Here is a 72,089-nt window from a genome sequence, read left to right on the forward strand (position 1 = left end):
TGCAATTCTGGCAAGTGAATCTAGGTTTTGAGTTGTGATTTTAGCTTGTGGATATCCGTTGCACCCGATCCAACTCGGTACTTGTGACCGGGTCGGATTCGGTTCGAATTAGTCCAGGCCAAACCCAGACACGGATCGGATCAAGATTGCTGGACTCGGTACCGAGTCGGGTCAAATTCAGGTCAGGCCTATTTCAAAACCGAATCGAGTCAGGTCAACCCTAACTTGGTCCGACTCAACTCGATGCCCAGCTCTAGAGACATGTCATTGGTATTTGACTGTCGACCTTTTATCATTACTGTTGATTAAAAAAACAAAGACTGCCCATTTAAAAAAACTATCCTAACCATAGGACACTGATGCACTCACACCATAGTTGTACTCTATCACCTACCAATACTTAGACCCTTGACATGGTGTTAAAACTCTTATGAGTCTACTACTAGGGCAAGAGCAAGGACCTATCTTTTTTACTTTTGAAATGCTAGGGACATGGTTTCAACACATGCTTAGGTAAGGAGAGGTGTGGGGTGTGTTTGCGTGTGTTAATAAAAATAATAATTAAAAAAAAAAAAAGGTAAGGAGAGGTGTGGATTGTGTGGTGACCCCAATATCATGTGGCCTGATGGTGTTGTGATGCAAGCTTTGATTGAACCATGTGTCACTGTCAAACAATTTTTATATTGGCATATATAGATCAATCAAATCCCGCAACTCCCACAATGCCTCAACACTACTAAGGTAGTTGTATTGGAGTTACCATGCAATCCAGGTACACCGGGGGATGAATAAGTAGGATTGGGTGCTGTCTCTGCTGATACCACCGTCAATATAGGCAATGATGCTGCGAGAGTTAATTGTATAGCAGGTCCTTATGAGAGATGAACCCTTGTTCGTACCAAATAACTATCCATATAGGTAATGATGCTGCGAGAGTTAATTGTATAGCAGGTCCTTACGAGAGATGAACCCTTGTTCGAATCAAATAACTTTCATGCATGCTCTGTATGGGCTTATATTCAACAGTACCGACACATAGTTCTACCGACACATGACAAGGTAATGCATTCATCATTTAGGTCCATGGAACTAAAATATTGTGGCACTATAGTTCTACCGACACATGACAAGGTAATGCATTCATCATTATGGTCCATCAGCATGGCCCACCGTGGATGGGCAAATGGTCCAAAAGTCCCATAGACCGGATGGTTCCATCCATTTAATAAGTGGAGGGGACGATGCTAACAAGAAGTGGCTAACAATCCAAATTTAGCGTACGAAAGTGTGGAGAACTCACGGCTAGTATTTTCTAACAGGATTTGGTTTTAAAATATGAGCCATCCATAAAAAGGCCCCTAAAATAGATGGTCCCGATATATACTTTGCCTTGCCATATATGTAATCTGGTTGCATGCGTCTACCCCGTTCCGGTACTACATGCTCTACCGTATCATCCCACGGATGGATGGACTCAGATAACATAAAATAAAAGGAATACAGAGCTGTAGAGACGGTGTAGTTGGAACAAACTCAAAAATCACACTGAGTTGATCATCTCAGCCATTGGATGAACTTGGACCGTGCTATTTTATTTCTAACCATCCATTTGATAGTTACCAATTGGATGGTTGTGATTGCTTCATCAGTGTGATTTTCGAGCCTTGTTCCATCCATGTTGTGGCCCACAATTTACATGGTCTGGATAGTGGCACGTCAGTACCACATACGAGAGGAGGATGAATCCCTTCCCTACCTTTTATAAATGGTGGTGAACAATCATAGCCGTTATAATTGGAATTTGGGAGCCACAGACACAGTTTAATTTGACTTACTTGCATGCCTAGTATGCAATTCCCCACTAATTTCTAACAGCCTGCATATCATCCATCACACTCTGCCAGAGTATCAAATTTTTTCTCTTTAGATGTTATCCTTCATGAAATGTGGGGCCCATTTTGGAGGTGCCAAATGACCACAAGGCAAAGGGGTCCCTTATAGAGGGCAAGAAAGGAGAGGTATATACTCTCAATTATATTTTAACTGATTTGATTGTTGGGAGTTTTTATTTATTTAATACCCACTTATATTTTTAATAAATGGTAGTGTCTTAATCAGATAAGACCTTCGTTTGTTAGGCCCTCATTTTCTAATTGCAAACACCATTCATGCATCCTCACCTACCTAATTATGTTTCTTTAAGGTATTAATTTCATTTTAATCCATTGAAGAAGACAACACATACTTGTATTTAAATAATACAAATTAACTTATTTTGGGTCCTTTATTTTCAGCAATAATATCATCAAAGAGGGAAATTATTTGATACTCCAGCTCGCATGAAGTTTGATACGCGGGCATTTAGAAGTGATGCACTTGGCATTTATAAACTCAAATTAAACCAAATAAATTGTGGAACCCACTTTCACTAAGTTGCCATCTAAAAATTAATTAGATTGATACAACAATCCTAACCTTTCATTCTTGAACATTTGTTTTTTGAAATTAGATATTTTTCATTTTTAACCGTCCAACAAAATTTCCAGCAATCTAATATTTAAGATAACCATATAAGAGTCATATTTTGTTCATCATACATCCAAAGTTCTACCCATAAATTGGACAGTTTAGTTTGAATTACTTGTATGCCACTAATGCAGTTTCTCAATAACTTCTAATTACCTGTGTATTATTCATCACGCTCTATCTGAGTATCAAAGTATTTCTCCATTAAAAAAGCATTGCGAAAGACACAAATTCTAACCCATCGTTTTAATTCTTTATCTTATTTAGAGAAACACCCTTTGAGAAGCATCTTACAAGATTCAAGCATTTCCTATTTCTTTATAATGGAAAAATTCTTTTGTTGGAGTGGTACAAGATAATAGTTTGTATGTATTATTAATTAATTAATCAATGTAATATGTAGCTAAATGCACAAGGAATATTCCATTAGGTCCAGGGATGGCTCATGAAGCACAAGTTCCTTGGATTTTAGCTGACCCTATTGATAGACTAATTTTATTATTTTGTGAAGTTGAGGGTGTAGTGCATCTCAAGCAAGCTGAGACGTTGCACCGGCACACAGTCACGAGAGTGAACATTTCTTATGGTTAAATAAAGAATAAAGAAAGGTAATTAAAGACATGAGGAATATGTATCATAGTTTAAAAATTCGACTCGACTCACTAGATCTCACTAAGGCTCAAAAAATTCGATCTAATCGGGACTTAGTCAAACTTGGGGGGAAAAAAACTCAACAAAGCACAACAAAAGCTTAAGAAAGATCCCATAAAATGGTAATTAGCAACTTGTTTATTCAATTAGTCAATCCATGTTTGACTTTCCTTTGGAAAAAAAAAGAAGCATAAACAACCAAGCCCTATAAATGAAGTAAATAGGGTTTTTTTTTTAAATAAAATAAATTTTATACTAATGCTGCATAACCCATCAAAGAAATGCCTCTGATCTTCATTAAATAAGAGATATTTGGTAATTTTGAGAACAATGGTAATGTGAATTCTGCGCACAAGGATTAGATCAAAACCATCCATTTCATGGTTCCATTAGTGACAAGCCATGGTCCAAAAATCACATTGTTCAGATGATACTAGCACTTTGCTTGGTAACATGTAAATGAACACTTTTAAAAAAATAAAATAACTACTCTAATTAAATTAGAAAAAAATAACTTAGTGTGTGGTCAATATAGTCTATTCAAAGAAAATTTTCATTAATATAGTCCATTCATTTGTTGGTTCTCACCGTGGAAACATATATATATATATATATATATATATAGAGTCATGCTCCCCTGCGCACCTACGCACGTGCGCACCTTTGCACACGTGCCATGTGTGTCTAATCTGAACGGTCCATGTGATGCGGAATCCCATAAAACCCCATGTGACAAATTTGCACCCGGATCTAATATTCTGGTGGGCCATAGAAATGAGAAATGCAAATCAAGGGAGGAAACTGTTTTCATTTTTCATGGCCCATCAAAGTTTTAGATCAAAGTAAAACTTGGGCCTGGGGGGTTTCAGGACGTGCTGCTTCACATGAACGGTTCAGATTTTGGATCCAAATCACGTATGATGGGTTTTCAAAAAAGTTCGTACGTAGTACGTAAGTGCAATAGTTTCGATATATATATATATATATATATATATATATATATATATATATATATATATATATATATACCTTTTATGACATTTTCAATGTACCCTACCTTAAAGAATGACCCTTCTATGATGAATTAAAGAACAAGAGGAGAATCCTCCATTAAGACTTTATAGTACACCCTCTCGAGGGAAAGCACCTGCAGATAATTGAAGCAATTTAAGCAAAACCTTAAAAGAAAAGCCAATCAAAACTCAAAAGTTATAGAGAAAAACAAAAAATAAAATAGATATAATTTTACATTATTTGATAATTGATGTAGGGATGAACGTGATGAGGTTGATCACCGTCTTCCTCAAGGATAACTACTCCAAATCCACAGAGCTTCTCTAGATTGCTTGCAGAGACTTTACAAATCCACGAGGAAAAAAGCAAGAAAAATAGAAATAAATTCTAAAAAATTCGTAATTTGATTGATAAAAATGAAATAAACGAGTTCACAGCCCTTTAAATAGGGATACTAACTAACATGAGAAATTTCAGAATTAAACTACAACTAAAATTTCTAGAATTCGCAACTTATTATGAATAGTAAACTTACTATTTATAGACGGTCGTGATGTCTACTGGTGCGCATTGTAAGTGTAATAACCCGTTTATTTTTTTAACGGTGGGAATAAAATCCCACTATTTCCTTTGGTGTGGCCCACTTAAGCCTTAAAGCTACCTCATTTCTTAGCCCATGTCCCAACATCATCTAATAAGATAGATGAACGATGTGGATTTTTCTTGAACATATCGGTGAGGCCATTGCCTCATTAATAATAAAATTTTAAAAAGAAAAAGAAAAAGAAAAGCTTCTTTTACAGTGACATGCAAAAGCACGTCACCTCTCCCTACTCCTTATTGGACTCTCTCTCCATTCTCCTTCAACAGACATGGTGGGTCCTGCACCTACCTCGATCCAAACTGCTCGCTTCTTTCTCCATCATTCTCATGTTACAATAAGTTGACGATCCTTCCATCCAAGCCGTTCAAAATTCATTCGGATTATCCTCAACACTATAAAATATTCTAGGAAGAGCATGTCGACAGCTTGTGACGTGTGGAACTTATAAACACCAAGAACCCACTAGAAAAAATCCACTGGATATCCATTGTCATGCACTTACAAATCCTCGGAACGAAGGAAAACTCACCGGTTACAAATCCGCCATTGACGACCCTTATCTTTTTTACGGTGCCAAAAATCAGTCATTCCATCAACAAGAGAAAGAGGATCAAGAGAGTATCATTCAGAGAGATTAGATAAGAGAAGATGAGTTATAAAAGGAAGAAAAATAAAGAATGAATAAAGATAAAAAGAAGGCAGTTTCATCGAGTTGACTCGGTGAGTTAACTCGATGACTCCTTAGTCTGATCATCCGAGTTGATTTCATATTCCGACTTAAAACTATTTATGAGCGAAGTTTCTATTCTCCATCCTTTGACCTCATACGTTAGAGTAGCCTTGATAAGAGTCAACTCGCTGAGTCAATTCAGTGATTTAACGTGTTATTTTCTTATATTTTAATATTAGAGAATTAGAAACTTTAGTGTAGGTCTTAATAAATCAACATGTATGATTTGTGTAGGGATGTCATCGTTTACATTGAAAATATTTACCAAGTGTTATTAGTCTAAGTGCGTCAAATTGAGTTTATGCGAAATCGGACCCAGACCATTTACACATAAAATCCATCATTACATCAAATCTATCACTAAAATAACAGGTAGGTGATTTTCCCGATTGAAAATACTACATTAGTATATACTTTGATTTCATTGATTATTTATTTCATATTGCTGATTTAAGTTATTTGATTTTGGTTTTATGTAATGTAGAATGCATTTATTTGATTTCTAATATGTGGAATAAATTCATTTGTTTATTGTTAAATGCTTTTAATTTTATGATGGGTGTTCCGCCCTGAAAGGACCATTATATTATTTTGATATTGATGCTCTGCCCAGGGTCATTCGCAAAAGGATCGACATGGTATAAGTGCTTTGCCTAGGATCACTCCTGAAAGGATCGGCACGGGTGCTCTGCCCTGGGTGATTCCCTAAAAGATATGCACACACGGGTGCTCTGCACTGTGTATTTACCCTAAAAGTCTATTCACCAGGTGCTCTACCGAGGGTCATTCCCTAAAAGGATCAACATACATGCGTACTTTGTCTTGGATTGAACTAAAAAATGATTTTAAATGACTATATTATCTTATTTTGATATTATGAAAAATAAATTGTTATTGTTGTCATGTAAAATGTCAATTTAATACTCGTAATTAATCATATTTATTTTATTGAGTCGTATTAATGTTAAAGTAGAATTTTCAAATTTGGAAATGATGTGACCCTACAAGCCGTCGCGCTTATATCCTTATAGATTATTTTGTTGGATCTGTGTAAGAAGAGCCAATTAGACAAGATTGAAGACTTTTCCTTTTGTTTATTTGAGGATTTCCTAAAATTCAATGCATTTTGTTATTATTGTTAGTTTTTATCAATGTAAGTAAAGATTCAAGGATTGATTAGTAGACATTATTTAATGACAATGATTATTTAATCGAGATACGCCCAATTTAAGGTTTGACAGTTTAGATTACTTCTGTCATCAACTGGACCTTTTATGATCCATCTTAGCCATGAAACTGTTCACGACACGCTCTACATCAATAATATCTATACCTAGCTATATAAAACTTTTTTACTTTATTAAAACAAAATAAATCAAAAGTACAAAACTTACATTTCTCCTTACTCTTACTCTCTAAAATGAATTTATCACAAGGAATCAATTTTATTAAAGAAAGATGCACCTCTCTATAAGAATTTCTCCATTTGTTAACAACATAACCTACGAAGGGATCACTTTCTATATGCTAGAAAACCAGGCTATACAAGTACAAGCACCAAAGAAGAGGGGTGAGAAAATGCATATGCATTTTATACGTGTAGCTCTTCACCAGCTCAAAGCACCCTAGCTGTCAATTCTAATTAGTGGGCCCCTTGTTCTACTTACTATGACAACGAGACCGTTGCAACCTTTTATTTGTGATCCACATAATAAGGAATTTATGGTCCACATTCAATGCAAGTAGTCCACTCCACACATAAGATGATGTTAAAAACTTTAATACTTCTGTAAGTAATTCAAATTAAATTGTCCAAATTTTGGGGCCTGATTTAGATGTATCATGAATAAAAAACCATGCTCATTTGATTATTTAGCTAGTTGTCTATATCGAAGGATATCATGGAGAAATATGAATTGTTGATATCAAAGGATTTCTGCAATTATTTCTAGCATGAAATGAGTCAATTATCTACTTTGATATCTCACTAAATAAAAATACTGTGATATTATTCATCCATTAATAAAGATCTTAGAGAAGGATCATGATTATACAATGAAAATGGTTTTAATTTATTTAAATGATCAGATTGGTAGACATTTATTGGACGGTTAAAAATGAAAAATATCCGGTGGTCTTATTTCAACCAACATTAATTGTACTCAAATATGAGATTAGGACCGTCCGATAAACCTAATTTGAGGGTTGTGTCCTAGCAACAGTGGGTTCCACAATTCAGTCGGTTACATTAGAGGTGATGTATGCCACGTGTACAGTTTTTAAAGGCTTGCATATCAAGACCCATACTCTAATTAATGGTATATACTCCTGTGTATATACCAGACAAAAATGCTGTACCAAAAATTCAATGACTTTGTTTTGTGATTGTACATTGCTTTTTCTAAATGACTAAAGATTGCCCGATCGCCGGTTATCCCCAGTGGATGAACGGTTTGGATCTTCATAGTCATACTCCACGTGTATAGTATGGAAAGTTGGACGAGGCAAGTGGTCCTCACTCCTCAGGTAGGGACACGTATTGGGTAGTTACCTGTGCCGACCTAGCTGCTGGAAAAGCTCTGTGGCCCCACCATGTTTGTGTTTTATCCATGCCGTCCATCCATTTTATCCGCCCATTTCAGTGCCTGAGCCCAAAAAGTAGGCAGATCCAACTTTCAGGTGGACCACACCACGGAAAGCAGTGGTGATTGAATCCCATCATTAAAAACTTCCTAGGGCACACTGTAATGCTTCTTTGCCATCCAACCTGTTGATAAGGTCACACAGACCTGGATGAAGATAAAACACACATTTGCTTCGCCCGAGGGTCCACCAATTGAATGGCTAGGATTATCCAATTGGTTCGAATTTTTTTATTTTTTATTTTTGGGGTATGATACTACGGCGATGCAAGGTGGAGCCTACCTGATGATCGGTTTAGATCTTGTCCAGGTGTAACTAGTCATGGGTGGATGAAACTTTACCACTCCTGTGTATATACCAGACATATAGTGCGTGCATAAGATGATCTGCTCCGTTCATTCATCACAAGCCTGATAAATGGACGGTATACATAAAGCCACAATGATCACACAATCCTAACCATGTTAAAAATGCTGTACCAAAAATTCAATGACTTTGTTTTGTGATTGTACATTGCTTTTTCTAAATGACTAAAGATTGCCCGATCGCCGGTTATCCCTAGTGGATGAACGGTTTGGATCTTCATAGTCATACTCCACGTGTATAGTATGGAAAGTTGGACGAGGCAAGTGGTCCTCACTCCTCAGGTAGGGACACGTATTTGGTAGTTACCTGTGCCGACCTAGCTGCTGGAAAAGCTCTGTGGCCCCACCATGTTTGTGTTTTATCCATGCCGTCCATCCATTTTATCCGCCCATTTCAGTGCCTGAGCCCAAAAAGTAGGCAGATCCAACTTTCAGGTGGACCACACCACGGAAAGCAGTGGTGATTGAATCCCATCATTAAAAACTTCTTAGGGCACACTGTAATGCTTCTTTGCCATCCAACCTGTTGATAAGGTCACACAGACCTGGATGAAGATAAAACACAAATATCAGCCTGATCCAAAACTTTTGTGGGCCCTAAGAAGTTTTTAATGGCAACCGTCCAATCACCACTGTTTCCTGCAGTGTGGTCCACCTAAGATTTCAATCTAATTCATTTTTGGGTTAATGCCATAAAATGATAAGGAAAAATGTATGGACGGCATGGATAAAGAGATGTACATCATGGTGGGGCCCACAGTGCTTTTCCATCACTGACGTGGGTAGTGGAGGAGTCACTACCGAATCCGAGCTCCTTAGGTAGGCAAGCGAATTTGTGATCTGTGATGTTTTATTGTCGAGAGAGACGTTGTTATCAAAACATGCTGATATGCTATCTATGATTCGAAGAATCCATCAGATCTGTGAATAGGAGTGGGCCAAAAATCATGATAGTTTGGTACTAGTTCTGGAATTTTATTTTTCCAAGTATAATGGTGGACAACTGACTGTTTTTGTTTCAACCGTCCACTGAGATGCCACCAATCGGGTGGCCACGATCATCAATCAACATGACTTGAAAATGGAATTCCATCCACATCATTTCCTTCCAGATGGATTGATCAGATCATTCGAACGTCCAACCAAATAGGTCCCACCCAATGACATATGGTGGGTGGGTGGACCCTAGTTTCGTGCAGCTGTAAAGCATTTTGGCTGAACATACACCGACGAGTGGATTGCCCACGTGCAAATACGAAGTCATCTTCATGGTGGGCCCGGAAGCGGATTAGGTGTTATACCCTTACCGTAGGGCCCACCTTATGTTGTATATCCATGCCATTCATCCGTTTTTCCAGCCCATTTTTGGATGTGGTCCAAAAATTAAGAAGATTCAAATCTAATATGGACCATACCTCAGGAAACAGTGGTGATTGAACGGCCACCGTTAAAAACTTCCCAAGGCTGACCATAAGTAGATCTGTAATGCTCATTTGCCATCTAACCAGTTGGTGAGGCCAAACAGACCTGGATCCTTACTCTTGCTCGGGTGGTAGACTCTCAGGAGTTTCAACACAATCCCACTACGGCGTGGGTCTGTGTGCGCGTGTAAAAAAAAAAAAGATAAAAAGAAAAGGTAAAAGGGTAAAAGAAGGTCAGCATGAAGAGAAAGTACAAAGATCAGCTTGATCAAAAACTTTTGGATCTGTTTAAGTTTCGTGATAACGGATGTGCGGCGTGGATATACTAATACAACACATTCATAAAGGTGGGCCCCACAACTAATCCGCTCCCGTGGGGCCCACATTTTGGTCGGCTTGGATTGTATAAAGACGTTACACGTAAGTGAAAAAGAGGGCGTTAATTTCGAAAGGACGCTGGTAAGGTACATCCAGCAGTACCATAACTTATCGTCCAACGATGTCTTTCAGCCAACATTCAACACGTACAGGAAATCTTTACCACAAAAATGGTAGGTTTCACTAACAATATCACCTGAAAATTAAAAAAAAATTATACCGTTCGCATCATGGGCCATACCCGTATGTAGAATCAAACCATTGGTTTTCCTGCGATCCCAATGTTGTGAGCTACCTAATGAGTCTAACGATTTTATTTTAGTTCCCGATATCCTTATTGCAGAATATACGGTTTCAATGGCACAGATCTCCTAAAACGGTGTCATGTTGGCGGGAAAATCCTGGTTGTAGGACAAGTTATGGTAGTTCCGGTTATACCCGATCAGTTTCTCATTTCCAAATAAATGTATAACTCCAATACATCCCGACGTATTATAATACCATACTTGGGACTTTATCCCATATTTCAATAATTTAAACCGTTTATATGAAAATATTCACTTTTATATGGTATAAAAAATAAATATAATTTCTCAATTGGATTATCTCAACCATTTAGTGGTTTGGATCTTTTGCCGCACATGAACGGTGGCAATAAAATTTATATATCAGTAGATTGTCAGTAGATTGAAATATTCAAAGTGAAATATTTTTTGTGAATATCCCATCCAGATGTATCCCTATCAAATGAACGGCCTTTATCATTGAAAAAGACTCATATCCAACGACTAGAGTCTCCACGTATCGTATTAAATACGTTGGAATGTATTTAAGCAAACCTCATTCAAATACGGAAAGACGTGTTAGAAAACCTTCCCGCTTTAGCGAAGCAAAGCCGAGCCGAGTGGGGCCCGGATTAGCTACTGACAGGTTGCTCAGGAGACTCGCTATTAAAGTGACGTCACCAAGTTCTATGGCCCCACCATGATGTATGTTTTGTATCCACACCTTTCGTCTATTTGGAGAGATCATTTGAGGGCAACATCCAAAGAATGAATTAAATCTAAATCCCTATTGGACCCAACATAGAAAACATAGGGATAGTAATGCCACCATTAGAAACTTTTAACGGCCACAAAAGTTTTAGATTAAACTGATATTTGTGTTTTCTCCTATTTCACGTATGTTCTAACTTTTGAAAGTTGATATTTGTATTTTTGTTTTAAATTTTGAATTAGTTTGATTTCAAATAAATATTACAGTGAGCCTTAGCATGGTTTCAATGATGGGAATCACTCTCCTATTGTTTTCTGTGGTGAGGTTTATTACCTCTTTTTATTGTCTCATTCTTTGGTTCATATCTAAAATGATATTTCAAAATGAATGAACAGTACGAATACAATACATATATCAACATAGGGCCATAATAGCCCTACAGTGGCCGACTCGCTACTCAACCTGTCAGGTGTCCAGCCGAGTCAAGCCAGTCGGTGCCGACTCCATGCCAACAAACCGTACCTTTTTTGGTGCGGGGCTTTGCATATGGTAAGCCGCCGGCTAACATTCAACGCCGACCACCAACCCATTTTCATTCCATTTCACACCTTTCTTTCATTATTTTGTTTCTCTTACCGGACACAAAATTTCCAAAACAAATCCTTAAAAAGGGGAGATTTTGTCTTCCTTCGCTTTGTCCCAACCATGATGATGGCCACGTTAGATGATCTCGATCGTTGATTCAGTGGTCCCCACCTCTTATTGGTGGATCTGCTTGATTTTTGTTCCAAGTATTCTAGATTGGTGCCACCAATCTCTACCTGTTGTAAAAAAAGTTATGATAATGTCACACGTGTAGGATATCAAATTTGCGATAGGTGGGCCACACCATTACGATAGCCTGATAAAAGATCAAAATCAATAGGTGAATCCCGTATATTGCTTGGTGTGGCCACTTTCATGTTCCATAGGTGGGTCCCAGATTTTTATAAACCAACGGTCCAAATTATCAAAGGCAACATCCGACCGTTCAAAAGGAGCGTCGCAGCAGTGTACGTTCCCGAACCAACGTCCAACCTTTGGAGTGAAGGCGAATACGGATGCGGATTAGATACTGACAATGTCAGTAGCTAATTCGCTACTGAAGTGACGTCACCTAGTTCTGTGGGCCCTAACATGATGCATGAGTTATATCTGCACCGTACATCTATTCGAAGAGATCATTTTAGGAAATGGGACAAAGAATGAGGCAGATCCAAAGCTCAAGTGGATCCCACCGTAGGAAACAGTTGGGACAGTGACGCCCACGGTTCAAAACTTCTTAGGGGCCACAGAAGTTTTCAATCAAGCTGATAATACATCATGGTGGGCCCTAGAAATGTTTCAACGGTGGGTGTCACTGCCCCCACTGTTTTCTGTGGTGGGGTCCACTTGAGATTTATATATCCCTAATTCTTTGACTCTTACCATAAAATGCTCTTTCCAAATTGATGGACGGTATGGATACAACACATATTTCATGGTGGGGCCCACAGAGTTTGGTGACGTCACTTCAGTAGCGAATTCGCTACTGACATTGTCACTATCTAGTCCGCGTGTCATTGCTCGAGATGATGTTGACGGTGCGATGTTGATTAACGGAGTCAATGGGCCACAGAAGTGGGCCTACCCAGCTTTGGACTGGACCTATTAGTTTGGCCCATGGGCCGGGCATGTAGGGTCCGATCAACGTTGGGCCCGTGATAACGGAAAGATTAGAAACATTCAAGTGGGAAATGGAGATTTTATTAGTTTTTGGGATGGGTTGGTGGGCCAGGCCGGGCAAATCAAATTTTCTAGGTTTGGGCTTAGGCCTACCATGATTGGTTCTATTAGGCTTCGGGTCTTGGGCCGGACCCGGCTTATGGCCCTGCTAGACCCGGTCCATTGCTACCCCTAGTCCACGAAGGTCAGTTGTCAAGAATCAACGGCAAGGGTTAGATGATAGCGTATCACGGATTGATCAACGCTCAGAATAGCGTAGATCAGGAGAATTTCAATCGTGGACATTGATGGTCAGATCTAGAAATAACGGATGACGGTTGGATCTGCCGATGATGGATGATTGATGGTAAGATCTAGTAATAGTGGAGAATGAACGGTTAGATCTTGTAATGATTGACAATAGGTGGTCTTATCTAGTTATAAAAGAAGATCAACGGTAGATTGAGTGGTGATGGATGATTACACGAGAATTGAGTAATAATGGAAGATCAACGGTGGGATTTAAGTCATAATGGCCGGCAAATCGTTGCATATGTTGGTAATGGATGATGATGGAGACGATCTTTATGGTGGGCCACACCTTCATGATTTTTATGTATTACAAGTGGCATGATGTTGCATGTGGATTCATGGTGGGCCCACCTTTTGAACGACTGAGATGTTATCCACCTTATGGATTGATGGTGGGCCCATCTTTATATAGGCTCACGCCTGATATATTGGCATTTGGAATCCTCACCGTATATTCATTTGCATTTTGAGTTCGTCTCTTGTAGGCCACTGATCTAAGAGTAGGATATTCAAAGATATTAGATTTTCGAGCACTGCCTCATCCAAGGTGGGGACCACATAATGACGGTTTGGAATGAAATATGGTCCTTTCGAGTACGTCTCCAAACTATACGTTTGCTGATGACCCGACTCTGTGGGGTCCACCGTGATGTATGTGTTTTATCCACTCTGTCCATCCATTTTTACATCTCATGTCAGTGCATGAGCCCAAAAATGAGGAAGATCAAAATATCAAGTGGACCACATCACAGGAAACAGTGGAGATTGAACATTTTCCGTTGAAAATTTCTTAGGGAACACAGAAGTTTTCGATCAAGCTGATATATGTATTTTTCCTTCATCCACGTCTGTATGCCCTCACCAACAGGTTGGATGGAAAATAAACATCATGGTGGGCCCTAGGAGGGTTTCAACGGTGGGCATCACTATCTCCATTTTTTCCTGTCGCGTGGTATACTCAGAGCTTTTGATCTGCCTCATTTTTTATAACATGCTCTAAATGATCCGATAAAATGGATGGACGGGTTGGATAAAACATATACATCATGGTGGGCTTCAAAGAATCGGGTCCCGTCCCAATTGTACTCTGGAAGAGTGTGGCAATTGATACACAGGCACTGAGAAAATAGTACACGTGTCATCCAAGATCTCAAGTTGAACTTACAAATTGTGGTGCGAAACGCAGATTCTTCTTAAACTAAAAGTCAGAGTGGTTGAACCATTCCAACTTCCGGTTCGTGGACGCTAGTTTGCTAAAGTTCTTAGAGCCTGAGTATCAACCATCACACTCTGCCAGAGTACCAAAGCTTTTTTTTCTGTTTGCCAGAGGTGGTACCGGACGCCTTTTCCTTTGACTTAAGGTGGACAGTAGTACAACTTCTCACTATTTGCATACCAAAAAGTAGAAATAGTAGGTGTTTCTATCAATCAGGTGCGCCTGAATAGTGGTTCCAGTTGTCACAACCTAACCAATCCATTTATTAGGTATGTCGGGAATTGTTTTTCAGTTTCTGGGAAAATTAACAAAGCTTTACTCCACAGACACATTCACATGCTTCACACGTACCATAATAAACGTGCGAGAAATATCGACCGTGCATATCGTCGTCCAGCAGTGAAGATGAGCGTGGGAAAAAAGTCAGGTCATTCTACTCATCAGGAGGGCCACAAATGTAAGTTGACTGTGAACCGTCGATGAGTTTTTCTAAATCATCTACTCTTTTCATGTAAGACCCATCCGACAGATGAGTGCACCAACCTGGACACGTGCGGGCTTACTTATGCAGTGATCAGACGTTCCACACGCTTGATAGGTTGCACGTGTGAACTTCGCGTGAAGGTTCTGGAAAGTTCTAACCCTGAATTTTGACGTCTGGCTTGTTCATGGTGAGCAATGCCTGATAGATGGTCCAGATCTCTAACATGCATACCATCCAAAGGTGCGACCGACTCATCGCATGGTAACTCTGATGTGGGGTCCACTGGGAGGGTATGTTTGTAATTCCGTCAAAATCCGAAGACATTTCAGCGGGTGACAGATCTGGTGCCTGGCGCGACCGGATTCGGTGCCTCTGGACTGGAGGCACTGAAATTCGTGGCAGATCAAAACCGTTCATTTAGTATTTTCTACAGTGAATGATCCTTCCTCCAAAAATCACAATGTTTGGATCATCCTAGCCCTTTAATCGGGATAAATACAAAACGAACGGTAAAAGACAGAATCAGCGACGGTTATCATTTAGTAAGGGAAAGGTCCGTTTATTAGATGGTTAAGACAGTCCAATCAAAAGCGTAGCCCGCTTGATGGATGGCTAGGATCATCAAATACATGTGCCACGATAAAGCTGCTCCTTGTAAAAATCCAGCCTCAAGATTACGTTCTCCTACCATCATCACCGTCCATTCCGGGTAAAGCAGAAGTATTTACTGCAAATACCTCAAGAACACAAGGGCATTCCAGTAATTTCAACAATCTATTTATCCAATCTGTTGCTTTCACCATCCAACCATTGGATTACAATCCCTCCCCCTCACCCACTAATCGCTGCCCTTCATCATGTACGTTTATTGATGTTTGACCAAGGAAGGATTGCGATGCACTAATTACGCTCGTTGGACCGCACTTATACTTTGTGAATGATCCACACGTGTGTACACTTGCAATTTGCGAATGATCCACACGTTTGTAAGGTCGGATCAGTTCGTCAGGCGATTCTCAGTGCGTAAATTCCACCCGTCCATCTGAAATCAGGTGGGCCACTTGTAACCGGAACTTGAACCATTGGTGAACTTATCGTGACCGTTCAATCATTTGGTACAGGTGTGGCTCACACCATAACCGTATAGGCCTGATTTTCCCAGTAAAAAATCTAAATCTTAGGGATTGCACACGTGCCCCATCGGATCCGATCTATTGCATATACGACTTGCTCCCACGAGTGGCGCGTGTGGACTTTCAGTTCACACTGCTTGAGTGCAATTACTTACCATTCCTCAGTAAATAAATAAAAAATAAAACGAGGGATGCTAAGTGCGTCGAGCGAGTGCCCTTTTTGGTCACATGCCTTTCACACGTGACAACGTGGCAAACGCATTAGAGATCCTATCCGTCCATCAGTTGGGCCCCATCGTTAGTTCCCTTTCCTTATTCATCAGGCTGATTTAATTATCAGATGGACCACACGTGTAAATCGAATCTCAACCGTTTCCCTAACCATCCACATCCTTTGTACTCATCTGACCAACCTGATCACCAAACCACGTCTCTTTTTCTTCCCCAAAACCATCTAAATGCTGTCTGGCACATCCTGACCATTGGATTGTATCTTTTGCACGTGTGAGGGATTTTCCCGCATGCGAAAAAAGATAATGCCTCGCTGCTCCGAGAGCACTGTAATTATAGTTACAGTGATATTAGTTGAATTGCGACACTTAGACAGTCCAGTCCATTGCTCTACACCGTTCATTAGGTCCAGCTCACATTTAATGCATACCACACTAAAGCATCTCACTAATCTGACAAATATTAACCCTTTGATCAATGGCCTTTAATACGAACGGTCAAGATTATCCACACAAAAATAGATCAAATCAAAATTTTAATCCGTCTATTGATCAGGACATATCATGGATTGTTTATGATTCTAAAGAATCACTTCTGTTAGACAATCTTAACCACCCATCTATGTTCTGGAAAAAGGATGGCTACAGAAAAAAGTCCAAATAAAATATATATTGGATCGTCCAATCAATATGTTTTTTTAATATGGCCCATGAAATGTTCTCTGGATATAAAATGACGGTTCAGATAGATCTATTGGACTATTGAAATGAAATAATACAATTGGGAGCACTATTCCATATCGTGCTACAAGAGCACTTGAGCATTTCTCAAGAGAGAAAAAAGGCCCATTTTGATCTGATAAGCAGTCCTCTTCAAAACTCATATAGAAAAGCTCATGAGACCTTCTAGTTTCATGCTTCTCTTTTACTGTTTATGAGCTAATACTCTCTCTCTCTCTCTCTCTCTCTCTCTCTCACACACACACATCACCTACCCCTGATAGATCCAGACCCTACTTATTGTAATTCCAGGCCAGTTTTCCATGTCCCATTACTCCATCCAAACCATCCCTTCATTCACAAGGAGAAGAAGAGCTTCAAGAAGGCTCAGGGAGGGTGTCAGAAAGGTCTGTTTGAGCTTAGATTCAAGGACCCTTTTGGCAGAAAACAAGAACCTAGAAAGTGACAGATCCAACCACCTCCCCTCCTTTTTTTTCTTTTTTTTTGAGGATGGGGTTGGTTTGGGTATGTTGGGTCGGGTCCTTTTGAGGTAGAGATCTCTGTTTTTGAGATCTGGGGATTGGAGAAGGGCTGCTGGGATTCATTTCAAAGGTATGAGAAAGATTGAATTTTGATTGTAGTTTTAGTGGGATTGGAAATGGGTCGTGGTTCTTTTGTTGTCATGAGAATGGAATTGAGAGAGTTGCACAGATAGAGAGAGAAAGATAGAAATTTGAGTTGGTTTTTGGCCTTTTGTTCTAGTATTAGGAAATGGGTCTTGGGTTTTTATTTTTGTTGTTGTTGTTGTTATGAGGATGAATTGAGAGAATTGCAGTTTTTTTGTTTGTTTTTGGGTCCGTTGTCAGGAGATTTGAAATGGGTGTTGTTGCTTTTGTTGGTTATGAGAAGGAAATTGGAAGAAATGTGATAATTCTCTTTGTTTATTTGTTGTGATCTTTTCTGATGAGATGGGAAGTGGGTCTTGTTGTTTATGTTATTATAAGAAAGAAATGAGGGGGAAAAGACCAGAATTTTGATTTTGTTTCTCTTTTTCCTTGTGCTTGATTTTTTTCTGATTCCTTCCCATGAGATTTGCAAGGGTCTTTCTGTTTATGTTGGTATGAGAAAGAATTTTAGAAGTAGTACTCCTTTTTTTTTCCCTTCTTCTTCTTCTTCTTCTTCTTCTTTTTTATTTTATTTATTTATTTATTTTAATATTTAAAATGTGGTCTCTTATTTTGAGTTTCTTGGCGGCTCAAATTCTGATATTTTGTATTTTTTTTATTGGATCTTTTCTTGTGCAGATTGGAAATTGGTCTTCTTGTATACATTGATAGGATAATGGATTTGCGAAATTCAACATCATAGTTATAGCTTGTGATTTTATTTGTTCTCCTTGATTCATTTTTAATGAAATTGGAAATGGGTCAGCTTATTGATTTTTGTATTTTTGGAGTGTTGGAATTTTCTTGTCATGCTCTTGTTTTGAGTTTTCTGGCCACTTCTGTTCTACTGTTTTTGAGGTTTCTCTGTCATTTTTCCTTTTCGCATTTGATGGATACAGTAGCTGATATTGTGAACATAGCCATGATAGGACGTGGTTTTTTCTTACTTGAGAGAATTTAAACTTGCTGGAATTACAAATCTGTTGAGATTGGGCTGGTTCAGATATTAAGGTGGTCAAGAGTTAGAAACTGTTGTCATGGTATTGCAAAATGATTAGAGAAAATGACCTGAAGAGTATGAAATGTAGCTTAGTTTCAGAAGGGTCTAAGACCTTGATTGCTATCCATTGATGATGCTGTCCTTCACGATTTTAAATTTCTTGCTTGCACTTAGTGTGCCATTTTCTTGCAATTTTTGTTTATTATTAGGCATTTTTTTCTTGTAATTTTTAACATGAATGTGCATTGTCAGTTCTGCTTAGCTACCTACTAACTGAAATTCAGGGAACAATTCAACGCTTTTGTGGAAATATATTGGATTATGGTGTGTCCTAACTTTTAGTGACAAGTGGGTTACTGCGGCTATATTAAGCCTTGTTTGTGGCGTTTACACTATTTTTGAATGATTGAGTAAATTTGTCAGTTCTCCAAAAACAAACAACCAAAAAAAAAAAAAAAAAGGGAGGAAGAAGAAGAAGAAGAAGAAGAAATGGTTGTGTCCATATAAAGATAACTATTTTCTTCTAGCAATGAATTGTGCCTTTTTAGACTTTAAATTCTTGCAATACTTAAAACTATGTTCTCCTCTACATGCTTTGTGTTTTAGGCATCTAGATATTGGAAAAATGTCAAACGGAGGTTCTCTTAACGCCGAACTATCCAAGAAGACATCCATTTTTGGTCTTAAGGTATGGGTTCTAATTGGGATAGGAGTCGGGGTCTTCATTGTATTGATCCTTTCCGTACTAGCGATATGCCTTACTGCTCGGAGGAAGAAATCGAGGAGAGTGTCCGAGAATCTACCCCAGACCCGAATCCCACAAGTTTCAAAGGAAATTAAAGAGGTAAGAGTGGATCAAATATCAGCTAATGAATTTGTACCCCGGGATGGGATTCTCCTCACCATTCACGACAAATCCAGCGACAGAGAATCGGATAAGGTCATGGTTCATTTGGGCATGGGAAAAATGAAAAATGGGGACAGCAGCCATTCGGGTTCATTTCATCACGTGGAGAAAGATGGTGAGTCTCAGTCGGGCGAAGAAGGGAGCTCAGGAACAGTTACTGTTTACAGAGCGTCGTCTTCGCATCCGGTAACAGCTCCGTCGCCATTGACAGGCCTGCCAGAATTCTCTCACCTCGGTTGGGGCCATTGGTTTACATTGAGGGACCTTGAACTTGCAACCAATCGCTTTTCAAAGGAAAATGTCCTTGGGGAGGGCGGATATGGGGTTGTTTATCGTGGCCATCTGATCAATGGAACACCAGTAGCTGTGAAGAAGCTTCTCAATAACCTGTAAGTGCAACACAAGATTGTGCTTTTGTGACCCTGTCCTTGGCAAATGTCACTGTTCTTGAATACCAGTTTTTGGCATGCGTTGTCTTGGTTTTGTTGATTTCTCTATTATCTTTTGTAAACCTTTGTCTTGTTTTTTTCCCCAGAGGCCAGGCAGAGAAGGAATTTAGAGTGGAAGTTGAAGCTATCGGTCATGTCCGCCACAAAAATCTAGTTAGGCTTCTTGGATACTGTGTGGAAGGCACCCACAGGTGCGGTGTCCTTAATCTTTCTTTCTTCTTCTTCTTCTCCCTTTTCTTTTCTTTTCTTTTCTTTTTCTGGATATTTTTGCTGATGTGATTTGCAATTCTCTATGTAATACATCATACCCAATCACTCGTTCTATGTTCTTTTGTTTGGTTTATTCAAAAGGAAAAAGAAAAAAAAAAGAAAAAAAAAAAGAAGAAGAAGAAGGAAAGATATAGAGTGGATGTGTGAGAATATAGTAGTAGTTGATGCTTCTTGCAATTTGTGCTGAGTTACATGTTTACAAATCTTGGTTGTTGAATATGTCAACTCTGGAATGAAACACTCTGTTTTTCCTTTAATGTCTTTTAAGGGTTTGTTTGGTTGCACCAAATTTCATGAAATATTATGAAAATTTGCACAAAATTAGATTGATTAATAATGAAATTTCATAATATTTGCTCCAACCTAACCCACCCTGAAGGAGGATGAGTTGCCAGTTTCTAAGGTTTTGATTACACTGTATAAAAAAAAGCAGGATGCTGGTTTATGAGTATGTCAACAATGGAAACTTGGAGCAGTGGCTTCATGGGGCCATGCGTCAGCACGGATTTCTTACTTGGGAAGCTCGTATAAAGGTTCTCCTCGGCACCGCCAAGGCGTAAGTCCCCTTCTATTCATCAAGTCTGGATTTGCAATTTTTCTTTTAAGGGAAATGCTAACATCCCCACCTTCATGGGACATTGGCAACGTCCCCAAAGCTTTTTAGTGATACATGGCACACCCAATAATCAATCCAGTCAGTCCATTCAATAGTATCATTGGGAGAAAGTCGTGGTGCAGGAATCACACCGATTGGATGATCCTAACCCTTTGAATGGAGCTATTTTGTTACAACCGCCCATTTTTCATGGGCCATAATTGCATGGTTAGAATCATCAAACCAAAGTGCTCCTTTGGAATCATAAGCAATACAAACTGGGATCTATCAAATAGATGTTAAAGATGACGATTGAACCTATTTTGTTTCCCTGCTCGATCTTGATTGTCCATATTTTATGATATTGATAGGATGTTTTGGACCATCTGATTGATGTGATTTTTGCAATACAGCTGGACCCCAATTATATGAATGAATGAAAAGCCTGGATCCATGAATGGCTGTCCCATGTGTCGTTTAAAAGATTTGGGGGCATTACTAACATCCCTGTGAAAGTGCGGATGTTAGCAAAACCCTTCTTTTTCTTTTTATTTTTATAAATTTTTTGTAGTCACTGTTCAACGGTTTGAACTCAACTCAAAATGCAGACCAGTTAGACTTACCTGAGTCAGTAAGGAAATTCATTTATTGGATAAAATTGGCCAATTTGATCATTGACTTGTCCAATTTCTATAAAATCAGAGTTTGGAGTTTGGACCCAGTTCTCTCTTGTACTGGATTTCTATTGAGAACATGGCATTTTTCTTGCAGCCTTGCCTATTTGCACGAGGCGATTGAGCCAAAGGTGGTGCACCGTGATATCAAATCCAGCAATATATTGATTGACGACGATTTCAATGCCAAGGTGTCTGATTTTGGCCTAGCGAAGCTGCTGGGTGCTGGGAAAAGCCACATCACAACTCGAGTAATGGGGACCTTTGGGTAGTTCCTTCTAACCTACAACCTGTCATTGACTTTGTGGCATGCATCTGCAACAGTTCTCATCCAATTGTTTTCTTATGACTTGCATAATTGTGTGCATGTGGGGCCCATGGTTCAGTGAACCAAAATCTGATGGGTCTCACTGGATGTGGGATGCTGCAGAAGTGTATGAGATTGAAAGATCTAACTCATTGATGTTTTGCCTTTTTTGTTAATTGCGGGCCATTTTGTTCCTTTTCTGTTGGCTTGCTAAACATCTATTTGAAGGGTTCAGATCTTTCTGTCTCAGAGATTTTTGAGGCATTCCCAATCTATGGCAGGTCCCATCAGATCAACAGTATGGATCACCGAACATTGGACCCACAACAGCTTCAGAGAACTGTACATTTGTGGACACTCAATACCCTATGATTCCTCTGTTCCTTTAAAAAAAAAAAAAACTAAATAGAAAACATGGTGATTCTCAACAGTATTTGAATAAATTATCATATTTTCCTTGTTTTTTCAGATACGTGGCACCAGAATACGCAAATACTGGCCTTTTGAATGAAAAGAGTGACATTTACAGTTTTGGAGTTGTCGTATTAGAAGCAATTACTGGCAGAGATCCCGTAGATTATGGTCGCCCTGCACAAGAGGTATGAAAACTGCCAAATTCTTTGAGTGACATTTTATCCCGGATAGAACTAAATTCTGCATTATGCCATCCAACAATCTTTTGTGGATAATTTACTCACTGTTTGGATAGTTTCCTCAATAACTACAGTAAATATTACCGATCATCTGCTGATATCTGAGTAGATTCACTATCTTCTTACTCATCATCTATGTCCTATCACCATTGTCATCATGGCTATCTTTGACTTTCAAACAATAATTTGGGATTGGCAAAGTTCTATGATCATCCGCTCACCAAACATCAACCTTCCTCTGTTAATCGTGCCCTTGGAACCGGCCATGTCAGAGGATCAGATTGGCACCAATCAGATACGGTCTTGGACCTACTAAGTATCAATCCGTGCCCAACTAGAGGCCCAATTTCCAAGCGAAGTGATAAGCATGAAGCATCCACACACATGAATGGTCATGCTCGAGTACTAGGCTCTCAATAGTAGCAAATCCACCAACATGGTTACAAGACACGGAGATTCAGATCAACTCGTTTGGCCCTGAGTCAAGTCAGGACTCACCCGAGTAAGGGATGAATCTGCCCGACTCACTCGAGTACTTCTGAATCCGAGTCTTAAAACCATGATTACCAATGACTCACATGGCAACATGGTCAGCCCTGCACTGCACCTTAGCACAAGTAATAATGTAGCAAATTGAAGGAAATTGAACCTAATTGAAGATTGAAGAACACATACCCTCTTGATAAGGTCAATCTCTCCTCCAATGGCTACCATCTAGATAATCTCTTCAGACTTTTAAGTTAAAAAAGCCAAGGCTTAATTCCTATTGGCTCTCTCTAACTTTTATAATTTAACTCAGCAGCTCTTGTTAATTTTGTAATAATAAAAGGAAAGAAATACAAACTGAAAATGCAAGCATACTGTAGAAACTCTTAGGCCTAGCTCTGTTCAGTAACTTGGGATCTTCAACCATCTAGTTTGTTGTAACTGGCTTTTTGCTTTTTATCCTACAATTGGACAATTGTTATTATATTCCTTACAAGCCCAATTTGAAAGTAATTTACTGACAATTCGGCGTCTCATCCCCATATATGAATACTAAGGTAGGTAATTACAATTTGATCTCTCCTTTCTATAAAATTAGTTATTGCAAGTTCAATTTAATGTCGTATCCATACATGGCCTTAGATTATGATACAAAATGAAATTGAACTTGTAATAGTTAATTAGATAACAAGGAGATGATGCTAGCTTCTCCCCAAGAGTTTGTGGCCACTTCACATTCAACAACACCAAAGGAATGATTCTCACATTTTTCTGGATTCTGAGCCGAGTTTCTTCATTTCATTGTGTAGTTGCTACCTTGGATTTTAAGTTTGTCTTTTATCCTTTTCTCTCCTCTATTGTACATTTTCACTGGGACACTTGCCTATCATTGCAGTTGTCTTGAATCTTGTATGCACATCTTTGGTGATACTTGCAGGTAAATCTCGTTGACTGGCTCAAAATGATGGTCGGCAGTAGACGCTCGGAAGAAGTTGTTGATCCAAACATCGAGACAAGGCCATCGACGAGAGCCCTTAAACGGGCCCTTTTGACTGCCTTGAGGTGTGTCGATCCAGATTCAGACAAGAGGCCGAAGATGAGCCAAGTTGTCCGCATGCTGGAGTCAGAGGAATATCCCATACCTCGTGAGGTTTGGATCCCAATCTCTTCTAATCGAGACTACTTTTTCAAAATCAGTAGGTTGTTGATATAGTGGATCTTGACATTTTACACCTTTTGCGGGCACCCATCTGCAATTGGCAAACAAGGGGCCAACATGGCACATGTGCAATGTGGGCCCTGACAGTAAGTGTTCTCTAGCCCAAAAAATTCATGCCATTCCAATCTTCAGGTGGGGCCACACATGTACAGAAAATGGATAGCTAAAGAAAGGATAACCAGCTACTCACATTCAATGTTCATGTGTTGCGCACGCCTGATGAGTGGCCCAACCTGATTTTGGGCCACCCCACATTCATCCATGGGATTGGCATGAGGAACGGCCTGAATCTCACACGTGTAACATGGCACATATGAGGCGCTTGTATATTTGGTGTTTGCAGATGCCCTCTTGTGAATATCGGTCCTCTTTAAGAAAATTGGCTGACTTTCTATTCCGATCTTGAAATGCCTGTTTATGGTGCAACATAAATACAACGTTGTCCAAAATGGCCATCTCAAAATGACCCATTACCCATTTTGCTAACCCTTTTAGGGCAAAAAAGGGTCTTGCTTACAACTGGTTGCAGGTGATGATTCAGCCTTTTAAATACATGTGCATATTCATGGCTTGTCAAAAGGTTCAAAACCTCCGCCCGACAATCGATGCACAGCTCGAGAACACAGAGTAAACTACTCGCATGTTTGGATCTAGCCCAAGAATGAATTAAGGCACTTGACAGCAATCCGATACTAATGATTTACTTATGGCCTCTGATTGGATCCACATCCACAGTGGATTGGTGATCCAATACCATTCGTTAGTGCATTTCGCAGTGGGGCCCACCCAATATACAGATGGACCTAAAATATGATCTTTCCCCAGTGCCTTTGCATTTCAATCCTTAATAACATCTTCTTCAGGTGCCATTTTGAGTGGGACTTTTTGTGTTTCGATAGGACCGGAGGCACCGACGGAATCAGGGTGGCAGTGCAGAGATTGAATCCCAGAGGGAGAACTCCGACACGGACAAGAGCGACAATCTGGACTCGAGGTCAGAGAGCAGAAGGGAGAGAAGGTCATTGAACAAGTGAGACGTTTTGAAGCGTAGGAAGACTACTACATAAAAAGGGCTTTTGTTTTTACATTCTTTCAACCTCTTTGCTTTACTTGGGTCTGTTGTTGGCGCCACAAGAGTGACTTGGGCTTGAATATCCAGAACAAGGGGCATGGTGGGAATATCTTTCTTTATTTTTATTTTTATTTTTATTTTCTGGAGAGGTGGTGGGATAGATGTGGAAGAGGAGATTGATTTTTTGAACTGAAATTGTGTTGATGACGTACCCGAAACATATATGTATTGTGTACAGGTTTGTAGTTCTTTGCTGATTGAAATACTTGGCTGTGGAAAGTAGATTGTTTTGTGCTTTCTATTTGGGGAAAATGGATTTGGAACTTGGCGAAAGCGTCCGTGATCTGGTTGGCTCATCAGACGATGGACCACTTCCATTGATTGCATGAGGTTGGGTAGCACACCAGTCGAACCATTTTGGCTTACTTTCCATCTGTTTTAGTTCACTATTGTACAGTTAAAGACTTCTGACTGCCCCATCAGTGTTATTTTCCAACCATTTCTGATCCATGTCGAGGCTTATGTGATGAATGGTGTGGATTGTTCGCTTTCGGCCCACACGGAGCGTGGGACAGTGAAGTTGAGGACTCCACTTGGTTTCCCCAATATTTAAAAGGGATCCACTGTTTGTACTGATGACTATGCCCATCTTTCAACCTATGGTAATACAATAATAAGTGAACTAATGATATCCACGCAAGTGCCAGTCTTTCTCAATAACATGCCACCTGTGTAGGACATCAGTACCATGGAAACCATAGGCCCCACTAGCCCACCTGGTGAGTGGAAAGGTCTGATTTCTGTCCCAGGTGATCTTCATGGTGGGTTCTACTTTTTCCTGGTACTGTTGAAGTGGGCTATTGGCAGGGAAAGATGGTGTGGTACCTTTCATCAGTTGGGAAATAATTCCGAAAAGGGTCTGTGCATGCCTGCCAACCATGAGTAGTGCAGCTGTCTATTCCCTTTCAAAACTGGCCTAAGCACATGGCTAGTGCAGCTGTCTCTTCCCTTTCAAAATTGCCCTAAAAACACAACTTGAAATCATCGCCCTATTAAGAGTTATTCAATGCACCTGGCTGGCCGGGCAGATGTATGTGCTCCAGCATTTCTAATCTGAATCATGGTGGTTTCGGACAAGATCCAGGCCTTTCATTCAATGGTATGGATCAAAAGTTGCACTGATAAGATGGTCATTTGCAAAGCCATGGATGGTTTGGGTACTCGTGCACAGGAATACAATGGCATGCGATATGTACTCCACCTTAAATATACTCCAGACGGAGCCTGTATGATGATGATTGGATTATTCATCCAGGTTGATTCTTCATGGATAGGCTATGGCCAGAAAATCTATTTGGGGCGAATCCAAACCATTCGACCAATGATCTATTTCACATAAACAGAAACCCTTGCCCTTCTTTGTTTTACCACCTGCTGGTGGGCAATGGACGGTTAAGATCAACTAAGGCACAACATGTGAGCTGTGAGGAACCTATGGTTGGGCCACAACGATCAACAGACAGATAATCGTAGAAATATCCACTTATTACATTAAGTGTATGCACATTTCCTCCTACAATACCCTTGAAACCAACATGGGAACTCATTGGAGCTTGCCTACAAAGTTCTAAGTTCCAACACAAGCTTTAGACAGCCTCTAGATGCTAGATGCACGACCCGCCCATCAACAAACCTGCTTTTCGGACCAAATCACTGATCATAATTGTCTAAATAGTGGGGCCCACAATAGCTGAGTCATAACCCAATAATCACATTCAGAGATCTTTTTTTTTTTTTTCGGAAAAATGAGTGCACATCAAAGAAGTCATAGTTCTCCACACTATAACCTAATCCCTCATTCAAGTGAATGGCTAAGCTACAAGTTATAGAAAACACAAACCTTCACTATTACCAAAGAATCAAAGTGTATCAAAGGACGGTACACAATCTACAGCCACCCCAGATATCAAACAATCTCAATTCCGTTTTGTCCGTTAAGATCAAGGAAAAAAAGGGGCGGAGATGGGATGTAGAGGAGACTGGATTCACATGTTTGGGGTCTCGCCAGGAGGTCCAGACCGGGCATTCAATAGAGGCTGAAGAGCTTTAACGACAATGCTCATGTTTGGCCGGAAATCAGCTTCGTATTGCACGCACAAGGCAGCTACAGCAGCCATCTGTTTTCAGAGAAAATGACAAGCGTCAGCCAAAAGGAACTGTTTTACAAGCACTGAAGACCTAATGATCCAAGCAAATTGTTATTTGCATGATGCATGGAGGACAGAAGCCAGTAGTCCTAGGTATTTTTCATATAGGAGTGATGAATATAAATCATATCTAGTTAACTGGGCATGTGTATGACTTACAAATTTTGTGTTATAAGGGCCCGCTTGGTGATCATAATTATGTATTAGAGATCATATTTCTTTTTTATAAAGATTATTAATAATCTTGATAACCAACAGTTATGGTCTCTAATCAAGATTTAAAGAATCATCGAAAACAAGTACGTATTGACTGATACGTACACGTATTGTCCATGAACAATATGGATGTATTGGCTCCGAAACAGCCCAATACAGGGCCATATGAGTTATGACCCCGTATTGTTGGTGAATGACACAATACGTTGAAACCAATTATTAAACCATGTCTCTACTACATATTACGATTAGGAAAAACATGAAATGAACACTTTTATAGGCTTGGACCCAACAGGCCTTAACACTACCATAAAAGATAAAATTTTGAGTGCTCATCCATGGATCCATGCTGAACGGCGTCTCCAAAAGCTCAAAATCTTATTTACCATCTCTTTAGAAGTTCTAAAGTAGCAATTCTATCTCAGAATGCATGAGCATGTCTTGGACAAATCTAAAATGAGGCTATGAAAGAGAGAGAAAATAGCACACATGTTGTTTAAAGACAACTGGTTGGGTTAAAAATTGCAAGAACTTTGAGGAAGTGAGAGAGGTGATGGCACGGTAATTACCTTTGCAACTGCCTTGGGAGGGTACTCTCCTCCTAGCCTTGTATCAACGCATTGCCTTACCTTGTCCTCACTAAGTCTTGGTGTTGCCTGCAATGTTCCAAAACATCTGTTCATCAGCACGACCACATTGAGGAAAATAAAGCTAGTTTTTCACTTGAAACAAAATCAAATCAAATCATGCAACACCTCCTAAGACATGAGGGAAATCATGAAAACATAGTGATAATAAGTAATTGTAATTGATATATAACTAGTAACAACCATTCGAATTGATAGATACACTCCTCCCTTTGTATTTTGTTAACATGGTAGTGTGCAGATTTGTACAATTGTATTACCAAAAATTGAAATAAAGGGTGCATCTACGAATAAGGTGGATGTCATGTTGTCAACAGTGGCACCCTAAATAAACAAATAACACATTATGTACCCATGTTACAAGACTCTGCTGCCCCCGTGGTAATGTATGATCGACGGGCTTGCGACCAGTCAAGAGCTCCAAGAGGACAACACCAAAGCTGTAAACATCACTTTTTGAACTCAGCTGTCCTGTCATTGCATATCTGCCACCAATGATAAGAGTGGGTGAAAAAAGAAAGATTTGTGTTAGTTAAGTGCGAGGGCGTGCTGGTGCTTTGCCAAGCATTTCACCAGTGAAATTTAAAGGCTCCCTCAATGGTGAGCCCAATGAGATGTGGTTTAGACATCCAGCCCATCCATTATGTGTGTCCCACTTGGATGAGGGGTCGCACAAAATTTTATGCCATTTCAAAACTCAGGTGAGCCCCACCAAGTGATTTTAGATGTTTTATGCATGATTTCCCATGGTTTCAGATGATGTGGCCCGCCTGAGTTCCATAAACGGCTGATTTTTAGCAAATCCCGTAACCTAGAGGGGACCAACCAAATGCACGACGTGGATGTCCATCACACATCAGGATGGGGCCCACAGAGGTCAACCTCATAGTACCATAGATATATATATATATATATATATATATATATATATATATATATATATATATATATGAGTGCAAGAAGTGCTTACTCTGGAGCATGATAACCAAAAGTTCCCAGTACACGAGTAGAATGAAGGCGTGCTGCATTATCAGGAGCTTGATTTGACAAATCAAAGTCGGCAATCTTAGCAACGTCATCATCAAATATTAGCACATTGCTGGACTTAATATCACGGTGGATGATGTGAGGCTGCGCCTTTTCATGTAAATATTCAAGTCCTTTTGCTGCTCCTACAGCTATCTTAACTCGTTGTGCCCATGACAGAACTGGACCTGGTTGTGCTCCTTTGACACCTTTCCGCCCTACACCAGTGAAACAAACATGGGTATATAACTTGCATCTTTTACTATAAACAGGAGATTGAATATACAGATACGCAAAATATGGTGATAATGAGCTGATGGCATTAGCAGAGCAAGGACATGATCCAACTTCAAGTACAATATCCCTGCCTTCAGACTTCTTGTTTACAGTTTGTGAAGTTTTATAAGTTCTGCAAAGTTTCAATGTTCATGCATGGTGACCGGAAATGCAAGTTTCTATTCAACCTGCCATTGAACTTGATTGGCACAACAATATGCAAGATTACTGCTTCCTAGTTTCTGTGTTATTGCAGTATGTTTGAAATTAACTAAAAAACCACCAGGGTTATGTTAGGAATAATTTTCACAGCAGCAAAAAGCACATCCAGTGAAGTACAAAGAAAAGGAGACCAGAGCAATCATAGAATCCCATGGATATGAGATAGAGAGTGAAAGAAAAGGAGAGGAGAGCAATGACAGAAACCATGGACATGAGAGAGGGTCCAGCCACACTTAATATCATTGGAAGCATGATTTAACATACCATGAAGAATATCATGGAGGGATCCCATAGTAGCAAACTCATATGCAAGAATGCGGATACTTCCATCAACAGAATAACCGACCAGCTGAACAACATTTTCATGTTTCAGCCTTGATACCATGGAAACCTGCAAAAAATCTTCCATCAGCTGATGATTAAATCCAAATAGAGAGAACCTCTGTAAGGAAGCTGCATAGAATCTGAACACAGGCCTAACCTGCGCTAGAAATTCTTGGTCTGGTTGCTTACTGGCATCCAACTTTTTTATCGCTGCAGCTTGGCCACTTTTAAGGATGCCATAATATACTCTTCCATATGAACCCTCTCCAATCAAAGCCTTCTGCGCAAAGTTCTCTGTTACTTCCTTCAGTTCCTCTACAGAAATGGATGGGACGGCAATAGGCTGCACTTTTACAGCCTGAGCACCCTTTGGAGCAGGATCAGTGGTATGATATGCTCCAGCATTGCCTGCATAACAATTTCAGCTCAGTTTCCTAACCAGGGGAAAAAAAATAATCCTGAAGTAAGAGACAAACAGCATGGGAAAATGCAAACTCATTAGAAACAAGGACAAACAAATTTTCCCAAAATTAAACATAGGAACCTCTATCAGAGAGCTGCCACCAGCTACAGCAGGTATACTTACAAATAAAGTGACAAAATAGAGAGAACCAAATGGTGACCAATACAATGATAAAATGAAGGGACATGGTCACTTTGACATAGACATGCATCTTGAGGCAAGAATTCATGATTACGCAACATGGAAACAAATGCACAACATAACTTGGACACTCAAACAAGAATATTTATATGAATGAAAATATATAGTACAGGAATTTATTCAACAACAAGACATGCTACGTGAACTTGTGAAAGAAAAAAGAGTTGGTGATTTTCATTCTAATAAACGAGAGAGTTCAAGAGCATACAATTTACTCTAACAGAATTGACCTAAGAGAAATCGGTGTGAAACTAAAAGTGCTAAAAGCTTTCAAAATGCAGCAAGAAGCATTCCTGTACTGGAATGGCCAGTGTGTTTTATCAGAACATTTACACATTTGTACATCCCTCCATTGTCAAATATACAACTAATCGACATGATAAATATGTTTATAACAAGGCCGTAAAGGTCAGTAAAGTTTACAAAAAAAAAAAAAAAAAAAGTATTCAAATGTGCATTCTCTCCAGCATAACTGTAAAATATGCTTACTTTTTCCATTCCATGCCACTATTACAGTATATTTCAAGACCAAAAAGCCAGGAAGAATCAGTAGTTTCCAATGCATGAGTGCAATAATGAATCATTGTTTCTGAAAGATAATGCTGTAAACTACAACATTGATGCAGAATACCAGAACATTTCTCTACTAATAAAGAGGCAACAGGGAGCATAGCTATATTCCCAAGCCAGAATACGGAAAAAAATCATTTGTTATTTCATTCTAACACAATTTTGAATCACATTAATCCAATCATTTTATGACAGAAAAATGTGACATGTGGGGAAGTATCACAATGAAATGGAATTCCACTACAACAGGCACCAATCCGATGTCAAGATTAAAAAAAAAAACTCTGATTTTGCTGCTTGATTACAAGGTGAGTTTAAATACCTTTGAGGGACATTTCTGACATGTCAAAGTATTCCAATGCAATGAAATGGAATTCCACTAAAAAAGGCTCCCATCCCATGACAAGTTAAACTCCAATTTTGCTGCTTGACCATGTGACGAGTTATTTTGGTTTAAAATGTCTGATCCTCCTACCCCTTCTATGTGGGGACTCAATTCGAATAAATAGCTTCAACAGACAAGTCCCTTGAGACTTTTTTGGACTCATTCCCACCCAGCTGAGTTACACAGGGGCGACTGTTATGCTTATGTCATACACACAGCGTGACTCGTCCATATCAGTGGGACTTGTTGTATCAGCAATATGACACATCCTTATCGTTGAAACACACAGAATGGCTCGTCTGTATTGGCCCAATCACATAGGAATCATGTGCATTGAAGTTTTCAACCAACTAGGTGTAACTTGTCGGAGTCATATCAGTATGTGCAATATGACCAGGATTCAGTGCCAGTCGAGTTGGATACCAAAACCAGTATGAACATTCTATACAAAGTATAAGAACCAACTAAAACTGGACGAACTTGAGATATTTTTAACCCCTACGTCAAGACGAAGACATAAGGAAAGTAATCCTATGCTTTGGGGACTAAACAAAAGGATGAAACGCAAACCAAGCCCTAAAAGGAAGTAATTCTACGCTCAATTAAGAAGCAGATTGCTTCAAATTCAACCAATTTAGACAAAATTAACTAGAGAAGCACTCAGTGAAGAGAAAGGAAAACCCTTTGGCAAACCACACTCAATGAACTAAAAATAAAAATAAAAATTGAAAATCCAAGCGTCTGGTTTTGAGATTTGCCAAAAAAAAATATGAACAGCTTAGATTTTTTCAATTCAATATGTGATGCACTTACATTTCTTGCATAAATTATCAGTCTAGATGCTTTAATTGCTGTTTGCAATCTATAAAGCACCCTCACAAAAGAGAGTATTATCTCTTTCTTTCAGTACTTCTCACAAAGATTATAAGCTTAGAAAAATAAAATGGGTAATCAAAGGTCAATGTTAATAAGAATCATCCTCACAAAACTACTTACAAAGATTATAACTTAGAATTATAAAAAGGGCAAGCAAAGCTTGATGTTAATATGAATGACGCCACATTGTGAGCAACTCGACTATAATAGATGCACCACACAATATTATTTCTGGTAAGCATTCGATTACCTGCTGAATTGTTTGCCACAAAGGGCCCTCTATTATCGGCTGCATTATGGTAGTCATCTTGGTCACAACAACTAAAGCACCCCATGAATATTTTTTCCTTCAAGGCAGGTTACTCACTGAGATCACAATCTTCAATCTGCATGTTAAGAACATTACCCAATTAGTTAAATAAGCTTAGTCAAAATGAGTAGTTGTTTTCCACAGGTGACCTAAAAACGGAAATGTTTTTGGAGTATTCTCGTCGCATAGACTAGTATTCTGTTACAACTTCCCTTTGTTTTTTTGTTTTTTTTTTGGAAAGATAGCTTTCCTTTGTAATGAGTAAGGGGGGTTTGGTTACCTTCAATGTGCCATTGCAGGTAAAAGGTTAAAACTTCGTAATCTATAAATTGCAGTCGGGTCAGACCATCGGGTCTTTAATCCTGACCCAGACAGGCATATGCTCCTAGGGCCATCCATTCTGGTTTAAAAGTACAGGCTTCATTGGTGTAATTGGGCAAGGCTAGGTCAAGGTCATTAATCCATTGTGCCATCATGTCAGGCTAGGCCTAGCCTGGGACATGATAATAGTGTGTATGGGTAACATATCTGAAATAAATATCAGTTAAATGTATAAATTGCATAAGAGACCAAGCTTAGGCTTGACAAGTTTTTGCTCAGCTCGGGCCGGGGCCTAGGAACAATGGCGCATTTAGGGTCTGATTTGGGCTCGGTCCTATTTTCAGGTCTACCTCAGACTAACTCTGGACCTAGGCCAGGGCCAGCCTGTCACATCCCTAGAAACAATGGCGCATTTAGGGTCTGATTTGGGCTCGGTTCTATTTTCAGGTCTACCTCAGACTAACTCTGGACCTAGGCCAGGGCCAGCGTGTCACATCCCTAGAAACAGGAACTGCGCCCATTTGTGAACTCATAAAAATAGATGGGAAATGCCAGTTGCATACTCTCTGTTTTCTTTTTCTTTTTCTTTTTCTTTTTGTTTAGAGAGAGAGAGAGAGAGAGAGAGAGATCTTTTCAAAAAAAAAAAAAAACATTCTATGAAATTGTTAGGATTTATACTAGCTCAAGTAAAAAAGGTTAAGCATACATTTATGCAGCCTGGGCGTCTCCAAATATCTGCTCCATTTGCATCAGATTCATTTCATGACCACAGAAAACAATTAGAAACTTCATGTTCCATTGATCATTTTGGTATTTGGGGTGGTGAATTTGGATAAGGCAGAATTCCACCCTTATCAACATAGGAGACATTTCTAGTCCAGCTAGAAACATTTTCTTTCAAAATAAGCCGTAGAATTTTTCCAGCTCCGCCAGTCTATCAGGGCCACCAAATGCAGCAAAAACCCAATACAAGATAAAGCGTGACTGTTCCAGAGTTTTTTTTTTTTAATAAATGGGCTGTCCAATCACTATCTATTTCTAAATTGATTGAAGATAAGTTAGTTTCTTCCCCTAAATCTAAAACTGAGAGCAATAAAGCACAATATATTTCAGCAAGTAATAAAATGAATCTTCACAGAAACCAAGATGAGAAGCTGGATTCCCAAGTTTCCAATTCCTAGTCATACAAATTCAACAATATAAAAGAAAATCCTATTTCTACACCGCCACAATCAACACGAATGCTATAAAAAGCAAAAATCAGATAATAAATATTGAAAAATAGCAATAAAAAGGTATTTTGAAGAACGATCAGATACCAGTACCAACGCTTGAAATTACAGAAAACCAGCCGCATGGAAATAAAGCAAACACTCAACAAATACTCCGATTTCTAGACTAATGGACAATTCAACTTGAAAACTTTCAGAAATCAATCAAACATCAATCGTCCGAGATTTAAAAAAAAAAAAAGAAGAAAAGAAAAAAAAGAAAAGAGAGAGAGGCAAAACAAAAGGCAGATGCTCTCTACACAACATCGAAAGCACACCAAATCAAAGAAGGAGAAGACCGCGAAAGCTTCTGAAGATCGATCAGAAGCGTGATCTTCCAAACTGATATAAGGAATCGATCGAATTAAAGGATTTCTAGCAAGATGAACCGAAATTCTAGGGCGGAAAATCTCACCTTCTTCTGCTGTTTTGATTCTTTCTATTTCCTTCCGGAAGGAGAGAGAGAGACTGAGAACGCTTCTCTCCCGAAAGGAAACCGAAAAAAAATGAAATTAAAAGAAGCTGTCCTTTTTCCCTTTTTTATACCTACGGATCTGAAGCCGGCGGAGTGCCTACGATAAGGGCGGAGGTGCGCAGGATAAGCACGCAAGGGAAACCTGGCCTCTCTCTGAGCTTTCCTTGATTTTATTCCAGACGATTGCCTTTAAGAGTTTTCTGATACGTTAGTACAGTATGATTACTCGCATACATGCGTATAAATTTCGCACGTATGAAGTATATTATTTCAATCCACACCGTTATATTAGTGGGATTAGATGTGAATGTTAAATATATAAATAAATAAAATTATTTATTTATTTATTATTATACATTTACATCCATAAAATGCATGGTGGCAACAAAAAAAATCAACGGTGAAGAATCAACGAATAGATGTCTATTAATAGATGTCACAGGCTTCGTATCGATGTAGATTTTGGGCCAAGTAACATCTGGTGTGGGCCCACGATCTGAATTACTTAATTGAAGTGGAATTGGTTACATATACGCTTGCATGTGTGCATATGTACGTATCTTCATTCTCTACAGAGTGGTAATTTTTTTTATAATTATTTTTTAAATACTTCTTCGCCGTTTGTGTATTTGACCCTGGGATAGGCCACGTGGCAGTGCTGTCAGAACGCGGATTTTGCGCTTTGAAAGACTGAAATTACCAGAGGCATGCTGCAAAGTCTACAAAAGACAAACGCCTCCCTCCTATTATAGAACGAATGGGCTGGTGTTTTGGAGGGAATGAACCACCAAATGGGTGGGCCCCACCGTGATTTGATGCTGACACGGACTTGGATTGACTGTTGACGCTGGCACTATCGAGGTGGCCACCGGACGGTGCTCTGTGGAACCCACTATGATATGCGTGTTTTATCCACAACACCCGTTTATTTTGGACGCAGGTTGCGACTGAGTAAACTCTATGGGGATTATATATTTTATCCATTCTGTCCATCCATTTTAAAAGATAATTTCAGGGCTTTAGACCAAAAACGAAGTGTATCCAAGTTTCAAGTGGACCACCATGGGAAACGGTGTGAATCAAAATTATACCCGTTGAAAATTTCTCGAGGGCAACAGAAGTTTTGGATCAATATGTTATTTGTGTTTTCCTTTGATCCATGTTAGTGTGATCTCATGAACAGGTTGGATGACAAATAAACATCACTGTGGGGCCTACCAAGATTTCAACGGTGGAAGTCATTTTTCCCACTGTTTCCTGCGGCGTGGACAAACTTTAGCTTTGGGCACGCTTCGAATTTTCGGCTCAACTACTAAAATTAGCCGTCAAAACGGATGTATGGCATGGATAACCCACACACATTCATGGTAGGCCCAACTGAGTTTACTCGGTACCATGTTATTTTTGCAGGCAGATGGTTTGACATGCATATCTCCACTGGACCGCACCACAAGAAAACGACGATGTATGTTCACCACGAGGCGTATTATAATATTTATTTACCATAAGTTATGCAACCCGCATGAAAGGAAAACTGATACAGAGATAAACATGATGAGGATAACTACTCCAAATTCATGGAGCTTATCTGGACTCCTCACATAGACTTCTCGATTCCACGAGAAAAAAAAGTAGAAAATAGAAATAAATTTTAATAAATTTGAAATTGATTAATTAATTAATAAAACAAGTTCACAACCCTTTAAATGGGGGTACCAAGTAATGAAAAAGAAATCAGAATCAAACTACAACTCAAAACTCCTAGAATCCGCGACTTACTATGAATAGTAAACTTACTATTTATAGACGGTCGTGATGTCTACTAGTGCGCAAGGTTTTCGGCCAAAAATAGTAAGTGTCCTATTTCGCTTCACCAAACCATTCTCCTAATTATTCTAAGCTCTTTTCACGTTGAGCGAAACTCTTAAAGCCCGACGGATGAAGAGTTATAATCAAACTAAAACTTACTATTTATACTAAAAACGAAATTAAAACAGGAAAACGACCGTCGATCCAGGAGTTTTTCGTAATTTCGGGCTGCGCAACCCAGCGTAGCGGGTTGGTTGGCTAAAGTAGCTCGTTCTACCCCAAAATCATATATTTTACGTCAGATAACTCATTCCGGATTACGAGATACGCTTGATTTAAGGTCCGACGGTCCAGATCACTTCTGTTGTCGACCGGGCCTTTTCTGACCCATCTTGGCCATGAAACTGTCTGCGACCCGCTCTACATCAAAAACACAAATACAAGCTACATTCAGAACTTTTGTGGTTCTTAGTAAGTTTTTAATAGTGGGCATTTAATTATTACGGTTGCCTACAACGTGGTTTATATAAAATTTAAATATTTTTCAATTTTGAGCTAATCTTAAAAAAATAGACAGATAACATGGATAAAGCACATACATCATTGTGGGTAATGGAGCACTATCTAATAGTAACTAGTAGAAGTGGGCAACTTAAGCCCGATCCGGTGAATCCGACTCGACCAGACTCGACTCGATACCGTTCCGAACAGAACCGACGGTCTAATCGGGTTTGATCGATTCTGATAAGCCAGATCCGATTTAATTTCGAGTCAGGTTCGGATAGCACTGTACCCGGACAGATCCGGTCTGAATACCTGAACCGAATGGGTCCGAACAGACCTGAATAGACCTGACCCAGAGGGGTATACCTATAAATACCATTTTTTTCACCCAAAACCTAAAAATCTTTTTACCCTACCCGTTTTTTTCCCGAAAACTCTCCCGCTCGAGAGAGAGAGAGAGAGAGAGAGAGAGAGAGAGTTTTTCCCCAAAACTCTCCTGCATGTTAGCAGCTCTTACGATCGCCTTCTCTCGCACCCATGGATTCTCTTCTTTCTGCTTTCCATTCCCCTTTCGAAGATCGCTTCCTCTCCAAGCGATTCGATTTGTGATGGGGAGAATCCCAGCGATTACGGATGATGACGTGGAATATTCAAGAGGAGGGGCGAGCCTCGTCGACATGGTCTTAGGGTTCTTTGAAGAAAAGGAAGCGTACGAGAGCTGTAGCAACGACGACGATGACGACAACGACGATGGAAATTTCGGTAGCGTTGAAGAGCAGAAGGCCTTTTGGGAATCGCAGCATAATCTCCTCCAGGTAAAGTAACGTTAATCTCTATTGTCTTTTCTTTGATCTGTAAAGGTATCTTCGTCTTTTTTGTTTTAGACTCGACGCACTTCGTGCCGACCATTCGTAAAAACGTGATGCTGAATGATGCTCAGATCCACAAAAACGAATGGGCCCCACACTTTGATGACTTAAGCTGTCATCATATTCATATGAAGGTCGACGCTCGGATGATCTAAATCGGCTGATATAAATGGACAATTACAACCGTTGGCCCACATTTGAGCATTGTCCAAATTACTCATCAAGTGGGTCCCACCGTTTTGATTCCTTAGACAGAAAATCAGGTTCGGTCGTTCATTAGCTAGGCACGAGATCGGATTGGGTGGTACCCCCATTGTGATGCATGTGTTTTGTCAACTCATTTTAGGGCGTAAGCCTAAAAATGAAGCACATCTTAAGTTCAAGCGGACCACACAATAGGAAACAGTGGGATAATGAGACTCACCGTCAAAACCTTCCTGGGACCCATAGTAATGTTTATTTACCATCTAACATGGGTTCGGCAAGCAATTGGATCCAAACCTTGCACAATCCGATCCTACTCGGTTTTCCTGATTGAGTCGGACTCGGATCAGTTCAGACCAGCACATGTTCAGGTCTGACTAAGTCAGCCGACTCAGACTCGGTCCCGGTTCTGTCCGAGTTCGGGTTAGGACATGTAAAATCCGGACTTGGTCGGGTTGGGCCAAATCCGAGTCGACTCGGTCCGATGCCCAGCTCTAGCAATGAGCTAGGCAATCCACTTCCAGCTAACATTGAATAGACCATCTGAGGGGTAATTTTTTATTATAGATTCCATTCACCTTTCTTTTTTTGACCCGAATAAAACCTACCTTACCAATCTAGACTCCTACCTGTACGGACGAACTAGTAGAGATGAAAATACCCCTACTTTTTCAGTTGTTTTTATCCTAAAATCAGAAGTATTTTCGTCCAAAATCTTCTTTCCATACTTGAAAAATCTATTTCCATAACATAAGTTTTCGGCCGTTCGAAAATTAAAAAAAAAACGTATAAAAGGTAAGCGTCTACAGTGCTAATTTTTTCCATTAGATGAGTCTAATAAAGTTAAGCCACATGCATACTCGTGCATGTAGGCAGCATGCAGTGCATGTGAAATTGAACCGTTCATATCCTTTGTGAGCAATGGATATTGATGGGGCATGCAACAACGCAAGCCATCTTATAGGCACCGGTTAAATCAAGGAGAGCTTTCCCATCCCACTGTTTCTGGTCAGCATGGCCCACATGAATTAAGAATCAGCTTAACTTTTGGATCATGGTCAGAGAAGTTTGTGCAAATAATCATGTCTATGTCGACTAAACATGAGGTTGGAGCCCATCCCACAAGTCCCATTTCATGCACATGAGACTCCCCGGATCACCAGCTCTTGGGGGAGCATCTCTCACTGTTTGCCACTTAAGAGGTAGTAACTGGCTGAACTAGGATAGGACAATATAAGTCTTAGGCCCCGTTTGGGAGTGTGGATTCGGAACACCCTGGATTTGAAATACTCCCATTGTTTTTGGTACCCTAGATTACGAATCAACTTTAATCCAAAAGTAGCTATGCATGGTATATTTACAAGTGTTTGAATTTAATTAATAAATCAACTTTAATATTTCTAATTAGTGAATGTATGTAATGTTTGATGCAATGGTTGTAATAAGCCCGCTGAAATATATACTTTGACCGAAAATAATGAAATTCCAAGTCTCGGATGGGCCACAAGCACAAGATCATGTCCGAGTGACTAACGAATGATTTGATCATCATATTAAAGTAATTATAGTGATACAATAGATAATCTAGTTATTTTGGGATATCATTAGTAGACCATGTGGCCAATAGTTTCATAGTCTAGCTAGTGACACACATACTACACATGCAACTATTGGAAGGATTTTAGATATAATCCAAGCTCCTACCTTGGATTTAAAACCCCTTCTCTTTAAGGGATTAAAAGCCCCATTTACTTTATGGTGCTAAACAACCAAAGAAAATTCACTTAAATCCCCTCAAATCCATAGTGCCAAACAACCCCTTAGGCCTAGCTCAGCCCATAGCCCTAAGCCAGGCCTTAGCTCAGCTCCAACGCTAGCTAATGGGCTAAAGAGGCTTTGGCCTTGGCCCTTGCATTACAAGATTAAGCTAGACTAGGGCCAGGACAAGGTCAAACCAAGTTAAGGTCCGGTCATGGCCATCCCCAAAGTTAAAAATATTTAACATATGTGCTTAATTAAGGTATAATTAATTTATAATTAGTGAATATAATCATGCTTTTTTAAAACTTTAATGATATTTTTGTGCCACACCTTTATTTTTCACACCCCACACATGCTTGCGCACTCACACCGCAATGGGTGCTTGAACCCATAGCTTCATGCTGAGACTCTTGTGAGTCTATCAAGGACCCATGGCGTTGAATGCTTTTGTTTCACACTTGTATCAAATAAAATCATTTATATGCTAAGCATATGCCCTCATACAATTATCCATTGTATGCGTAAACTTAAATAAGTACTTCATATATAGTTTATTCGACTAAACCAAAATCCACAATTTAGATAATTTACAAGTATTGGTGTATCAACTACAATACTTGACCAGAATATCAAAGTTATCGGCACTACTACACACACAGAAGTATAGACGCGGTTTGTACACCAGCCATCTAGGTGGTGTCAAAACTCTTCAAGCCCTACCATATTTTATGTGTTTTATCCACAGCACAATCCATTTTCCATCTAATTTTGGACATGAGCCGAGAAAAATAAAAATAAGGGAGCATTTGGCGCAGGGTATTAGATGGGATTAGGTGGGATAGAATTACATTTAGTCCCGTACAATTTCATCCAGCATTTGGAGAGGATGGGAAAGGTTAGAATTAGGTGGGGATGGAATTACATTTAGTCCCATAGAATTGCATTTGGTCTCATGTGGGAATTTTGTAGATTTTGAAATCCACTACACATGTAGGCCCCACATTGATGCATGCCCATGTTGTCTATCCATATACACCATTTACAAGTGACATTCTGATTATACATGTGTACAAGTGAATGACATCAGTTGTGAATTTGGTCTGTTGATTATAATTTCATGGTCCACCAAACATGATTTTGCTTAATCCAGTGTTTTTTTAGCAAAAATTTTATCCCAAACACGGGATTGGATGGCTACAATACCACGGTGTTTCCAGACATGCAATTATTGTGCAATAATGATGTTAATCCCATCTAATACAATTCAATACCATTCAATTCCACATACCAAACACACCCTAAGGTAGATCCAAAGCTCAAGTGTGCCACATCATAGGAAACAGTGGAAAGAATGATATCTACGGTTGAAACTTTCCTAAAGTTCAGAGTGATGTTTATTTGTCATCTAACCTATTCATAAGGTCACACAGACCTCGATGAAGGAAAAACACAAATATCACCTTGGTTCAAAACTTTTGTGGCCCTGAGAAGTTTTCGACAATAAGTGTTTAATCATAACTGTTTCTTGTGGGGTGGTCCACCTGAGCATTGGATCTGTCTTATTTATGGGCCCATGCCTTAAAATTAGCTAGAAAAATAAATGCACGGTGTGGATAAAACACATAAATCATAGTGGGTACACAGAGCTTTGACACCAACTAAGTATACACTAGGCCAATGGGTTGGGTGGGTCAGCAATTCACATTGGCCCACTTGACCTGAACACTAGTTTCCAGATCAATCCCAGCCCTTGGGCTAAGTTTAGAGGCCCTAGCCCTACCCTTTCAGGGCCCAGGAAGTTTGGCCCATTGCCGCCCCCATTACCACTTCAACTGGTAGGGATGCCTTTTGTTTTATGCAACGAGACAACTTTGTACTGTTGCATGGGTGACAGGGTGACAGTAGATTGAATTTGGGTTTATACGAGTTGGTTAGGACAAAGGGAGTTATTTTTTACTCCAGTAGACCATGACACTTGATAAGCAGGCACTAAAAAATTGAATACATGTCCCACATTAATTTTGATTAAACGTACTAAATTATGTTACATCCGATTGGTTGAGTTATCCCAACATCTGATTGATGGAGAGTTGTTGGATTATTTCATTTTTAACCGTCTAATAAATGTACCCAATTGATAGTTCAATAATCAGATGGCCCTAAGTTTGGTTCTAAAATGGAACGTAATTTAGATAATTTGATTTGACTTACTGTTATATCACGTATGCAATTTATAAGTGTTTGTGTATGGCCCATCATACACCATCAGAGTATCAAAGTTTTTCTCTTAAAATAATAGAAAAGGGGGTTGTTTGATAGTCACGAAACAGGTGTAACGTCGAGGATCAGTTTGGTGGCTTGCGGGATCACCTGAGTTGGTGGTTTGGACCAATCTCAGCCATACGTTGACAGTTTACAACGTTTGAGACTATTCAATTTTTGTGACCCACCATGAATGGATATATCCAGCTTTCATTGATTGGACGTCTTTAACCATCCAACTGATCGGTGGTATCCTAAGATGGTCCAATCTCTGGCCCATGATCTATCCACGGTGGTGCCCACCTCTTCAATGGCTCCCATCACTGAATAAGCGCCATGTAATTGTTAGAGATTGGTGCGAGCCACCGTTCTTTTTCGTAGTCCTTCAAATTAATTAGCGACCTCCTCCGGGCTGTATGTTGTCCTCTCGTGGACAAATGGCACGTCAGAAGAAAAATTTAGCATTGTAACGCTTACCTTTCATGAGTGTTTTTTTTTTTTTTAAGAGCCGAAAATTTATATTACAAAAGTAAAATTTGCAGAGATACTGGAAAGCGAGTTTTAAATATTCTTAATTTTCAGATAAAAGTAACTAAAAAAGTATGAGTATTTTTATCTTTATTGAATCATCTTTACAAGTAAGAGTTTAAATTGATAAGGTAAATTTTATTGGGGCCTATAAAAGAAAGGTGAATGGAAGGTCGCATTTATAATAAAAAATTACCCACCTCAAGACGGTCCATTGCTTGGTCCATCCATGATTCATCAGCGAGTCCACGCGGCTGCCAGATGATCACCGCCGTCTATTTGGTAACACCAAACATCATTTCTCAAAATACAAAAAGAAAAAAGAAAAAAAGAAAAATCTTAATATTATATGATATATGGCCTACACAAAGTGCGGTGCACACGAGTTTTCAGTCCTGATAACTGGGGCCATAGTTTGGTAATCTAGACTATTGATCTGTTCAAGGCTCAGATTGGATGGAGGATTGATGTATGATGATGATGAAACACATTTCTAACACATATGATGTGAAAGAAGTCCAAGGAGAAATTGGCAAAATTTAGCATTGTCCAGAAAGGAGATCTCTTGGTCGAAATTCCCCCAAAAATTTTAATTGCTTGCTAGTTTATTTCTGCCCGTTTAAATAAGTTAAAATATTATTACAGATTGTTTGCTAGCTGATTTTTGCTAGTTTATACAAGTCCAAATACTATTAGACACATTGAAATACCAGTCCACGGGTCAATACATCAAAAATCACATAAATTTCAATTGAAATCTCTAGTCACATTTTGGATGTTTCGACCCGTTGAGTTGATAGGTCGACATATAACAAAAATTTATATGTTTTTTGAAATTTGTTTTCTTATTTGATTAGAATTCTTTAATTACGTTTTAAACATTTATTTAAAATTTATTTAGGATCATTAAAAAGATGTTAAACTCATTTTTATTATTCATTTAATCTATCAATTAAAACTTTTAAAAAATTCTATTTCTTTTTGTGAATTTGAGATTTTTTTTTTTTAAAAGATTTTAAGAACACCTCGTTACACCCTCCCTTGTGTCAAAGATGCCCTTGAAAATGTGATAAAAAATATTAAGACATTTTATATTAAATACAACCTGTTGGGGAATTTCTTTTCTTAATTATTTATCATAGGCAGCTAATAAAAAAATTAAGATTATTCCATCAAAGATAACTTTGAGGCATCAACACAATGGGACCACAACTAACAAATGGCCTAGATTACGAAACTGTGGGCCCCACAAATCAGAATTAAAAACCCGTGTATTCTTAGGCCACACTTGTCTGAAAATGGCCTGATTTTTAGGCCAAAATGTTTAAATACGTGCTTATGTATAAATGGATAACACTCAAACGCGTGTGGAATTAGTTACCATTGAACTATCCCTTTAGGGTGTGTTTGGACGTGCGAATTAGGTGGGATAGGGTTTTGAAATCCCACCCCGTCCTCCTGCAGTTCTGTTTGGGCGGCGCAGTATTGACGACGGATGGGAGTGGTCTCTGGATTCGGGAGAGGATCCGGTGGATTGCGAATCTCGTCGACTTCAAATCTCGCCTCATCCCTATCCCATATTCGATCCCATCCCTAGCCCGTCCGCAGTCCAACGTACGGACTACGGGATGAGATTTTCCATGCTTCTGATTTATTGAGAGAGATGTTGTGGTAGGTTTCCGTTTTGGCGCGAAATGGGGTTTATAACAACCACCTGAGGGTCGTGATGGCCGTCTTCATCGATCGGCTGCCATCGCGAGCTGAGGGTCTGGTCATCCTGAGGTAGGTCTTCTTTCTCTCACGATAAGCATGAGACGTTGTTCTGTACTGTGCATATGTCTTGCATGTTTCAGATATGGATGATTTATGTAGCATCCGAGAGGGCCATGAAGGGTTTTCATGCATCCGATGTATATCTGTGGTTTCTAGCGAAATAGGCCCTCCGATATGGAGTTGGCCTGTTTGGCTGGCTGCGATGGGTTCTAATCCAGGTTTAATATACATGTGCAGTTGGATTTCTTCTCTGTCCGTCCAATCTGCCCTGTATTTATTCCCTTTGCTCCAATCTTTCTTACATAAATCTCTGGGGTGGTCCATTCTGTTGTCTTCCTCCCGTCCGACTTTGCAGTGCATTGTTTGTTTTAAGTTTTTATTTTTGAAAAATGAATGGGTCCCCACTACAATGTCCTTACGGTCTACTCCACCATCTCTACGGCCAGATCTCTTCCCCCTTGAATACCTGTAACACCTTCTCAGTTCATCTCTGATAGACTTGAGTCTCAGATTTTCTTAGGCAATGGTATCTGACTGTACCGATAGGCGTGGGAATGGGCCCCAACATCTACCTAGAGGCCTGTACAGTTATCTCTTCCTACCATTGGTGGAGTGTTTGGATCATAGGCCAGCCCAGCTTGGTCTGAGTTTGATTCCTCATCACTTGGCCTGAACCAAGTTAATACTCTGGCCCATTTCTCAGCCAGCAATGGTCTTCAGTTAATACATACTAGTTTATAGCTCATAGGGTCTATTTTGATTCAAATGTATGTGGAGTGGAGCAGTCAGGGTTAGTTGTGTCGGCAATCCATGGACATATTAAAGTGGTTGGTTGTTTCATTCCTTATTCTATGTCTCATAATAGAATAATGAGTTTTGCTTGGATTGTGGTTCATATTAGATATTTAAGTGATGAATTTGGCACAGATGTTTGCCATGTATATGGATACTTCACAAATGTGTGTTTTAATAGCAATGCTATCTTGATGTTATACAAAAAATGCTCTGAATCACGCTTCACCACAAGTGCATGTCTTCGACTCTATATATTATGAAAACCTGATCTGTTTATGTGAAAACTGATGAACTTTCACTTTTTGTTATAGTTGTGCATATAACAAGGCTGAATAATGTTAGAAGAGGACTCATCTGATTGGTTTGCCTTTCATTGCTATTTGTGAGAATCATTTGTCTATGGTTGTGGCCATTTGGAGCTTGGATACAGTCTTCTATCTTCATACTCCTTTGTAATATACAAAATCTTCGTGGTGCTATCAGACTGGAGCATGATCTGTTATAGAGATTGTCCAGTTCCTAGCTTCTATGTAATATTTCTTTAGTCATTGTACATAGGCAGAGACTCTCTTCCATATAGAACTGACAAACTTATCCGGCTTTGAAGTAAGTGTGATTGTTTACAACTAACTGTTTACGTTTTTTCTCTCTCAACTTTAAATTATTGTTGATATTTGCTTCCAGTCAGTGGAAATCAAAATGTGATCATCACAATGGTTGAGATGTTTTTACTATCGATTTATCATATACATGCAGTAGGTCTTGTAAATGTTGGTATTGATTTCCTCTAATAAAGTTTGAAAAAGAATACCCCAATACTTTACCACTCGTACAACTTTATAAATTAAAAGTTGTTATCTGGGAAAACCAAACAGACCCTAACAGTAATTGCCCTATCTGGCCTACATTACTCTATTGACAGTCCAAGTGCCCTAGTGAATCTCATATCAATATTTGGTTGAAAGGCTGTCTGTAAGTGCCCCAAATCAGAATTGGGTTGAATATGTAGTTGTAATCAGTTTCGAAATTAACTGGGTGTTTGGGAAGACCTTAATAAGGGCCTGTTTGGGTTTACCAAATAATAGTAATGGGCTTGCAATGGGCAGTTATGACTTTTCCACTCTTACAGCTTTATAAATTAAACGTTGAAAATACATATATAGGTATATCCAACTTTTAATTCATCAACTCAGAAATAAAAAAACACAAAATATCCCTCTCCTTCAACACGTAAATATCCACATGTTTTAATTAGTTCCAAACACATATTTAACTCAGGCAAAAGATATGCATTCCTTTACAATAACTAAGGCCTAAGATGAAACATTGGTTTTCCAGTGCACGTAGTACTAACAGGATGGAGTAGAGAAATTCCAGTATTGAAATGGAACTAGCAGCTAAATACAATCCAGAGAATGGGTTGCATATGATAAAAGACAGGGTTCTACCATTTTGAAAGCCATATCCTTAGAATAATCAAGCTCCAACAACCATATTAAATACAAAGTGGGTTTAAGACAGATTTATATTTTGGGAGGACTGTTGGTCTGAAGAAATGCCTCTTGGTAGGAAATGTGAGAACTGTATGCTTCTGCAGTTCATAAAGGGAAATTGATTCACAAGTTTTATCAGATAGGTAAAGTAGCATGGGGCCTGGTCTTTTGTCATCACCTCATAAAGAAATATTCCAACACTTTCTGAGTTGATGAATCTTTTGGAGAATGTTTATGTTTAAAGATCAGGGAGAGAAAATTTTGGGAACAGGAAGCTGACAGGTATTTTTCAGTCCACTCATTCCATCATGCATTATCAAATGATCACATGTATTAATAATCCCTATGGTGAAAGTGTTTCGTTGGAGGACAGCTTACTTAGATAAGCTTATTAACCATAATCATCTTATAAGTATAGGATTTTTTATCCTTAGTGTGCACACGGAGTGTTGTGAAGCAGAAGGGACAATTTCCCATTTGCTCTTGCATTGCCCTTATTCTTGGGGTATCTGGTTAGAATTTATTTTGCACTTTGAGATATCGGAAATGATTCCTGAGCCAATGGAAGATTTGTTTACCGATTGGTGGATGGAAGATTTGTAGACAATGATTATCTTTCTCTAGGATTCTAGTTTCGATCTGCTATCTCACCATTGTGTAGGGCCTTGTGTTAGTTTTTCTAAACGGGTATTTTGTATACAGGGAACTTACCCTGCAAAAATTTGGGTATTTTGCATACAAGGAACTTACCCTGCAAAAATTTTGCATACAGGGAGCCCAAAGGCTGAGGCATACTCTTGAATTGTGTTGAATTCATAACAGATGATGTTAATTCCTCCTTATTATTGCGGTTATTCATTGAATGTACTGAATTCTTCTCATAGTTGTTATATCCTCCTTAATGCGGAATACTTTTATTGAATGGAAATTCAAAATTATAGTAGATATACAAACAAAGAAAAAAGAAAAAAGAAAAAGGTGAAGTTGCAAACTGGGAAATGATCTGGTAGTTAATATTACGTTTTGTTCCATTATATAGGAAACAGTGTTGAGCACATCTGTCGTTATTCATTACAGATACGTGTAAGAGGTAAGTTTCTACTCTTCTCTTCATATGGGAAAACAAATATTTCTTTTTTTTTTCTTCCATACAGGAAACAGTGTTGACCAAACAGGATTGTATGGTCGGCCTCATCTTAGAAGGGGAAATTAATAAATTAAATATTATTAGAATGGAATACTGCAAGCCTTTCAAGTTTCAATATGTGCAGTCTCATGATGTTTTCTAAGAGCCTTTTGGAATTCATAGAAAAGGAGATGATGTTTCTCGAAAACATTTATTTTTGAACAAGATTTTTCTAAAAGTTTAGAATTCATTTTTAAATTTATAATTTTACAAAAGTAATATCCTATTATTAAATTTTACTAACTAGTTTTTGGAATGTGCGTTTTTATTTTTTTATCCCTCCCCCCCCCCACACACACACACACTCATGCTATAGTGGAACTTCACCACCAATGGATACTTGAACCTCTGATCGGGTGTTTAAACTCCCTGGAGTATACCACCGGAGCAAAAGTAAGGATCCGAAGCCTTGATTGGAATGTGCTTAAAATAGTATGTGGCATGTGTAAGATGTTTGAGGATATATAATGAATGCTTGATAGGTTTTGTTCTTTATTTGTTATCTGACCCAATCGTTAGCCGGCTGTAGACCCCACAGTAGTGCATGTGTTTATTGTTAAGACTCAAATATTGCATAATTTTTGCCATTTATATCTTGGTTTTATGAACATAAATCATCTTAATATTCTATTTTACTCATGTATGTGTTGCAAGGTGAATTTAAAAGCTTGGATTGAAAAAGGTGTTAAAAAGTAAGAATTTGATGCTCAAATTCACCAAGGCAATGGATGGATCTTAGGAGATCAAGATTGAAGAATTCACATGCCAAAGATCCAAGAAAACCAAGCGAGGAATGAAGAGAATCGAAGATTTGAAGTGAAGAATCCTGAAATCGTCCTAAAAAAGTGTATTTTAAAGCTGTGAAGTTTATTTTGGAAAACTGCGCAGCAGGAAGTCTGTTTTAAACGAACTATGCAGCGAGAAGTCTATTTTGAGAAAATACGTATGTTTGAGGCATTTTCTAGGGTTTTCAACTTTGTACGAAGTTTGGAGTTCCCTACTTATAAATAGGGCCTCCTAGGGCATTCTAAAGCATCATTAGAAGCATTCAAGAGCAATATTTAGGGTTTTTTTAAAGAGTTTTTAGTTTTATTAAAGCTTTATAAGTTGTTTCTTTCCTTTTAGATCTTTTTTATTTGCAATTTTTCTTCTTTCTTTCTTGTTGCTTTTTATTTCTGCAATTTAATTATGTTTTTCTAAGTTCCCTCTAGCCCAAGCTAGAAGGGAAGCACATGGGTTTAATATTTCTTTAAATTATGATGATTGATTGTTTTAATGATGAGAATAATGGTGTATGCATATTATTTATTATTTAGGTTTTGTTTTTATCCTCTTGTAAGATCCATATGTTTCCATCATATGAGATTTACATTGATGGATAGGCTTACCCTAGATTAATCAGATTTCCTAGATAGGAGATGTTCTCAACCTGTTATATTTCTTTGATATTCATTATCCTATAGATATTGAATACTTAAAATCACTGGCGCTTGAGAATATATGTCAATGGTGCAAATCTATTATTTTCTAATCTTTTATATCATTTATTAAAATATTTAAAGTGTTTTATTTTCCGATTAGGCTGACCATAGTGCTCAGATCCTAGTTGTGTTATCCAAGTCATCATGATTTTGAAACATTAATCTATGTGTGGAACTTTGAAGCTTGGGTGTTTTTTTTTTTATTCAATTGAATTACATCCATTCAAAAATCCAAAAATCAAATAATCAGTTTAGTTTTTATTACTTAGTTTGTTTTGCATTTGATTTTTTCCTTCTCGCAATTCATCTCCCTGTGGGATCGACCCTGTATTCACAGGATATTACTTATGAACCTCTGCACTTGGAGGCAAGCAATCAAGTTTTTGGCGCCGTTGCCGGGGAGAGACTGAGATAGATCAGATCTGTGCAAGATAGCCAAGGTAAGTTTTCTTCTAAACCCTCCAGATTTTTCATAGATTTTTTTTATTATTTTTTATTTTTTATTTTTTTTCTTATTTTCTTTTTCTTTGAAAATAAATTCAGTTGGAACTTTCAAGGACTAACTATGACATAAGGTTGCCCTGCTTGGGATTTTATCACCCAAGTGTTATGGTTGTCCTATAGTTGCTGTTTGATCACAAAGATCATCCGCTGAATCTATTTTCCATATTAGCATAGTTTAATTTCTGCTTTAGTTTTACTTTTATTTATTTATTTATTTTTTTATTTTGCTTTGTGGATTGAACCCTCATGGTCGGCTCTGCCGCCTGGGTTGTTGATTTATTTTGCTTTGTGGACTGAACCCTCATGGTCGGCTCTGCCGCCTGGGTTGTTGATTTATTTTGCTTTGTGGACTGAACCCTCATGGTCGGCCCTGCCGCCTGAGTTGTTGATTTAAGTTTTTATTTTTATTTTAAGTATCATACTTGCGATTTGAATTAGTGGTATTTGTTGTGGTGTGGATGGTTTATGTCCCGTTGGAGTAGGGATCAAAACAATCGACTCTCTTCTGAAGGGGGACTAGTTCCAGGCCTTGATCATTCACTTAGAAGAGACACTCAATATCACTTGGATTCCATGGCAGACCCAATTGATAATCCAAATCCAAATCTGCCAAATCCAACTATAAATCAAAATAATCCTCCTCTTGAGGATGAAAATGAAGTTCATAAGAATGTGTTAAACCAACCACGGACTTTACGTGAACATTTACACCCTGAGAGATCAACTTTACCATCTTGTATAGTGTTCCCTGCTCACACAGGGAACATTGATTTTAAACCAGGTGTGATTCAATTAATTCCTAAATTTCATGGCTTAGATTCTGAAAGCCCCTACTTGCACCTCAAGGACTTTGAGGAAGTAATTGCAACGTTACAAGTAAACAATGGCAATAAGGATGTACTTAAGCTTAGGTTATTCTCATTTTCTCTAAAGGATCGGGCCAAAGCATGGCTCAACTCTCTAAGACCTAATACCATCACTTCATGGCAAGCCTTAAGTAGAGAGTTTTTGAAAAAGTTCTTTCCCGAGCACAAAACAAATGCACTAAAACAAGAAATCATGTCATTCTCCCAAAAGGGGAATGAACTATTTTTTCAAGCTTGGGAGCGCTTCAAAGACATTCTAATTACTTGTCCACATCATGGTTATGAACCATGGCACGTGATTGATGCTTTCCGAAAGGGGCTCACCATGGATACTCGTCAGTTCATAGAGATGATGTGTGGTGGAACCTTTCTTGATAAAGATCATAATGAGGCTTGGGATTTTCTAGATATGTTAGCAGAGAATACGTAGACATGGGATGTCTCTGCTAAATCAGACCAAACTAGACCCATTCCTAGAGAGAAAGCGGGAATGTATGTCCTAAGAGAGGAAGACGACCTTAATGCAAAATTCGCTGCATTGGCTAGAAAGGTCGAAGCCTTGGAAATTAGGAAGATTGATATGGTTAAAGCAAACACTTCCTTAGGTAATTTTTGTAGCATTTGTGGTGGTACAGACCATGACACAAAGGATTGTCCAATAATCTCAGTTGTACAAAATATCACGCATGAGCATGATCAAGCAAATGCTATAAATAATTACCAAAGGTCAGTTATGCAACCATTGGGAAACACGTACAATCCAAATTGGCGTAACCATCCTAATCTTAGTTGGAGGAATGGACCACAAATTAATGTGCCCAATGCACCTCAAATGCCTCCACAAAATAACTTCTTTGGGGCACCTAACAATGCACCATATGTGCCCCCACCAAAGCGATCATCTGTGGAGGATGCATTGACCACATTCATGAACTCTCAAGCTCAAATGAATCAGTCTCTAATCCAATCAAATCAGGAATTAAAGACGGTCGTGGCTAGGATTGAGACTCAACTAAATGCTAGGGAAAAAGGCACCCTTCCTTCTCAACCTGTGCCAAACTTTAGAAATACACATTTCATTGGAGACTCAAATCCAAGTGAGCTACATCATGAACAAGCTAAGGCCATCATTACCTTGAGAAGTGGAAAAGAGGTCGATAACAAGATAATGCAACCGGTAGAAATACCGGAGGATGAGCCACTGTCTCAAGAAAATGATGAACCGACTATGGTTCAAGAGCCGCAACAGCAAAAGGATAAAGAGACTAAGTCATATGAGCCTCCAGTTCCGTTCCCATCTAGACTTCGAAATCCAACTGTCCCCATGAAATATCAAGAGGTGTTGGATGTGCTCCAAAAGGTTACTGTCAATATTCCTCTACTTGATGCCATTAGACAAATTCCATCATATGCTAAATATCTCAAGGATTTGTGCACTGTAAAAAGGAAATTAAATGTGCACAAAAAGGCCTTCCTTATTGAGAAAGTGAGTGCTATAATTCAACAAAGGGTTGTACCCAAATACAAAGACCCGGGAAGTCCCACTATTCCTTGTATTATTGGGAATTTTCAAATTGAACATGCTTTGTTAGATTTGGGTGCAAGTGTCAACTTAGTACCTTATTCGGTTTACAAACAAATGGGGTTAGGCGAGCTTAAACCAACCACGATTACACTCCAACTCGCTGACCGCTCTATTAAGGTACCAAGGGGAATTTTAGAGGACGTGCTAGTCCAAGTGGAGAAATTCTACTTTCCCGTGGATTTTATTGTACTAGACACTGAACCATGTGTAAATGCTAGCGCTCAAGTTCCCATCATTTTAGGCCGCCCATTCCTAGCAACTTCAAATGCAATCATAAATTGCAGGAATGGAATGATGAACTTGTCTTTTGGTAACATGACTCTAGAGCTAAATATTTTCAATCTATGTAAGCAGCCCATTGATAATAATGAGATCCATGAGTTGAATTTCATAGACTGCTTGATAGAAGAAGAGGAATTAGAACCTAGTCTGACTGATGAATTGATTCAAGTCATTGGAGACTTGAAAAATTCTGATTTAGAAAAAGTGCTTGCTGAAATTTTTGATGATAATGAGAGCACTACCACTCAGGACATTGGTATGTGCCAATGGAGACCGCGCACTCAAATCCTATCTATCGAGGACTTGCAACCTCTACCATCACCAACCAATGTTCCAAAGCTTGATTTAAAACCACTGCCAAATGAGCTTAAGTATGTATACTTAGGTGAAAATAAAACTTATCCTGTGGTGATCTCTTCATTTTTAGAGAAGGATCAAGAGATTAAATTGTTGAAAGTTCTAAGGGACCACAAAGGAACCTTGGGCTGGACCATTTCTGACATTAAGGGTATAAGCCCTTCCATTTGCACCCATCGAATCCACCTCGATGATGACGCCAAACCAATTAGACAACCTCAAAGGCGTCTCAATCCAAACATGATGGAAGTTGTAAAAAATGAGGTGATCAAATTATTGGATGTGGGAATCATCTACCCAATATCCGATAGTGTTTGGGTGAGTCCAACTCAAGTAGTCCCAAAGAAATCTGGAATAACTATTGTGCAGAATTCTAATAATGAACTCATACCAACACGTGTCACCACTGGTTGGCGTGTTTGCATTGACTATAGAAAATTGAACCAAGTCACAAAGAAGGACCATTTCCCTCTACCATTCATTGATCAAGTTTTAGAGAGGGTAGCAGGTCACTCCTTTTATAGTTTTCTTGATGGATATTCTGGATATAACCAAATAGAGATAGCCCTAGAAGACTAAGAGAAAACCACGTTCACTTGTCCATTTGGCACGTTTGCTTTCAAACGGATGCCATTTGGATTGTGTAACGCCCCAGCAACTTTCCAACGGTGTATGTTAAGTATTTTTTCAAATATGGTTGGAAAATTTCTTGAGGTTTTCATGGACGACTTCTCTGTATTTGGGAGTAGTTTTGAGGAATGTCTCAACAATTTATCTCTTGTCTTGTCTAGGTGTGAAGAGAAACACCTTGTCTTAAATTGGGAGAAATGTCATTTCATGGTTCAAAAGGGAATTGTTTTGGGCCATGTTATCTCCAAAAATGGAATCGAGGTAGATCGCTCAAAACTTGACATTATAGCTAATCTACCTATCCCCCGAACTATTAGAGATATTAGATCACTTATAGGGCATGCTGGTTTTTATAGAAGATTCATCAAAGACTTTAGTGTTATTACTAGACCCTTGACTAATCTTCTTTAAAAGGATGTTCCATTTAAGTGGACAGATGAGTGTGCAAGTGCTTTTAATAAAATTAAATCATCCCTTACCACTGCACCTATCATGCGTCCACCAGATTGGACACTTCCTTTTGAACTAATGTGCGATGCAAGTGATTATGCCATAGGGGCTGTTTTGGGCCAAAGGAAAGATAAACGGCCCTACGTTATTCACTATGCGAGTAGAACTCTAAACTCGGCCCAAGTGAACTACTCAACAACTGAAAAAGAGTTACTTGCAGTAGTTTTTGCTTTGGATAAGTTTAGGTCCTACTTACTGGGATCCAAAGTGGTCATTTTCACGGACCACTCGGCTTTGAAATATTTGTTATCTAAGAAAGATGCAAAGCCGAGACTTTTGAGATGGATCCTCCTACTCCAAGAATTTGAATTAGAGATAAAAGATAAGAAATGAGTAGAAAACGTAGTGGCCGATCACCTTTCTAGATTGGTGTTAGATGATTCCACTGAGGAAATGCATATCCAGGACACTTTCCCTGATGAACAATTATTTGCGATCTCTAAATTACCTTGGTATGCGGATATAGTGAACTATCTTGTAACGGGAAAAATGTCATATCATTGGAAGTTACAAGATAGGAAGCGTTTTGAAACCGAGGTTAGGAACTTCTTTTGGGATGACCCGTATTTATATAAATATGGGACTGATCAAATTTTTAGACGTTGTGTCCCAGAGGATGAAGTTCGAAGTGTTATTTCTTTTTGTCACATGGAAGCATGTGGTGGCCATTTTTCTGCTAAGAAAACCACCGCAAAATTCCTTCAATGTGGTTTTTACTGGCCCACCATGTTTAAAGACACCCATGCTTTCTGTGTTGCTTGTGATAGATGTCAAAGGTTGGGAAGAGTGTCCCGGCGCAACATGATGCCTTTATCCCCAATTTTACCATTGGAGATTTTTGATTGTTGGGGTATTGATTTTATGGGTCCATTTCCATCTTCTTTTGGATTTCTTTATATATTGGTTGGTGTGGACTATGTTTCAAAGTGGATTGAGGCAGTTCCAAGTAGGACCAATGACAACAAAGTGGTCATACGATTCCTCAAGGAAAATATTTTTGCTAGATTTGGAACTCCAAAGGCCATCATTAGTGATGGCGGGTCTCACTTTTGCAATAGAACATTTGAGGCTTTGATGAAGAAATATGGCATCAAGCATAAAGTGAGCACCCCATACCACCCACAAACGAGTGGGCAAGCTGAGATTTCTAATCGGGAAATCAAACATATTTTAGAGAAAACTATAAGGCTAGATAGGAAGGATTGGTCCCTCAGACTATCCGACGCTTTATGGGCTTATAGGACTGCTTATAAGACCCCGATTGGAATGTCTCCATACAGATTGGTGTATGGGAAGGCTTACCACTTGCCTGTGGAATTGGAACATAGAGCCTACTGGGCAATAAAGAAATTAAACTTTGATATGGATCAAGCAAGTGGACAAAGGAAATTAGAGTTAAATGAATTAGAGGAGTTGAGGAGAGACTCCTATGAAAATTCTAAAATCTACAAAGAGAGGACCAAAGCTTTTCATGACAAAAATATCCTGAGGAAGAATTTTGAACCTCAGCAAAAGGTCCTATTATACAATTCCCGTCTCCAGTTCTTTCCGGGAAAGTTAAGATCAAGATGGACAGGCCCCTTCATTGTGAAGAATGTTTATACTCATGGGGCTGTTGAAATTGAGAATCCACGTAATGGCAATGTGTACAAGGTTAATGGTCAGAGATTGAAGCCTTATGTGGAAAACTTTCATTTAGGAGAGGAGTCCGTCCCTCTTCATGAGCCAGAATATTCAGAATGATGCTCCTGGTCTGACGGAGCATTTGTGTAGGATTTGTATCATATTCAATTTTTTTAGTGTCACATAGCAGGTGAGTTTTTCATGGCAGGTACTATCCACCATTTCTTTTATTTTTATTGTTCTCTACATTACATTATCATTACATTGGGGACAATGTAGATTTTAGGTTGGGGTGTGTGGATAGTCATCCATGTGTAAGTTTTTTTTTTTTTTGGGAGTTTCAGTTTATTTTATTATTATTTTTATTATTTTTAGGTTTCAGTTAGGTTTAAGTTTATTTTTTTTAGGTTTATGAAAAATTTTAAAAAAATAAAAATAAAAAATTTCAACATTTTCAAAATAATATTTTTTATATACAAGAATGTGAACATGATATTTTGCGAATTCCAAAGGCAAATTTAATACCTAATCTAGGTTGATAGTAGTCAGAAATCTGACAACTGAAAATTATAAACTTGAGTTCAATTATCTAATCACTAGTTTAAAGTGAGTTGTAATTTGATGTACTGAATTCACAATACACCCTAGCTAACTAAGTGAGGAATATGATATGTGAACTAAAATAACAACTTTTGATTCAAATAAGGTTGAATGAACTAGTACCATTGATATATGTTTAAAAGAGAGAATATTAAAGGAAAAAAAAAAAGAGTGATGGAAAAAAAGAAATTTTTATTATAGAGCATGAATGCAATGACCATAACAATCGTGTCAGTAATCCGGAGTAAGAATACCTAAGTATCCATTACTGTTACCATTACAAGTACGATACCTTAGGTTATGAAGCAAACCCGATGGGAATCTTCATCTAAGGGTGGTCTATAATAATGAGGATATGATGATAAAAGAAGAAATGTCATAAAAAAAATGAGATAACTAGAGATTTCATATTCTTGGGATGATTGAAAGGAGTTAGGATAGGGAACATGCATATTTCTCAAAGTTAGACTAGTGTCACGAAGCACCTAAGGATATTGGGTTATAACTATTCTAAATTTTGATTAGGTCTCTGAACTCAAGGATGTAATGGATTAAAAAATTAAGATTCTAGCTAACTTCATATCTAGGGTAAGTATTGTTTTGTTTTGGAATTCATATGATTAATGGAGGCATAATTGTATAAATTTTATAGTGTTGAAATATTTTTCTTATTTTCAATGTTTGTGGGTAACATTTCTGGAAACCCTCACGAGACTATAACTCGTCTACTAGGGGAAACCTAGGGGTTTAAAGGCTTGTTGCATATGCTAAATGCAATCGAGATTACTTGCGAAAGTGGTGTAGTTAGAATTTTGTTTTCATTTTAATTTTGTTTCTAGAATTATTTTTTTTCTTATTTTTATTTTTCTTCGCTTATTTTGCTCGGGACTAGCAAAATGCTGGTTGGGGGGTGTGTTAAGACTCAAATATTGCATAATTTTCGCCATTTATATCTTGGTTTTATGAACATAAATCATCTTAATATATTATTTTACTCATGTATGTGTTGCAAGGTGAATTTAAAAGCTTGGATTGAAAAAGGTGTTAAAAAGTAAGAATTTGATGCTCAAATTCACCAAGGCAATGGATGGATCTTAGGAGATCAAGATTGAAGAATTCACATGCCAAAGATCCAAGAAAACCAAGCGAGGAATGAAGAGAATCGAAGATTTGAAGTGAAGAATCCTGAAATCGTCCTAAAAAAGTGTATTTTAAAGCTGTGAAGTTTATTTTGGAAAACTGCGCAGCAGGAAGTCTGTTTTAAACGAACTATGCAGCGAGAAGTCTATTTTGAGAAAATACGTATATTTGAGGCGTTTTCTAGGGTTTTCAACTTTGTACGAAGTTTGGAGTTCCCTACTTATAAATAGGGCCTCCTAGGGCATTCTAAAGCATCATTAGAAGCATTCAAGAGCAATATTTAGGGTTTTTTTAAAGAGTTTTTAATTTTATTAAAGCTTTATAAGTTGTTTCTTTCCTTTTAGATCTTTTTTTATTTGCAATTTTTCTTCTTTCTTTCTTGTTGCTTTTTATTTCTGCAATTTAATTATGTTTTTCTAAGTTCCCTCTAGCCCAAGCTAGAAGGGAAGCACATGGGTTTAATATTTCTTTAAATTATGATGATTGATTGTTTTAATGATGAGAATAATGGTGTATGCATATTATTTATTATTTAGGTTTTGTTTTTATCCTCTTGTAAGATCCATATGTTTCCATCATATGAGATTTACATTGATGGATAGGCTTACCCTAGATTAATCAGATTTCCTAGATAGGAGATGTTCTCAACCTGTTATATTTCTTTGATATTCATTATCCTATAGATATTGAATACTTAAAATCACTGGCGCTTGAGAATATATGTCAATGGTGCAAATCTATTATTTTCTAATCTTTTATATCATTTATTAAAATATTTAAAGTGTTTTATTTTCCGATTAGGCTGACCATAGTGCTCAGATCCTAGTTGTGTTATCCAAGTCATCATGATTTTGAAACATTAATCTATGTGTGGAACTTTGAAGCTTGGGTGTTTTTTTTTTATTCAATTGAATTACATCCATTCAAAAATCCAAAAATCAAATCATCAGTTTAGTTTTTATTACTTAGTTTGTTTTGCATTTGATTTTTTCCTTCTCGCAATTCATCTCCCTATGGGATCGACCCTGTATTCACAGGATATTACTTATGAACCTCTGCACTTGGAGGCAAGCAATCATTTATTCAACTGACCTAAAGTGGGTCTTGCCATGTTGTGTCTTATCCACACCATCTAGTGCGTAGGCCACCATGGAGCCACCTTAAAATATATGTTGTATATATATTCTTGCCGTCCTTCAATCTGACCGCTCATTTTAGAGCATGGACCTCAAAAGTAAGGCAGATCCATAGCCTAGGTGGACCACACTTGGATAGTAGGGCCTACCCACATTGTCCAACGTGTGTTATGACACCCACTTTAATGTATCTGTTTTATCCGCAATGTATATCTGTTGTCGAAGATGAGATTAAAGGACTTCAGATGTTATTAACTGCCTTTCATCCAAGAAAACTCGACTTATAACCAGAGACAAATTGAAGGAACACATACATATGGTGAGTCCACCGGAGATATATATTGTAAGACCTGTATCCTATATTGTATCGCTTCGTATGCTTCCGCGGTCCTTCCGGTTGAATTCCAGCCACCTGCGATCTGTTATTGACATTTGCGCGCGATCTTGAGTCGTGTCCAGTATATCTGAGCCGGCTCGACTCGAAACTTGTACCGTTGTGACCGCATTGTCGCCGCAGTTCCAATGCCGCGTCTCGTGCGTCAAAGCGACACTTAGATCAGAAGTTGTGGCCTGCACATTATAATGGCTGTAGACCGTACATTGTGGGACCTATCTACCCCTATGACACCATTCCTTAGATGTCATGTTCTTACACAAGTAATAATGACTCCTCCTCTTAAGTCAACACCTCCCCTTACCTAGGCATTTATAATGGCCATCATTATGACAAGCAATAACTCCTCTCTCTCTTATCTCTCTCTCCCTCTCTTTCTTCCCATTCCAACAAGGAGAACTCCCAAACGTCCATGGCAGCCCTCCCATTTCCATCCACATTCACCTTAGATCGCCTTCAATCCAACCATTAGAACTCATCTCCACCATTGAAGGAGCCTCATTAGAGCTTTGGAGCACTACGGAGGAAAAAGAAGGAAGGTGGGTGCCTCTATTTTTTTCTCTCTCTCTCTCTCTATTCTTTGATGATGTGTGGCCCAACTATTGGATACATGCATGGACGATCCAAACCGTCCAGCAAGTGGGACGGTTTTGTTGTCCACCCTGCTGGACTGACTGTCCAGTTGGACCGTCTGGATGGTGGAAATGAATAAATATCAGCTGGATTTTCAGCTTCATAGCCATCTGTGGGGCCCACCTTGATGGATGTATTATACCCACTCCGTCCATCTGCAACTGTGCAGATCCAGAACTCTTGTGGGCTACGCCACGGCAGCAATAGGTGCTACTGACCGCTGATGAAGGGAGACATAAATATCAGCTTGACCCCAATCGGGTGGGCCACATTGACGTGGCACCACCCTGTTATATGTGTTCTATCCACCGTCCATCAGGGACGGTGGGACTCCACCTACCAAGCCACGCATCCAGCCGTCCATCCATTGCTGGACGTTGGACACTGGATGGTGGTCGATTATAATAATAATATAATATTTATATTATATATATAGATATGATATCTCTGGTGGGCCCACGTGGGACCCACCTTGGTGTATTTATTTCAAATCCCCATCGTCCAGAGATCTCTGGACGGTGCGGTGGGAACCACCTTCATATATGTGGTGTGGGGCGCCCCATAATGTATATGTTTTATATCTAAACCATCCATCCATTGGAGGTCAGCGTGTGGGGCCCAACCTATATTAATGTATGTGCATCCATCCGTCCATCTGTATGTGGGATGACCTGATGTATGTGCTAGCCAGGACGTCCAGTCCTTGGACGAGATCTGGACTGTCCAGATCGTGTGGGCCAACCTTAATCTCCACATGGGACCACCTTAAATGCATGTGTCATATTCGTACCGTCCCAGTGAAGTGTGAGCTGACAGTGCGGTCTCCTAACCAGCTAACAGATAAGGATAGAAAAAAAAAGAAGAAAATAATAATAATAATAATAATAATAATAATAATAATAATAATAATAATAAATGTAATGTTATTATAATATTATATATATATAGGTGGGCCCTACAGGAGACCCACCGTGATATATGTGTTTTATATTCCCTGCCCAGTAGCGTGGGCCCCACACATGTGAGGACTCCATCGTGATGTACAAGTGGGGACCCACCATAGTGTATGTGTTGTATCCACTGTCCATTAGGATGGGACGGTGGGACCCACTAGCAGGGGAACGGATTGGGTGGGGTACCTCATACCAGCTACATGGCTAGTGAGTCGCCAATGGCAAGTTTCGTAGGCCCTAATGATGTATATGTTTTATCTACACCATCCACTGTTTGGATGGTGGGGCCCATCATGATGCATGTATTGTATCCATACCATCCAACCATTTTGAGATACCATTTTATGGTACGAGGCAAAGAATGAGTCAAAACCAAAGTTCAAGTTGGCCCCACCATTGAAATAGTGGATAGTAACATCCACCGTTCAAAATTTCAGAGGGCCACAGTAGTTTCCAATTAAGCTGATATTCCATCTATCTCTATGTTAATTTATGAATAGGTTGGACCTAAAAATACATCACGATGGGCCACACTGTGCAATCCAGCCGTGGGATGGTGCAGATGATCTTTCGACTTGATATATTGAGGGTCATGTGCAGAGCCCACTTGTTACGTATTTGTGGCCCATTTGATAAGGCCCATGGTGTTATTTTCAGCCCATTTGGTAAGGCCCATTGTGATATGTATTAGGCCCATTAGTGCGGCCAATTGATGTAGCCCAATCGATGTATATGAAGCCCATTGGTGCGACCCATGGACGCGGTCCACTTGATGTATATGAGGCCCACTGTATAGCCCACGTGATATGCCCGACTCGATATATATGAGGTCCATTACGATGTGTGATTACTCCATAATGTATGTAATGATGATTATAGCAGGCCATACCTTGGGAGCAATGATGGTTTAATGTCCACATTGATGGGCAATGATGGTTAAATGTGCTCATTGTGACCTTCCCTTAGGCCCTTTGATAGGCCGATTACCAATTCCGATTGTCGATTCCGATTATCGAGGTCGATTCTGATTGTCGAGGCCGATTACCGAGACCGATTTCGATTGCCGAGGCCGATTGTCAAGACCCATATAATGTATATGAAGCCTGTGTGATGAGGCCCATTGTGATGCATTTGAGGGCCAGGCAATGGAGCTCATTGTGATGCATATTAGGCCCATGTGAGAGGCCCATCGTGATGTGTATTAAGTTTTTAAGTAAGGCCCATAGTGTGGTATACTAGGCCCCTGTGTGAGGCCATGAGTCCACTATATGTTAGGCTTTATATGTGTCATTCCTTGGGGGCAATGTTGGTTAAATGTCCACATTGTCGAGGTTGATTGTCGATGCCGGTTATTGATACTGATTATGAGTATGTGATAGCATAACATCATGATACATGCCCATACGCATCATCTACATGTTTGTTATAAGATGTGGTTGACCATTGTATATGTCATTGGGCAGGTTATTATGAGACTCCCTAATAGGCGGAGGTTATCTTACATGTGCGCACGGTATGCACAGGATTGATCCATGACTAGATTTTATGACTCATGCATCTTGCATTGTGTGTTATGATTACTGTACGCCCTAATGACATCAGGGTCGTAGCTCCACAGTCATATCATGGATGGTCAGATGAGACACCGAAAATGTTTGGTTCGAGCATTCGGCTGCCATAAATGGTCATGGGTGAAAGTTTCTAAAACCCTTTTGGTACCAGAGGACGCCCCAACGTCGAGACCGAGTGGATATATATAGCGCCTGAGTGCCGGATACCAGGAGGCCGCGTCTCCCACTGTGTCTTGGTCAGTTGGGAGGGGGTGTGACCTTACCCCCCTGAGGGAGTAGGCATAGCTAGGCTGAGTTTGACCAGCTCGAGGAATGGGTCTGCTATCGACGAGCTGGGTAGGTATTGGCAGACTACTGGCCAGGCAGATAGTGAGGTCTCTTCTACTTACCCAGTTGTGCACTTGATGGGGCGGCAGGTGGTGTGGAGTGTACTAAACCCCGGTGATTTTCTAGAGAGGAACCGTACTGATATGTGGACTTATTGAGCAGGAGTTGCATACTCATTCATTCATTTACTATCCACTCGGGCTAGTGGTGCGCAACTATTTGTTACGTGTACCTTCGCAATGATCAGGATTTCGGTTGGAGCGCGGGACTAACTTGAGATTAGGAGTTTACCACATTGAGTCTGACTATCCAAATTTAGGTATGAGACTGGTTTGGATAGAAGTCCCTCGTGATGAACCCCATAACCTGCGATACTACGTACTATCATCCTGACTTCACACTCCAGCATGGTCATTCCATTCGCACCGCATATTGCATTACATTCGCGACATATGGCATTTAGGATTACCTATGTTTCTGCATTTATATGGTTTAGATACGGCATCTGATATTTGACTCTTTATGACTCCTCATTTGTATAGTTGATCTGTATCGCGTATTCTGATATTATTCATCATTTGTAGAGTTGATCTATATTGCGTATTCTGATATTGTTTGACTCATAAACTTGTCAGTATTTTCGCTTACTCTGATAACATATGATTCATGACCTTGCGCCTATTTCGACATTGCATGATTATGACATTGCGTTGAATACTTAACACTTACCTTGTGCACACACTTACACCACCCTCTAAGATTTCTACAAGTTTATGTACGATAGATGTGTGCAGGTGATGTTAGGTTGCAGCAGTGTTGAGCTTGGAGCGTGCAGCGGTCTTCTGGAGCATGATTTTCGATTTATGTATTTCCTTTTCAGCATTGTATTGAAATGATTATATTAGTGGATATATGATAATGATGTTGTCTTTGTGAATTGGGTAATCTTGTGGTTATGCTTATTACGAGTTAAATGTACAAAAAAAATAAAAAAATCCTCCTTGTAGGATCCCAGGATCGGAATCTGGCGTCCGGACGCTAGGAGCCGAGAATGGGGTACTATGGAGGTTGTCGGCACCGGATTCGGTGATCGGAATTCCTATGAATCCGATTTCTGGGTTTGGGACGTGACATATATCCTCCTCAATTTTTGTGTCAGGCCCTAAAATGATCTTTAAAAATGAATGAGTGGAATGGATGAAACACATACATATGGTGGGTCCCACATATCACCGACCACCAGACACGGGGCTGGTGGCAGGGGGAGTAACCAATCCTTTCCTGCGCGAATGGGTTATAACCGTCCCTTTGCCCAAGGATATCAATCCCATACAATCCATGCCCGCCCAAACGCACTATGCTTTTGAAATCTCATCCCGTCTGCCTGTCCAAACATGGCAGTAGATGGGCCGATGGATATAGCAATCCAGTGGGATTGCATGTAATCCATTGTCAAACTCATTTATGACATTGGAAGCCGTGCAATCCACCTTAACACAACCCACTCCCACCTAATCCGTGCGTACAAACATGCCCTTAGATGAAAGTGTTACAAGGTAGATGTTCACACGCACCTGGTTGCACTTCCAAATTAGTTGCCGTGAGGGGCCCATTCGTTTTTTTTTTTTTCCTTTCTTTTTCATATCTTACCTGTCTAGCATGGTTGGCCCACCATAAAAATATGATGCCCCAAAAATCAAGTCCATCCAACCATCAGCTGAGCCACACCATTAGAAAACAATGAACGCCTATTGAAAAACCTCCACATGCATTTGGGGCACACCTATCTAATTGTTGGGGCATCCCATTTTCGTGATGGGACACCCTAGATGAATGAGCGAGATGCCATACAAACATCATGGTGGGCCCCACACACCTTAGTTACAAGTACAACTAGCTGTGATGAGCGAGATGTTGTACAAACACCATAGTGGGCCCCACGCACTTAGCTAGACGTGCAACTAGTTTGGTGTACGCTGATAAACCTATTATATCTGCAATACCAACTTGATGCTCTCTGTCTACGAGCTTTTCAACCTTATGGATCACTCAAACGCACATAAGCACTACGAAACGACTTAAGAAGGGCAGTTTTGTCACTTTGAATTAGAGTGACAGCTTAACTTAGAGGATAGATCACCTACGGACGGTGCAACCTCAACCTGCGTCACCATATTATTTGGAGCTGTACATGAGTCCAACCAGCTTGGCACAGCTTGGCTTAGCTTGGCTAGTAGTCAACTTTAGCTTGAACTTGGCTCAGCCAATAGCTAACTTCAACTCGAAGTAGGCTCAACTCAGTCCTTAAGTCTAATTAGCTAACTCGGCTCATATTGGCCGGTGCCCCAATCTTTGAATATAAAACAGTAACAACACTTTGTAAGCATTTTGTCAAATATTTGATGAACAACATCAATATTATGATACGAGCATGGTCTCATAATTTAAAGTTTCTTTTTGTGATGATTTATTTCTTCAATTTTCCTTCTAATACGTATCTTGAAAATACCTTGATACAAGGTCTATATAAGGAATAATATTTCGTTAAATCATCTTATCAAACATTCGGTGAGCAACATTAAGATTAAAATAACCAAGTTACCAAGCTCATTCGATTCGAGTTAATTTGCATTGGGCTTCTAGCCGAGCTAAGGCAAACTCAAACTTAGCTCAATGGTTTTTGAGCTCTAAAAATTAACTCAACTCAATCCGAGTCGAATTTCAAGCTGAGGTAAGTTGAGCATTTCCAAGTTGAGTCAAGCGAGCTGACCAAGTTAAGTCGACTATGTACATCTCTGGTAATATCATTCTACCTTATTGGGTGATTGTGTAGAATGTTGGTATATTATATACAATCATTATGTAGGGCCACACTTACAAGTTTAGTTAGTTTCTCTATTGTCCGTCCATTTCAATAGTGGGGCCCATCTGATGAGAGGACTGGCCTGAGGTGATCTTTATGGTGGGGCCTAACATTTCCATGGTGCGGATGGTATGAGACCACAAGTTGTGGTCATATTCCCTGTGAGCAATCAGTCCTTCCTCCAATGCTAAATGTTCACATTGTATCAGATACATACGTGGAATTTCCAATTTGTGCAAAAGGTGGGCCACAACATCATGATCTGATGTAAAAGCCAGATCAGTCTACTTATTGAGTGGGCCACAACATCAAAATCAATGAACAGCTAATAGTACTGACGTGGCCCACCCCATGAATAGATTGCCTGATTTTCATATTAGGTGATTATGATGTGGCCTACCTTTTGCACCGACTTCATGCTCTACACACGAGACATGTTGGCGGGAAAATAACTCATGTATGGTAACTTCTGCTGATTTCTCTATGTTAGAGACCAGAAAAAAGTGAGAGATGATTGCATGCTGCCGCTTTCCCATGCAGCCTTATCTTTCTAGCCGACGTGTCCAGTACATGATATATGATCCGTCAAAAAGGTGGGCCGTGCAAATATCTTTATGATTACCTTTTATGAAAATGGGGTGGATCTACTCATTCATTCGGTGGGGTACACAAGTACAATGATGTGTACCACTAGTTGTTTCATACACGAGAAGGGATTAACCTCTTCTATTCCCATGAGATCTTGATAGCATGGCCCACCATTTCATGGATGCGATGTCTCATACATGACATGTTGACAGGAATGAACAATCACTTGAGTTGGTTTTTAAAATCTATTACTTTCTTCGTAACCTAATACTAGGTAATGATTATTGTGAAATTTATAATTTTCTTCGCAATTTAAATGGTATAAAACGTCAAATGGATATCCATTTTTATTTTCAAAAAAATCAGCTATCTGAACATGTTCCTGTTGTTGATGATCAATTCGAATGCGTGGCCACACGTTTTACAGACGGCTCGAGTTTGGTTAAACATGTGCAGTTAGACTTAGTGTCAGGCTTGCTAAAGTTATGTTTAACTCAAATTGATTCAACATTTGCAACCCAGGTGCCGAATTAGGATTAAATTTTTGAAATTTAGCCTGACTATTCGACCACCACTGTTACATCGGTCTCACCATTGTTATAACAATTATGCAAATTTTAGAGCGGGAGAATTAGTCATTTTGAATGAAATCTTTTAACGTAGGAAATAAAGACTTTTTATTTTTATTTTTATTGGTGATAATAGATCAAGTTTCTCAATTAAACAATAAGAATTAAATAGAATTAAAAATAAAATTGGATTATCAATTTTATTAATTGAAAAGTTAAAACAATATAATCAACTAATGGAAATAAATAAATAGGTGAAAGAATAAAATACCTGCAACAACTTATACCAGCAAAATGGTTATGAAATTACCAGATGGTAGTGACGTGAAGTTGGCAAGATATGATTAGGATATATCAAATAAGGACTCCATAATTAGAGTATCCGATTATTGGATCATGAATATTTCATTTACTCTTATGCTAGTAATGCACTAAATCAATGACTTCAGATTTGTTGCAGCATGACTGGATAAAAGTGGAGCAATTGAACCAAGAAGCTAAAATTAATAAACATTCATGGAAGATATGGGATAAACAGTTTAGAGTTGTAAAGAGTTGATTGATTGTTATTGGCAAGGGTGTGGAGCTCTTCTTCGAGTGATATTTTTATAGACTTAGAGCAGTGGTAGCCACATATAAATATATATAACTTATGCATGAATCTTGTCATCACGCAACCGTGATATCATATTAGGACTTAAAATCCTTGTTGTACATTGACATCGCATGTAATATGTTTATATTTCAAATGGCTTTGCGTCATTTACTCTTAATTTGTATTGGCTTCTAGGAGTCTTAGACATCCCTTTTATGCTAATTTAAGATGGTCATGTCATGGATATATGGACTACAAAGAATCCAACATCAGTAGGTCTTTGAAACTTTCTGAACACACTACGAAGCACACATGCCTTGCATGCATCAGTCACATGCCCTGCGAGAGAATATCATTTTATCGGGCATAAACGTAGGTGTAGCTCCAAGCAATACTCCTTTTGGTAGGCTATGTGTCGTCAAGAGATAATGGTTTGTAGTCTCTCTTAGCACGAGTACATTTTTACCGCATCTTTAATACAAGTTTGCCGACACAAAACCTTTTCATGTCGGTTGACATGGACTGCGTTAAGTCAGGAATAAACAGTTCTAATAAAGTTAGATACATGAATCAGTTCAATTAAACTTTTAAATCCTAAAAGGACATTTAGCCGCTAATTTTTATATTTCTTGACCCTACGCGTGTGTATAAAGTTTCAGTTCATACCTTCTTATGAGTATTTATGTTTTTAGGAATCCAATTCCCCTTTTAGTTAGAGAATGAAAAACTCAAAAATTTTAAACATCTATAACACTTTCCAAAGAAATCAGAATCTGCCAACTAAAGAAATTTTATTCATACCCCATCTCTAACATTCCCTTTAAAAACATAGAAATTATTTTAGTAATTTTAAATGGTATTTGGGCCAATCTAAAAATTGAAGGGGGAATGGTAGCATCAAAAGCTAGAAAGAGGATCTTTTGGTAAATTGCCTTTGGCTTGACTATAAAAAATCTTTTGTTTGACCAAAGAAACACAGCGAAAGAAGTTGAAGTTGCATGACTAGTTCAGGCAATGGGAAAGGTCTTGGGAGATGGAGTCGCCTCCTTTTCTTGAAGTCCACCTTCCCTGGGGTCTTGTACAGCCCACCTAAGATGATCGAGTCCAGCTAGCTAGTGGACGCGGTGTATGGTAGAGCCATTTCTCCATTGAATACGTGGCATGTTGATTTTCAATTGGGATGTCCCATCTAGTGGGCCATATGATGGTGGACTAATACCTCAAAAGTCACATCTATCAGACAATCCTGGCCATCGTTTTCTCCGTACCCTGCTAGCGACAGACTCGGATTGCGTGGTGTAACCCACACACAACCGACTGAGAAAGCCATATGGGCCCCACCATGATGTATGTGATTTATCCACGCCGTCCATTCATTTTTTCAGCACATTTTAAGCAATGAGCCAAAAAAATTGAGGAAATCCAAATCTCAGGTGGACAACACTGTAAAAAACAGTGGCGATGGAACGACCACCATTAAAAACCTCTTGGGCCTGATAGTTGTTTTTCGTTCATCCACGTCTACGACCTAGTCAACAGGTTGTATGTCGAGTAAACAGTACGGTGGGCCCTTAGGAGGTTTTTAATGGTGGGTGTTAAATCACTACTTTTTCCTGTGGTGTGGTCCACCTGAGATTTGGATCTGCCAATTTTATTTTTATTTTTGGCTTATGCCCTGTATAAAAATAGATGGACGGAGTGGATGAAACACATACATCATGATTGGCGCACATATCTTTTCTAGCAGCACACCGTACAGACGGAAACGGATTGGCTACTCCCCCTGCCACCAGCCCCGTGGCTGGTGGTCGGTGCTCTCTGGGCCCCACCATGATGTATGTATTTCATCCATTCTGTTCATCCATTTTTACATATCATTTTAGGGCTTTGATACAAAATTTATAGGGAAGAAAATCTCAAGCGGACCACACCACACGAAAATAATTGTGATTGGATATCCACCATTTAAATCCTCCTAAGGCCCATTGTACTGTTTATTTGACATCCAATCTGTTAATTAGGTCATACAGACCTCGATTAAGGGGGGAAAAAAATCCGCTTGATTAAAAACTTTTATGACCCCCAAAAAGTTTTTAATGGTCAAAGTTCATTCAACACTGTTTCCTATAATGTTGTCCAATTGAGATTGGGATATACCTCATTTTTTGTCTCATATCACAAACTGATCTAGAAAACTAGATGGACGGCATGGATGAAACACATACATCATGGTGGGGTGAGTATCCAATCCGTTTCCCGTACAGACGTCCGTGGTCTGTACTACTACGCGATCCGGAAACGGATTGGCTAGCGACCCTGCCACTAGCTAATGGCTAGTGGTCGTTGCTATGTGGGCCCCAAAACGATGTATGTATTTCATCCATGCCATCCATACATTTTTACATATCATTTTATGATATGCGTCCAAAAACTAGGTAGATAAAATTCTCAAGTGGACCACACAGTGTTGATTGAACTCCCACCGTTTTAAAACTTTTTGCAGGCCATAAAAAACTCAGGCTGATGTTTCTTTTTATCCTTCATCCAGGTCCGTATGATGTAATAAACAGTTTGGATGTCAAATAAACATTACAGTGGGCCTTAGGAGGTTTTTAACGGTGGAAATTCAATCACTGCTGTTTTCCCATGGTGTGGTCCACCTGAGTTTTATATCTGTATCATTTTTGGGAAAAGTCCCTAAAATGATCTGTAAAAATGGATGGACGGTGAGGATAAAACACATACATCATGGAGGGGTCTACATAGCACCGACCACTAGCCACCTGGCTAGTGGCAGCGTCACTAGCCTGCCACTAGCCAAACCGCGTTCACGCGATCCACGTCGACTTTCAACGTGGACCGTCAAGCACGCTCTTTTTTCCAATACTGTTGATTCATTCAGTCCCGACGCTTGCGTACATTCACTACCACTTGAATTGGTGGCCCATCTCCAGCATACATGATGTGGAAACCAAAATGGTCCACCAGGGATGGCACAACGTTAAAGGAATGCACTACTAGACTCTCTTAACCATCCAACAATGAAACGTAAGCTGTCATCCATTTCCCTTACATGCTACATAGGTGGGCCATACTTGTTTGCTGAGTTAGATTATCAGTTTTCCATCAATTCCAGCAGTGTGGCCCACCTAATAAGGAATCCGACATGCTTTTTTGTGCCATGTGATCTTCACCGTAGGCCTATTGATTTCGTGATACTGATGCTGTACATAAGTGTTGTTGGAGAAAAATATGATAAGTCCGGAAACCCGGTTATGTAATGAACCAACTCTACTGACACGGCCCGAGATTCCAAGGCGATAAGTCTGATCGAGGCAAAAGAACTAAATGCCTCAAGGAGAGACTTAGCTCAGATCGCAGGGGGTTAACCCTGACCGAGACTTATAAAGTCAAGAGCCAAATGCAAAGTACATAAGATGTATGAAGTTGACTCAGAAGACGAGGTAACAACATCTAAAAGGCCGATTAGGGTCTGAAGCTTAGAAGCCACCTGACTAACCATAAAACCAATCCAACAAGGTCGGTTATAAGGTCGCCTATCGGAGTAAGAGATGATGTCGATTACGGATCGGCTCCATCTCGCCTGACAGATGGCGAGCAACTTGATCCATAAAGCTGGCTCGGACTAACTCATTATTAGAGTGGGTCAGGATCGAGCTGAGCAAGGAAAAGACGGCGTGAATGAAAACGCTGTCCCGAAAATCTTGTAAAAGGATCCCCGATCCCGAGGATCTCGGGATCGGATGGAGACCCAAAACGGGTTAAAATCAAATCTCCAAGATATCAGAAGAAGAATCCCTGCACGATGGGACCCTCATATTCCTATAAAAACAGGAATCTCCAAGCTAAAAGGTACGCAGAAAACTCCTCTCAAAACCCTTCCTATACAGTCCTATCACTGACTTTAGCATCGAAGGGTCCCCGACTCTAGCCAGGGTCTCCTTTATTTCATTCTTGTGCAGGTGGTAGATCGAAGGAAGGCTCACCAGTTTTTTGCATCAACAGATTAGCGCTGTCTATGGGAAACGATACGAAAAGTCTTTTTTCAGGCTCTATCAAGTAGCTTCAAGCGAATTCCAATGACAAGGACTAGAAAAACTGCTCAAAATGAGCCTACTGAGGTCATTACTGGACCACCAGCGCTTGAAAGTCCGTCAGGTAAAACTGGGCCCAAGGGGCTCAGAACCAACCCGACAACCAACAAGGCCCTGCCTCCGGTCCAGCATCCTCTGTTTCAACCAAGTAAAACCAATGGAATCGAGGAAACGATCGGCTAAATAGGGAAGTCCAAGAGCTCAGGACCGATTTGAACTATATGCAGCAGATGCTGGAGCAGATCCATCGCCAGCAAGTTCCGCCCCAATGTGATAGTGGTCGAGCGAATGCTTCGCAACAATTCGCCGACCCTCAGCCTACCGCTCTGC

General features: G+C 39.3%; 2 protein-coding genes and 1 non-coding gene across 5 annotated transcripts; 1 reads left to right on the plus strand and 2 right to left on the minus strand.

Annotated features, from left to right (window-relative positions):
- The first annotated feature begins 17,328 nt into the window (after positions 1-17,328).
- On the plus strand, positions 17,329-25,742 carry LOC131224857 (probable receptor-like protein kinase At5g18500). Of its 2 annotated transcripts, XM_058220287.1 has the most exons (8): positions 17,329-17,778; positions 19,438-20,127; positions 20,274-20,378; positions 20,891-21,013; positions 21,824-21,994; positions 22,503-22,632; positions 24,110-24,322; positions 25,291-25,742. In XM_058220287.1, exons 2-8 carry the CDS (start codon positions 19,457-19,459, stop codon positions 25,423-25,425), a joined length of 1,548 nt encoding a protein of 515 aa, XP_058076270.1. In that variant the 5' UTR covers positions 17,329-17,778; positions 19,438-19,456; the 3' UTR covers positions 25,426-25,742. The 2 variants fall into 2 exon arrangements, with proteins under 2 accessions (XP_058076270.1, XP_058076269.1); XM_058220286.1 differs by having other exon boundaries at positions 17,329-20,127.
- A 1,472-nt stretch (positions 25,743-27,214) lies between these two features.
- On the minus strand, positions 27,215-35,409 carry LOC131225132 (probable receptor-like protein kinase At2g47060). Of its 2 annotated transcripts, XM_058220574.1 has the most exons (8): positions 35,194-35,409; positions 33,127-33,262; positions 30,539-30,789; positions 30,322-30,448; positions 29,504-29,777; positions 28,886-29,018; positions 28,456-28,542; positions 27,215-27,640 (listed from the first exon to the last, which is right to left on the minus strand). In XM_058220574.1, exons 2-8 carry the CDS (start codon positions 33,209-33,211, stop codon positions 27,509-27,511), a joined length of 1,089 nt encoding a protein of 362 aa, XP_058076557.1. In that variant the 5' UTR covers positions 33,212-33,262; positions 35,194-35,409; the 3' UTR covers positions 27,215-27,508. The 2 variants fall into 2 exon arrangements, with proteins under 2 accessions (XP_058076557.1, XP_058076558.1); XM_058220575.1 differs by lacking the exon at positions 33,127-33,262 and having other exon boundaries at positions 35,194-35,408.
- Positions 35,410-51,463: 16,054 nt separating this feature from the next.
- LOC131226439 (small nucleolar RNA R71) lies at positions 51,464-51,570 on the minus strand. The gene has a single exon (XR_009161824.1). It is a non-coding gene; the product is annotated as a small nucleolar RNA R71 (small nucleolar RNA).
- Positions 51,571-72,089: the final 20,519 nt, after the last annotated feature.

This window comes from Magnolia sinica, chromosome 14 (genome assembly GCF_029962835.1).
Source record: "Magnolia sinica isolate HGM2019 chromosome 14, MsV1, whole genome shotgun sequence".
In the NCBI taxonomy this organism is placed as follows: Eukaryota; Viridiplantae; Streptophyta; class Magnoliopsida; order Magnoliales; family Magnoliaceae; genus Magnolia; species Magnolia sinica.

Excerpts from the sequence above, each read along its gene's own strand:
- LOC131224857 (XM_058220286.1), top strand. The coding sequence starts at position 19,361 with ATGAATTGTGCCTTTTTAGACTTTAAATTCTTGCAATACTTAAAACTA. Across the intron at positions 21,014-21,823 it reads CTCCTCGGCACCGCCAAGGC|CCTTGCCTATTTGCACGAGG; the intron begins GTAAGTCCCCTT and ends TTTTTCTTGCAG. Across the intron at positions 21,995-22,502 it reads CGAGTAATGGGGACCTTTGG|ATACGTGGCACCAGAATACG; the intron begins GTAGTTCCTTCT and ends TTGTTTTTTCAG.
- LOC131225132 (XM_058220574.1), bottom strand. The coding sequence starts at position 33,211 with ATGGGGTGCTTTAGTTGTTGTGACCAAGATGACTACCATAATGCAGCC. Across the intron at positions 29,019-29,503 it reads TTTGGTTATCATGCTCCAGA|ATATGCAATGACAGGACAGC; the intron begins GTAAGCACTTCT and ends CATTGGTGGCAG. Across the intron at positions 28,543-28,885 it reads AGCAGAGTCTTGTAACATGG|GCAACACCAAGACTTAGTGA; the intron begins GTACATAATGTG and ends GGAACATTGCAG.